Source organism: Scleropages formosus, chromosome 23 (genome assembly GCF_900964775.1).
Source record: "Scleropages formosus chromosome 23, fSclFor1.1, whole genome shotgun sequence".
Lineage (NCBI taxonomy): Eukaryota > Metazoa > Chordata > Actinopteri > Osteoglossiformes > Osteoglossidae > Scleropages > Scleropages formosus.
The window spans coordinates 5,183,282-5,253,420 of NC_041828.1; the positions used below are offsets into that span (position 1 = coordinate 5,183,282).

Consider the following 70,139-nt stretch of genomic DNA (forward strand, 5'->3'; position numbering starts at 1 on the left):
GAAACGCTGTAAGGTGATCATTCGTACGGTTTTATAAAACATGTCATGGCACTTGCTTCTCAGCACAACTCAGCGCATGAATGCGGTTCTGCAGCGTTACACTGCAAGTGTTATGAACGCTGGGGTTATAGTTCATCCAACCATCCAAAAAACCGTGAACAAAATGTTTGATTGGGTTTCCTGTTAAATCACAGTCCAGATTCTTCTGCGATGAATCGCCGGAACACAGGCTCATTACTCTTACATACTAGGCAAAAAAATGGATCTTTACGCTGTGGTCTGTGGTTCCCTCCGTAAATATGTGGATGACCGAAGGGTTTATATTATTTCAACTCGGGGGAAAAAAAAATTAACATTTGATTTACTTGGCAATGGAAATGAACTACGGAATATTGAACACCTTTCTGGAAACCATTATTGGTACCCGCAGCGGCGTTATAAAATAAATGATGATGACGGTCTCTGCCGATTTTGCGTCATGATGCAAGCAAAGAATAATCACCTTACAGAAAAAAAACAGCAGGTGACTCTACCTTCTCATAACACTGTTTTTAATGCATGTCCCACAATATTTTTTTGCATTATTTTCAATCATTACATCTAAAACAGCTAAATAATGAAGCCGAGCCATGGACGCGTATTAAGACGAACGGAGTATTAATAGTAAATTTCATTCTCAGAAGAATTTGTTTTTTTTCATTTTTTTTTTTTACATTTCTAGCATCAAGCCTGTAAGTACACTTTTAAAATATACTTCAGATTTACTACCAGCAAACACAGTATGCAGAATAATTTAAAGCGGGTTCCATTAACTGCGATTGCATTGATTTAAAGCGCTGCGTTTGCACAAACTGTCCTGTGTATCGTATGCTGTCCATGTCACCATTTCCATCACATATGTCTTTTCATATTTTGTATTATCCAGTCTGATATTGAAGTGTGCAAACGTCCAGGATGTGGATCACGGAGGGGAAACGCTGCCTATTTGGAGTGAACGCACACGTACGCTCTCCTGTGTTCTGCAAAGTAGTAGCAGCCTTCCGGAAAGGTGTTTGACTCTCTCACGTCCTTGTAGCGGCTGATGGTGTAGACGGCGCAGTTGGGCAGACCGCCGCCGAGCGTCAGGGCCACGTCTGACATTTTCCCTCTCAGCTGCTGACTCTCGATCTGCTCCTTGATGAGCTCCTTGTCGATGGGTGTGGGCTGCACGCTGAAGGAGACGAATACCGTGATTTTGCCCTTGGTTGGGACTTCAAAAACGTTGCCGCTTCCATTGCTGCCGTGGTATTCCTTTCCAGCCAGTCGGTTCCACAGACGCAGCCCACTGTGACTGACAACTCTGATGGACCAGGAGACCCAGTCATACTTTGTGGACAGAAAGGTCAGGAGGGGCTCAATGAACTGCTCACCGTCACTGTCCTCTTTCTCCAAAAGCTGGCGCTCCATGTCGTCCTTGGCTTGAGAGGCAAAGTTCTCCGTGCAGTAATCTACGGCAGCCTTCATGCGCCTCTCGACATCCTCCATTCTTTCTTTCCACTTGTTCACCAGGGCCTCTTCCACAAGGGCATCCCCAGCCAGGGTCCCTTCCACCGGGGCCTCCCTCCTCAGCCCCTGCTCCAGGGCAGCTTGGCCCATGATGGCTATGATGCCCATCACGAAGAGCTTCTTCAGCGCTGAGCAGAACGCCTCCACGGCCCTGCGGCTCTTCTGCTCGGTTTCGAGGACGGTCTCCAAAATGGGCTCCCTTTCGGTGCTGGTGATTGCGTTGTACAGGGTGTCCAGGTTCAGGTCACCGCCTGTGCACTCGAAGTGGCTGAGGAACTTCTCCTTCTTCTTCTCCCTGAAATCTGGCTGAGCGCTGAGAAAGTCCTGGAACTTCTCATACTGGCTGATGATCTGGGCCTCGCAGTCAAAGTTTTGTTTGTTCATGGAGGTGCGCTGTAACTCTCTAGCGATGCTGTCAACCTCGTCCTTCACAGTCGCCAGCTTCCGGTCCAGCTTCTGGAACTGTTCGGTCAGGTACCGGCTCTCTGTGCTCCCCGGGTCACGGAGCAGCTGGGCAGTGGCCATAAACACGGCTTCCAGGAAGGGGTGGAACTTCCCCACACTGGTGGCCAACACCTCGCACCCTTCTCCAATCATCTCCACTCCCTTCTCTATCTTATTTTTGTTCTCCAGCAACCATTCCTCCACTCTGCTCATTTTCCGTTGGGGAGATCCCTTCCTCTCACAATGCCCCGATGTGTTTTGGATAGTCTGGAAAATAAAAAGGTAACTGCTTGCAGCTGAAAATAAATCCCCTCTCTCTCCTCCAGTCATCGCAGTCGCATCTCAGCCTTAAAATAAACAGAACATTTGCGGGGACCTTGGGGTACCAGCCGACCGAAGCAAATCGAGGCAGTGGGCTCAATATTGAAAGCTATTTAACTGAAAAAATATTAAATATGAACGTACAAATGATATTGCAGAGCGCAGTACACCTGCATCTCATTCATAATGCTCTGTCTGAAGAGAAAAACGTACGAAAGCGATGAGTTCCACCCGAATTTACATCCAAATTCACACCTGAACACACCACTGTATGATAGTACGGATATTATGGTAAAATTAAAATGAAGATAACACATATTTTAGAGATATTTGATATATTACATAGCAAGAGGGAGACTTGGGGAAAAAACAGCTCCATTATCCTCACCGTTGTAACACGTCGTTGACTGAACATTAATTGCTGTCCTTTATCAGCGTCAAACACCTTGTCACGATGGACTTTCACCGACACATATAATCAACCACAGTGTATTAATACCCCACAAGTGAGCGTTTATTGACCTGGAACAGAAATTCATAATCTGATTTCTGACTGTAATTGTGACTCGACAACGGGAGCCAAAAGTGCCAGTGAATAATTTGTCCCCCAGAAAAGAGGAGGTACCGCAGACGGCGTGTACCTGAGGAGTCGGAGTCGTCCTCTCCGTCTCGGCAGCTCGCTGTCGACTGGCAGTGCTGGTTTAGCAGCGACACGCAGGCTTGTACATCCTCAGCGTTTGCAAAATCCCACATGCGTCACAGTCTCTGCTTTCTCTCCCCACTTTGTGAGAGATCGGTACTTCTGCCGCAAGGAGAAACAGCAAGAACAATTAAAGCGAGCAGGAGGGCAGATGCGATCGCCACCCATGCGCTGAAAAGGAGCGATTTTAGGATCAGACACGGAGGAAACGAACATGTCAATCAGGGAGGACGTGGGTGAGAACTCACCTCAGCATCGCCACCACACATCCAAAGAGAGAAGCAGCTTCCCAAGGCAAGCGCTCTCGTACCTCCCTCTCCATCGCCATCCTTTTCTGTGGGGGAGGGGGGGTTCTGAGTGACAGTCCTCTGCTGACACGCCCCTGTCGGCCTCTCGAACCCACGGGACTCAAACCGAGAAAGAGCGAAAGGCTAGCGAGCAGCTCGCATTTTTTACTCCTTCATAAGGCCTAATTATGATCGTGATTATGTTCTAATTATGGTCTGACCTGTGCAGGCATTTTCACTGCTAGCTGGGAGATTCATAGCTGGAGTTTTTTTGCAATGGTTAAAAGATAAAAGCTTTCGATGCCTTTGCTTGCAAACCTCCACAAGTCCATCAGACACGGGATGTCATCCATGCCGCTCTGCACCGTATCTTCGGTGAGTCTGAATAAAATGACAAGATCGTCTGCTATTGGTTTCAGGTCACACTCTCATCAAAACTCTTCATATTTCTACACAACCGCTCTTGGAGAAATAAGCGGCCCCTGCTAAACAGACACGTGGACGAAACACCAGCGTGCCGCATGCCACGGTTCTGAGATTCCGTTCATGAAGATCTGGGAGCGGAGATTAATTCCGGAGGGCTCACTGTATGAGACACACATGCACGTTGTCTGAAGCTGCTTGTTCCAAGCAGGGATGCAGCAAGCCGGAGCCTAACCCGGCAACACAGGGCACAAGGCTGGAGGGGAGGGGATGCACCCGGGACAGGACGTCAGTCCATCACAAGGCATCCCAAGCAGGATTTGAACCCCAGACCCACCGGAGAGCAGGCACAGGCCAAGCCTGCTGTGCCACCGCACCCCCAATATGAGACACGCTACTTCTTAAATTATTATGCATAATAAAAATAGCCAGATGCAGCAGTTTCATGCTTTTGGGTGAGAATGTTTGTGCCACATCTATATACAAATTATAAAGATATGTGTTTTACTGGTCAGTAGGTCAGTATTAATGGTCTGTCACAATTCTTTGTTCAATACTTCAGAATATTTTATGATGCACATCTTGCGCTTGCTTTTCTTTTTTAACAAATTTAATTTTTAAGTATTGTACATTTACATTTTTTTTTCCAGATAATCAATATTAGGCGAATGACAGAACAGAACCACCTGGAAGGCAGTGGCTTTTCTGCCAGTGTGTGTCACTGAGCAAATGTTTTAAAGCACTTTATTGAGTTAGCCCTCCGAGCTGGTCGATGGACTTCGTTTTTGGGTAATGCCATTACCCCTCCGCTGCCCCCAGCAAGACCGTGCTGGACAGAGACGACCTGGAATCGATCGCACGCCTCCACCAGTGTGCTAAAGCACGACTCCACACAGCCATTTGTGCATCAAACACAGACATCAGCTGATCTCCCCCCTGGAGCAGAGCGATCATGCTGGACACAATCCAGTCACTTCACATCACCTCAAACCGGAATCCACGTGTGTGTTAAACAGCGATGACGGCATCTGAGTTTGTGGTGTTCCTCGGATCAGTTCAGATCAGTCTGGAATGGGTAATAATTGTCTCATAAAGTGCACAGATCCCCCCCCGCAATATTACAGGTTAAGGTTTCTTCATTTATTTTGCTCTCATTGGTATATTTTGTCTCTTCTTCCAGTGTATCTCATACCCTGTGCAGATTGTATTGGAGTTGACATCCTGACCAGTGCGACGTGGAGGGTCACTCTGTTTTTGCTTAGTTTAAATTTGAGCTGGAACCTGGGCTGCTGGGCATTCAGCGCTCATCAAACACATAGAACAGAGGGAGGGAAGAGGTGGAAAAGATGGGGTGGGGGGAAAGGATGAGAGGGTAGGGAGCAGGAACACTGGGAAATACTGAAGTCATCACCACCACAAGGGAAGCGAAGGAGAATCCTCTCATTAACAGGGATGACTGCCTCTGGGTCATTACTCAGCTGTACCACAGCAGGACAAACAGGTGCGTTCACATTTAGTTTAACGACTATTCGCTAGTACAAGTTCCTTCTGAAACTGCTGAATGTTTTGTTTTTGACATTTCCAGGTCACACTAAATTGTCTAATAAAATTCCAGCCTTGGGACATTTATAATGGACAAAGGCATCCCTTGAAAAAATAGGACAGCGTTTATGCATCGGTATGTATCAGCCTCAGTCTGCAAATGTTAGTGTTTTATTTAGTTTCGTATCCAAGCAGCGAAATTGAATCATTTCCGTGCACTGGTGGTTATGCTGGACCAGCCAGATACAAATCAGTCGAGGACATGAAAAGTATGGACATGATTTTGGCATTTTTAGGACTTAAAGAATTAGACATTTTTGAAAATATTCTAGAGCTGAGCTGCAACTGTCAACCCAGAAATATTTTAAATGACTTCTGAATGACAGATCTGTTTCACCTTTAGCTGATGAGCAGTGAGCAGCTACAGAATATCCGTTTTCAATCATTTTTAGATCTACAGTGATCTCAGCCAAAAGGCTGTACACAAGTACAGCATGCATCTTATAGCATGACATAAAAATGAAATCAATCTCTACTGCATATCATACAGCAGAAGCCAGTAACAGTTAAGAGCCGCTGCCTTTAGACCCAAAGGTTGTAGGTTTAAATCCCACCTCCAGCCATAGTAACCTTGCGCAAAGTACTTCCCCTAAATTGCTCCAGTAAAATTACACAGCTGTATAAATAGGTAAATAATTGTAAGTAGCTTAACATTGTGAGTTGCTTTGGAGGAAAGCATCAGCAAAATTAATAAATGTAAACAGGTTTCTAAAAAAAAAAAAAAAAAAAAAAAAAAAAAAAAAAAAAAGTAAAAATGCTTAGCTGGTACAGGCCTGCTGACACTGACTTTGCAGAGAGGACAACCTTAACCAGGTGTGAGGTTGCCGAGAGCCCCATCGAGACATTATCTGTCTCAAAGGGCAACATCTGCAGTAAAACCCCAGTGAAATTCACTCTTTAGTCTGTGTTTTGGGGGCCGTCTCTCACCGCCTGCAGACACCAGCAATAGGTTTCTTTATGCAGGACCAGGAACACTGCACATGAACGTCAGCTTCGTATGCATGTAAATACCTTTGAATTCTCATTTGAATTTTGGTGGAGAGGCACCTTTGATCGAAAGGAAAAGCCACGCACACTCAAGTGCTGCATTTTAACTTAAAATTGCAGAATATATACAGAGTTGGCCGTGGCACCTCAAGTAGGATTTACAAATGCTGTGGATGGCGAACACATTTGAGCTCTTGCAGCTCAGAGAACAGTTCCTTCGGTGAGATTTGAACCTGAAATATCTCTGCAAACTCAGGGTTTTACCTTTATTCTTGCACTGTGAGGCAAAGGGATTTAACAAAAAAATCTAACTACGAGGCTAAGGAGCTTAAAAAGGAAAAAACTTTATTCCTTTCAAGAATATGTTCCAATACAGCATATACTGCGATAATTTGTAATTATGTGCTCCTCATACACATTCATTTCCAGTCATGATTTACACACACATACATTCTTAAAATTAGGGAAACTAATTTTACTGGCTTGTGTGTCCAGATTGACATTATAGGGTTAAAATTATTTCATACAGTAATGATTCCAGTAATATGCCTATCATAGTACTGTGCATATTACTGGGGAAGTCTCAGGTTTACACAAATTAAAAATGAGGAACTCATTAAAAAAATAGTATATGTGCAGGCATAAGGGTGAAAGTATTTCAGCTTTGACATTACTGCCGTTATATATTATTGCTATATACACATATATTGTTAGTCAGAAGCCAATATAAATCTGCATAATTAACAAAACACACAAGCAGGCATTATGAAGTTAGACTATAGTTTAAAATTTATTTAAAATACAAAATTAGACTTTAACCAAGATAGTCTGCAGTAGCTGTAGGGTAACAAAAGCTGACTTTAGCCACATATAAAGTGCAAGCACACCAAGGGGGTACCCAAAAAAAAAAAAAAAAGTGGTCACACTTCAAGTAGGTACACTGATCCTGCACCAAACTGAGCCTGTGGCTTTTTTTCCTTTTTTTTTTAAAAAGCAATTTATACTCAGCAACAGCCACATTGCTTACATATTCACCTGAAGTGGAGGTGGCAAGAGGTGACTTGACTAACGGTGATAACTTTGGGTTTCCTTTTCCAATCCTATCCATTTGCAGAGAGCTTCCTTCCTGCATTCCCACTCTAAAAACAATACTCACACCGCTGCCGCTTTTCTTTCGGCAAGCAGCTGCTACGATGTCCCCGAAGGCCCATCTTTACACTGGGCCAGGGCCTCCATCATTTTGGCCTGGATGTTCGCCACGCGGTCCGCCCACTTCTCCCGGACTTCGTCCTCATCGTCCTCGGTGACGGCAGTGTAGCCCATGAGAGCTATGAGGCCGATGTGGAAGAGATGGCTTAGGTGCGAGCAGCGACGCTCCATCACCTGGCGGTTGAAGTCGCAGTGCTCCAGGTAGACCTTGAGCAGGGGCCTGCCAAACAAAGTCCCGGTGCCCATGACACCGCGGTAGTAGACGTCCAGGCTCAGTTCGCTCTTGTCCCGCTCATAGATCTTCTCGAAGTCCCTCATGTAGCGACGGGTACCGTCAGGGTCTTTCTTCACCAGCTCCACCATAGTGTTGAAGGCTGCGTACTGGTGCTTGATGTACTCCTCGTACTTGCCGAAGGTCTCGTTGACCTCATCGATGCGGATCTGCCGCAACGTCTGCCGGTTTTTGGCTGAGATGCTCTCCAGCTTGCTGTGGACGGCACGGAAATCCTTATCCAGGGCGTGCGCCTCTTCGCCAACCAGGCCCTTGCGTGCCACTGACACAAGGGAGGTGACGATGCCGAACAACGGGTCGATGGAAGAGGCGAAAGAGGACACTTTCTCCACACATGCCAGCACCTTGGCCGCAGTTTTTTTCACCGTTGCCGCGTCAGCCATTGCTGTTGTGGGTTTTCCAGTTCACGTCCCTGCAAAAAAAGAGAAAACTCAATCTTCACACCTCCTCCCCCCAAACTCTTCGACAGGGTGCTTTCTACCCTAAACTGCCCCCTTTGGTAAACCGCAGCAGTTGTAAATGCCACCAAATGCCATTACAGAATCAGGGATCATTTCAAAGAGCTAGCAGTGATCAGCTCCAACACACCTGACAATGTTCTCTTTCAGGTAGATCTGACAAAGGTTTTTCACTGCAAAATAAAGAACCCTCACTGATGTTCTACAATATTTGTACGATGCATTAAGTTCATTTTTGTTTCTGCACCGTGATGGGTAGGCATCCCGGCCACGGTGTACCCCACCCCACGGGGCAGAAAACACCAGACACGAGACACCAACCCATCACGGTGCAGAAACACTGTTTAATACCACGACCCTAGATTATTGATAGCGATTTACTTTCAAATGAGCAGCGAGTAGCATAGTGGCTACAACAACTGCCTTTCAAATCCAACCTCCAGCTGCATTACCCTTGATCATGATACTTACTCTAAATTGCTCTATTAAACTTACCAAGCTGTATAAAAGGGGTAACTGAGTACAAGTATGTTGCTTTAAAGAAAAGCACCAGCTAAATGCAAACATGTTTTGCATATATATTTAATAATTTGATTAGTGGGAGACTTTCAATGCAGGTTCTAGAGCAATTCAATGGTAATATGGTCAGTATGACTCCCTTACACATCAACTGGCAATTTAAATCTATATATAACCTAAGGAAGCACTTTATTAGAGGCATCTAGTGACCCAGGTCCCCCCCAAAACATTAGCCGGAAGTAGCTTCATTTCACCATGGTACAACCCTCAGTCACCCTGCCTTGCTCTTCCCAACTAAATTAGGGGGTGTCAACACACACTTTTAAGTTAATTAATAATTTTGCTTTATTACTTTTTCGAAGCGAAAACAGGTCAAAGTACACATGGAAATACTGACTGGCACGCCTGTTGAAAGGCTTTCGTCGACACGCTGCGGCGCAGCGTTAAATAAATAAATGAGCACGTACATAGAAAAACAGGAGGGAGTGGTCGATGGCTTAATTTATTAAATACTCTTCACTAAATATCCGAAAATGGTTAAAAAATAACGCAGCGGCCAAACAAGAGATAAAACTTACGACGCAACTAACAGAGATTCATTCAGAGTCGCAGCTCCGCCTTTGCTCGTTTTCGCTTACGTCGATGCGAGGAGGCCTTTGAGCACGCAATTACGAGCTGCAATGGTGCTCTCGTGTCAAGTAGAAACACGTAAAAATTAGAAATGCGAGTTAAATTCAGCGCAAAACCGATGTTTTTCCATCTTTGTTTTTACCTGTTTGACGCCTGAACACCGCACTTCCGTCAACTGTCCACCGTCTCGCTCTTGCTGCCCGCGCCTTCTTCCCATATAAGGAAAAGGAAACGCGGAAGTGACACACACGAGCGACGCTGATTGGCTGGCTCTTCGCCACAAAGGATGCCGCTCTACTCCAATCCGCGGTCGGGGGTCTGTCTAATTCCTCGTAGTACGAACGGCATGAATCAGTGGGCCCGCATTACAGAGATGGTACGTCATGCTTGGAATGAAGTGGAGCCTGTCGTTTCTGAAGAAAAACAGGAAAAAACAAAATATCTGGAATAACAGCGAAAATCAGGTCATAGCTGTTGCTCTGGACAAACTGTCTGGTTCGGAAATGATAATGAAACACATTACTTATGCCCACACACCTTATTCACCAAGGTGACTTACCCTGCTAGATGCACTACTTATGGGTCACTTATCCATTCCTCAGTGGAACACACTCTCTCTGTCACTCACACACTATACACATCAAGTCACTGAATGAAATCATAGACTGAGCTCTTTTAGTTTGTGTCTCAATTAAATTATGGATGGATAATTTATCTCCGATCATCCCAAAGGTTAATTACATAAACCAGTGTCCAGGTTCGGAATGATTAATATTGTCTCCGTGAATGAAATGACACAGTGGTGTGGAGCAGTAGAGCGAAATGACAGTGGTGGAGTGGAAAAAGGGAGCCAGCTACTGTACGGCTGATAGAACAGGGTGATGGAAAGGTTTCCGCTTGATGTTACAGGTGGCACCATGTTCACACAAATATTCACTGAACATTCCTGTCTTGGGAAAGTGTCTGCGAACAATGAAAATACTCATAAAAAATACGTTGGGTCTGGACAAACTGAACCGACATCCCAAAACCAGTCCAGCAGCCTGCGTTCTTCCACTCATGAGTATGAAAAAGTACGTTGCTCTCGACTCATCACTCCTATTGTGCAGCAGGCCTGTCGAGGCACGTGACCGATGGCTCTGTACGTGCTGGGATCACAGTCAGACTCCGGGTTCCTTCTGCCATTTATACAGGCTCTCAATCCACATCCTTGTAGATCAGCATTTGCTTTCTCCATGTCTGCTAATAGCTTAGAGAGGCACTTGTTTCACCTGCTATACATACCTTGAGAAATCCAATAATCTTACATAAAATTCCAGCACCACATTACTGTGCTGACACCCTGCAACAACGTAAAATTGTTCAAGTGTCATTTGGACCAGAGCTTCTTAAATTAGTATAAAAATGGAAATGTGGCTATGAATAAATGCTTTGTAAAAATTACATGGGCTGTAAATTCAAAGTAGGTAATATATTAAGAGTTGATTTGGGTCATACTGTTTGTAATCTGGGGGATGCGGTGGTACAGAAGGTTTGGCTGGGGCCTGCGCTGTGGTGGGTCTAGGGTTTGAGTCCTGCTTGGGGTGCCTTGTGGTGGACTGGCGTCCCGTCCTGGGTGCGTCCCCTCCCCCTTCAGCCCCGCGCCCTGTGTTGCCGGGTTAGGCTGCGGCTCGCCACGACCCCGCTCAGGACAAGCGGCTTCAGACAGCGTGTGTGTATAAATGGGTAAATAACTGTAAGCTTGTGGTAATTGTAACCTTAGCATTGTAAATTGCTTGGAGAAAAGCATCAGCTAAATGAATAAATGCAAATAGGAGAACAGCCCTTTGCAAGTGTGCAGCAATACAGCAGGGGAGAGAAATGAATTTGAACCAGCAACTATCAGGTTCTGAGTCATTCCTAATGATCCTTTGCAAGTAAGTGTCTAATTTTAGAACCCAGTTCTAGAAAAGTCCCAAGTTTGCTGTGCCTTTACTGGCAGAGAAGTCACTGAAACTGTTGCCTCTTCTTGGTGCCACACTTTCAAGGACACTACCAGCGGTGCCCATTACAAAGGCAAGGCCATCACTCAAATTTCCGCCATTATCCCTGTACCTCTGGGAATAACACCTGTTAGTAAAACTAACAAATTTATATTTACTGATTCACAGAAATGCAAAAGGTTAAAAAGAGATTGACATGCATCTGACACCCAGATCAAAACTGTTGCTTTCTGCCAATCATGAGATCAAGAAAAGGGCAGCAGGGTTGATATAGTGAACTTGTTGGCCTTTGGTGTTTACATCAGTGCATCTTTGTTCTGTTTGTGAGTGTGTGTAAAAGGGAGGGTCTGACACAGTGGCGTGACACAGGGCACCCACCCCCATGTGTGCTGGACTTCTATTGAAACTGCTACATCAACATCCCCTTGCATTCCTCCCCTCGCTCACATGCGGTAAATCTCTCCCAAGGCAGAATCCAGCCTTCGAGGTCAGGTAAGATCAGCACTGAACATTCACGCCTTCAATGACTGAATCCTATCAAGTTCGACCCTTAGGGATTGTAAGTCTTCAAAGAACTGCAAAGCCTATTGTGTTATTGCTGCGTTTTGTCTCCATTGTTTTCTTAGTTCCGTAAATCCAAAGTTTTTTTTTTTTTTTAAAAACAGTTACAATGTTAACTCTGGATGGGGATCTTTTTCCTACCTGTATATTTCTCATTTTCATTAATATTGTATCTATCTGTTATTACTGATTTTTGTGGCCAGTTGTGGAGCAGCCACCAGGCAGGACTAAAGCCAGAGACAGCAGGACTTTAACCAAAAAGTGGGTTTATTTATAAACCAAAACAAACAGGCCCTTCTGGACCAAAGGCAAGAACCAGACAAATAAAAAACAAAACACCTTTTCTCAAGGCCAAGCTCGTAGCCTGCTCCCCTCTCAAACACCGTTCTCCCAAGTCCTCAGACCAGCTGCCTTTATAATCCCTACAATTGGTCCTTATGTGTTGGCAGCTGGCTGTCAAAATTCACTTAGGGCAGGGCTGGGTTACTGGGAGTTGTCCATAATGATACTCCTTCCTCCTACCCTGGGTTGGATCCTCCACCAGCTCATGCGTTTTGTTTACTTTTTACTGGACATGTCAGCCTTTGACAGCTGTAACTACATGTATGAAAAAGAACACCTGAATATGTTTGACAACTTATATATTCTGGAGTTTCACATCCTTAATGTGTGGAACATGACTTACAACCTCCCTTTATTTCCCCCCAGTTTCATCAGTCTCTTTTTCATGAACCCTGTTGTTGGGATCTGGAACATAACCCGGTAGCATAGGGCACGAGGCAGGGTACACACTGGATGGGACTCCAGTCCACTGCAGAGCAATTATATACACACACCCATTTGCACACGCCCACTGAGGGGGATTTATCAATCTACCTGAGACACAGGTTGTAGGAGTGTGGGACGAAAGTGGGGCACCCCAAGGAAACCCATGTGAATGCGGGCAGAATGAAAAAACCACACAGACTAAGCCCACATATGAATGCACAGCCCAGGTTCTTGAAGGCACCAGCGCTGGCCGTACCAGCCCCGAAAACTTGATCATGTGAAACTGCAAACTGCTAAACAAATGATCGAACATTTATTCTCTAGTGTCTTTGGCTGTCATTTTAAACAGTTTCTCAATCGCAAAATGTCTCAAATGAAATGAGAAGTCAGGCTGTAGTACGTACCCTTCAGCAAGGTACTTACCCTGAATTGCTCCAGTAAAATTACCCAGCTGTATAAATAGGTAAATAATTGTCACCTTAACATTGTAAGTTGCTTTGGAGAAAAGCGTCAGCTAAATCAATAAATGTAAATCAAAACTGGTGGAAGGAACCTTAAACACCTGTGATATGCTGACAACGCTTCACAGCTAATAAAATTGATTTAAAAGGGCTGAAAATAAGAATGCATGGTCAGAATAAACTCCTAATAATTGCCAGATGATGGACTGGTGTCCTGTCCAGGACGTTCTCTTGAGTAGCCGGTACAGGCTCAGGATCACCGCATCCCTGACTTGGTCAAGTTACTACTGATACTGCGTTGAGTGACTGGTTGCACTATATTGTATCTCTAAAGTTACAGGAAAGAAATGTGGTAGATATCTAATGGTGAAATGGCTAAACAATTGAAGCCTGTTTTTCAGGATAAGAAAAAAAAATGGATGAGAAAAAAGTATTAATTTCCTAAAACACACAATCGAGATGCGTGAGAAGTCTCGTTAAACAGTCACATACAGTACTTTATTTTCCACTTTCCTACAGTGCAGCTAAAGTTCCTGGATTCCGCACAGTCTACTTTATTTGGAAGACTCAGTCATGAAGGAAAAAATCAGAAGTGCTGGACATGTGATAAACTGGGTGATGGTTGTTTTTGGGTAAGACTTTCCAGGATATTTAAAAGGATTCATGACTTGGTGAAAATGTTTTGTTGTGCCCTGCGCAGTATCCGCTGTAGTTGTTCATTATTATTTCTTCGTTTAGCTGACACGTTTCAGCTTATTAGGAGTAGCCAAAAATCGTACTCATATGAAAGTACTGTCACTTGAAAAAAATTATTCAAGTAAACATAGTTGTCTAAAAAATTACTTCAGTAAAAGTAAAATAAGTAACAAGTCAAAAAACTGTTCAGGTGCTGAGCTGCTTTGATTCAAATGAAGGTTTTTAATGGCATGAACCACTAGCAGTACATATATATATATATATATATATATATATATATATATATATATATATATATATATATATATGTATACACTATATATACAGTATATATACACACTATATATATTATATAGTGTGTGTGTGTGTATATATATATATATATCCATACACATATATATCATATATATATCCATCCATCGTCAACAACCGCTTGTCCCAAGTGTGTGTGTTTGTGTGTATACATATATGTAGCAGGATAACTTTAATGAAGTAATTCATGAAATAATCTTAACGTGTTAAAAAATATTTAGTCTCACTTCTTCCAAAGTTAATTTCCTTAGATGAATGAACTAGTTTGTCAGTTGAGGCGGGATGAAACACAACTGCAGCTCTGATTGGTCGACACTAAACTCCGATTGGTGTCACGTCGAGCGAATTTGCCCAATGAACAAAAGAAGTGAGACGACAGTGAAGTTGTATTCTTGATGGTTCACAAATGCGACTTCCTGACAGTCAACTGCAGCTGCTGAAATTGACGCATTTCATGATGCATACGTTTTGCGTTAATACTTAGTTTTAAGAAGAGAAAGTTCTAATAAAAAGAGTGAGAGAAATGTAATGGAGTAAAAGCAGACTTTTGTCTTCACACATACATGTGAATAAAAGCAAAAACTATCAATGTCAAAACATAATGTTCAGTTTTTCCAAAAATATGCTTAAGTAATGGAGTAAATGCAACTTGTTAACGCCCTCCTCTACTACCTGCTGTACTATTGATTGATTCCCACAATATATGGTGTGTGAAAGGGTGCTCGAGTTGACCTGCACGAAGGCGATCCAGAAGCCACACTTCGATGACACTCCCACCCCAGAGTTCCATAACCCATCCTGGATGGCAGCGATTCCAAACAACCGGTCGCTGTCAGAAATCACACTCCCCGGCACCCACAACACCATGGCCCTCTTCGGCGGCGTCTTGGCTCAGTGTCAGTCCTGGTCACTGGCCCTCCAGCTTGAGGCGGGCGTGCGCCTAATAGACGTGCGTGTGCGCAACGTGACTGGCAATCTCACCATCCACCACGGTATGGCGTACCAGCGTGCACACTTTGGTGACGTGCTGCAGGTTGTGTCCAGCTTCCTGCGCCGGCAGCCCACCGAGGCGGTGCTGATGCGGCTCCGTGAGGAGTTCAGCGAGACAGATGATATCTATGGGGCTGTGGTCAGCTATATCCAGAGCTACGCCAACTGGGACCTGCTGTGGCAGAGCCGGCTGGTGCCCACCATGGGCCAGGTCAGGGGCAAGCTCATAGTCCTGCAAGACTTCCACGGTCCTGACCTCGGTATGCGCTATCGCTCCTTGGACATTGACGACAAGTGGAAGGTAGAAACCCGGCGGGGTTGGGTGGGGGGGCAGACAGAGGCCTAAAATACATGACAGTTCACTAGATATTGTGCACTAAGAATTTGTAGATTTCATAACAGTCACAGATGTTATACCGTGAAGCGGTAAAAGGAGCAATATGACCTAATTGCTGCAGATAATTAATAAATGTGTACAGCAGACTGTAAATATTTGAACAGTGACATGATTTTTGTCTTTCAGGCTCTGTGCTCCAGCACATGGGATCTGAAAAGAAACAAAGGCCAAAGTGCAGGCAGTTAATTTGTTTTAATTTACACCTATAATTTGTCAACCATGTAGGCCTTTCTATATACATAGAACACCCATTTTAAAGGACCAAAAGTATTTGGACAAATGGGTTCTCTTGACCAGGTGTGTGTCATTACATCAGTAGCTCATGCACAAGAGACCTGAAAAGGTCTAGTGAAATTCTAGATGTAGCATTTGCATTTGGGGACTTTTTCACAACATCCAGATATAACTTTACTAGCAATATGTATTTAATTGTGAAAAAAAGTACTCACTTCTAATTTGATTTTACTGGATTTTTTAAATATATTTGATTTGTAAAATTAGAATGATACATTATATAATGTATTAATAAGAGGATGCTAATTAGCTCTAAATCCTTGAAGAAACTGCAGCAAGTACTGGGTTGGGGAAACCTATTGTAGAGGGACTATACAGAACATGTTGAAAGCATTTCTTTATGTAAATGTGACACACTTTTTCAGTATTATGTCTAGGTATTGTGGAAATGATGCACATTGTCTTACAGAAGTCTTTGATATCTCAGAGTAACCAGTATTTACAAAGCTTTGGAAATCACCTAGGACAATGGTATGAGTTAAATCAGAGTATTTCAATGAAAAGTCTCAATTTCACTGTGTCCCAGGTGCCCACCTTGCTGCATGTGCCTGAGAAGTGGCAGAGCGTCCAGAAACACCTGGAAGCTGCTGAAGTTGGCAACAAGGACCGTCTCTTCCTCAGCTATGCCAGCGGTGCGGGGCTCTTCGCCTTCCCCAGCTTTGTGGCGCAGCGTGTGAATGTCCAGCTTCTGGAGTATCTGACGGTCAGGATGGGCAAACCACGCCGTTTTGGGATGATTAGCATGGACTTCCCAGCTGCTCCACTCCTGCAGGCCATCATTGACTTCAACTGAGTAGACTGCCTACTGCAGCCCCGCCCCTTGCCCCACCCACTTTCTTGGCCCCACCCCCAGCCCCTCCCAGTTTCCTAAAAACGTAAGCTCATCCCCGATTCCTCCTTTGTGGTGTGTTGTCGTCTTTATTTTAAAGTCCAATTACAACGGCAGCAAGAACAAATACTATCGTTAATTGTTTTTCATGTTTTGTTGAAGAAAATCTCACTGCTACACAGTTCAGTTTATGTCAATCTATGGCAAATAGTTAACAGGGTCAATGATGGAAATCAATAAAATTAAATAAAATTAGTTCCAGCTAAGGCTGAGCTGGTTTTATTTCGATAGGCGACGTCAAGACATTTACGATACTGTACCGACGAATCGTTCTGTAGTACAGGCCTGGAGGATTTTAATAGCGGAAATTGAATTCCTTTGATTTTCACATGTACAGGCTTCACACTGTAGCCACAAAAATAAAAGCAGTGAAAGCAACTCCGTTGCTGCGGTTTCCTGGACGTGTTTGATGTGCTGCAGGACATTCACATAAACGGACTGTTTTGTAACAATTACATATTTATTGGTGTTGGTCCCCATCTGTGTTTGACGTTGAAATTTTTATACAGATTTCTCCTGGTGGTTTGGAGAAGCAGTGAGGGACAATACATTTCTAACGTTTATTTTTACAGTTACTCTGCTCCTTGAACAGGTGTTCTGTCCTCTGTCCTGTCCTAGCCCTTGTCTTTCTTGATCAGCTATCTTCCTCTGATAGACCCCCTGTTAAGGTCATCTCTGGCTCTTACACAGTTGATGATGGGTAATTACGTATGAAGTAAAGAACAAGGTGCATTGTTAGTCGTTCACTAGAACCTAGAGACAATTTTAGTAACATGGGTGGTTGAGTTTGATGTTCAGTTGATCACCAAGCTTGACATTTTTCTGCATTCCTTTGGTTACCAATTGATGTAACACCGTCAGACCATAGAAAGCATGGGGAGGATGGGTGGTGTGGGTGTTTATTCAAGTGAAGTAGGCGACTCCAATTGATAGATGGTTGTGAATCATTGACTAGTTTGCTACCGACCGTAACTGTTGGTTGATGACTTTTTAGGGTTCTGATCTTGTTGGTTTAATCAGTATTTAAGAATAATTTGCGATTCCTTTTACCAGTAGTTAAAATTCTGAAAGTGGCTGCACTTTAGGGCTGTGTAGTTTAGAGAAATTTACTTATCATGATACTGACCTGGAACAACTGTTAATCTGAGTACACATATACATGGGTGCCCTTGTGAAACTGGTAGTATCGAGCGGTTTCTGGGAAGGTGGAGTTTTCCGCCACGTCTCAACAAATAGCATGCACCAGGCATGGGGGCTGCAAGCCCTGCAACTTCTGAGTTAATTTAGTCCTGTCCCTCATCCTTTTCCCGTTCCCTATGAAGGTCCTCAGTTTTTCCTTGTCCAAGGCTGCTGGCTCGAGGCTGTATGATACCACCACGCGCGGCGGCTCAGTTGCAAAAGCAAAGTAGTTCCTTCCACTGATACCCTCATACTTCTTGCCGGTGATCAAGTTCTTGAAGAAATACGATGAATGGGGTAGACCCTAACAGGCCAGGAAACCCAGTCATATTTTTGCTTCAGAAACCCCACTGTGGCATCTGCAAGCTCTGAGGGGGGGCTTTTCCTTCCAGTCCATGAGTCGTTTGTTGATGTCATGCTCAGCCTGCTTGGCAAAGCTGCTCTTGCACTCCTCCACCGCAGCCTTCATCTTCTCCTCAACGTCCATAATCCTCTTACCCAAAACCTGGAGAAGCTCCACTTCTTCCCTATGCCTCTCCATGGCTGCGTGACCCAACAGAGTGATGAGACCCACACGGAACAGGTTTTTCAGTCGGGCACAGAAATCCTCCATAGCCCTCCGGCTCTTCTCCTCGTAGTTTAGCGTGATCTCCAGCACTGACTCACCTGAGAAGTTGTCTCCTGTTATAACCGAGTACAGCATGTGCAAGTTCTTGTCTCTGCCAGTCTTGCCAAAGTGCTCCAAGAAGAGCTTCTTCTTGACCTGACGGAATTCAGGCTTGGCATTGAGGAAGTCCATGTATTTTTGGAACTGGGTGGTAATGTTCTCCTCTACCTCAAAATAGGCTGTGTCCATGTTACACTTTTTGATCTCCCGGATGACGTGCTGCACTTCCTCAGAGATCACATAAAGGCGGTCTTGCACCTTCTTGAACTTCTCTTTCATCAAATCTGCCTCTGGACTAGTCACATTTTCCAGAGCCAATTCAACAAGCGGCGCAGCAATTGAAAAAATAGGAAATATCTCCCCTACTGCCTCAGCTAGGACTTCTGTCCCTTTCTCCATTGTCTCCATAAAACTCAACACCAACTCTTTCTTCTTGATGATGTGCTTCAGCCATCTAACAGCAGACAGCGCAGCAGTCAGACACAAACTGGTAACTTCAGCAGCACTTCAAGTCCAAGGAGGGAGCAACCATATGGATCTTTAAACTTCATTTGACACATAACACACAGCTGGTTGTAAAATCAGTAGATTTCAAATAATTACTTTGGGAATAAGCACACAGCCATAAACCAGCTTTTAAAGGTATTGATGTTACCACCACAAACATGAAAAAAACAGGGCTCCAACTTCCACAGTGAACATCTGATTAAAACAAAGAAAGCTACTGAGTGGGGAAAAAACAGAAATCTAAAGCCAAAAACTCTGATGTCATGTTTTTTAATGGGATTTTAACACTACGGTCTGCTAAAAATTCAAAAAAGGAACATTTACTTCAAATTAGCGTGACAGATGTTTTTTTTTTTAAGTTTTCTTTGCAGAGATATAAAATGAAACGGCCAAACTTTCATCTTGAGTCATAACACATGACGCAACTTCCTGCTGCAGGACAGAGACACTTTGGGCGATGCCCTCGAACGAGAACACTGCTACATCTGCATGATAACAGAGCGAGCTCCCTGCTAAACAATGTTCCTTCAACAAGCTGGAAAGTGTGGGGAGGAGTTGATTTGGTCTTACATTTTCATTCATGTTCAAAGACCTACAGGTTTATGAGCTTTGGAAACATACCTCCTATTGGACAGCAGGTAGTGCGTTGGAGAGCCTCTTCCATAGGACTCAAATGATGTAGGCTTGAATCCCACCTAAAGCACTGAGGGTTACTTAGGGTTAAATAAATTGCTCCAATAATTTCCTAACTATATAAATGGGTAAAAAATATTTTTCTTTGGATAAAAGTGTCAACTAAACAGATAAATATAATGCACTCCACAAGAACAGGTTATGACCATTGTCATAATTGCCTTTATGGATTCTTAAAGCTACATGTCATATGTAATACTGTGCTCATGAAAAGATCCATCAGAGTGCTTTCATTAAGCTAATTTGTTTAAAACGATCCCGACACAAAGTATGAGCTGTGTTCCATTGCCGCTCTCACTGTAGGTACCACATGAGGAAGAAGTTCCATCAGCGAGCTGCCAGAGCAGTGTTAGTGACTCCTGAGGGAGGCGTGGAGGAGGGCCGCCAGGAGGCACCGTGAGCACAAGCGGTCCACTCCACTGTCCGCCACGGTCCACTCAGCCCAATCAGTGCTCCCGTCCAGTTGGCTGCAGAATATTCCCGATGCGGGACCCTCGAGACCCTCGGGGAATAGACTTGTGGACCACAGGAACACAGAAAAATGTTAAAAACCCTTAAAGATTTAATGAAATAAATATTGAAGTTAAAATAAGCTGTCTGTACCTTTTTAGTAAAAAAAAAAAAAAAAATCTGTGTAGGAAAATAAAAAAAAAAACTGATTCCCCCAAATTGATTTTGGGCATCAGTTCACTTCTATAATGCTTAGCAACTGCATGCCTTATCTTGCTTTGTATGTAACCAAGGAGAGATTACAAGGGCCACAAGGGCCCCTCCACGGTCCACAAGTCTATTCCCCGAGGGTCTCGAGGGTCCCGCATCGGGAATATTCTGCAGCCAACTGGACGGGAGCACTGATTGGGCTGAGTGGACCGTGGCGGACAGTGGAGTGGACCGCTTGTGCTCACGGTGCCTCCTGGCGGCCCTCCTCCACGCCTCCCTCAGGAGTCACTAACACTGCTCTGGCAGCTCGCTGATGGAACTTCTTCCTCATGTGGTACCTACAGCGAAAGCGGCAATGAACAGAGCTCCCAGGGCTGGAGAACACATGACACTCTCAAGTCACATCAATCTTTTTTAGCTGCTTGCTGCTGAAGGCTGGGTCTAGCTTCAACACACACACACACACATACACATCTTAAACCCCCATTTCACACCCTCTAGTTTACTTCCATGAATTTGCCCCCTCATGATCCCCCACCTTGCTGCAGAACACACAAAGAACGTGTACAAAAAGCACAAAATAATGATAACGATTCATGGCCATGGAATAAAGAGTGAGCAAACTTGTTTGTAAAGCCTGTATACTTTGTATAATTACTTTCCACATCATTAATGTGTATGAATAATTCCACACTTACTTGGGAACTGATTTCATTTGACAGACTGGACACAGGAGCTTAACTGCTTTGTCCAGATAAATACTGAAGGTGAAGGAATCGTTTAATTTGTTTCACAGCCATTTCCAGAGATTCGAAGGCGCTCTAAAATGGGTCTATCTGACCTGTGCCATGACGACGTGCAGAGGCTCGGTGGCATGTCGGAACGTAGGGACTGCTGTCCTCCTCAAATCTCAACGATTCAGAAGAATCTCCAGTGAAGGTGCAACAAAGAAAGCGCCCACTGCTCAGATGCCCTGACCCAGTGTGATCTTCAGCACGAGTACCTGCGCGGTTCATTTCTCTGCAGGACTGGCATTTCTCAGGGCATCCTAGCTCGGCACCTCTGCATCCTCCCCTGCTGCTCAACTGCATAGAAACTGCTGGAAAGAAAGAGTGGCATCAGCGTCAGCGAAATGACAGCCATCGATTCACGGCCATTGCACCGTCTCCTTAGTCGGTGCATCTTCGCTGCAGTAAGTGGAGGGACACCAATGCAATACCCTGTACCCAAGACCCTCACGCTGCCGATCAACGGCCGACGCACCCCTCTTGCCTCATCCGAGGGATCGACGCTGCAGCTCGGACTCCCGCCAGCCGACGGTGAGCTGTCAGTCGGCACTGTTGAGGCGGCGATGTGTGGACGACTCTGGAGAGCAGGGCCCTCGCCACACCTCCCGCTTGGTTTCGACCATTTCCAAGTCCAGCAGCTCATCCTTCACTCGGCCGCAGAGGGTCTCGCCTTCGTCCAGCTCCTTGGCGGGAGCCACCTCTCTGGAGCTGCGGTGAGATGAGGTCTCACAAGTGTGGGGTTCTGCAGCTTCCTGGGGCGCCTCCTCCTAAACCGGTCACTTGCAAGGACCTGTGGCAGACAGTGTGACATGTCATGTCATGTTCATCGTGGGATCGCGATGCTGCCAAATCGTGTCTTTGTGTTTTTACTGCAACTAACTACCAATAAGGGGGGGGGTGCTTGGTCCGGAAATATTAAAAAAAAAAAAAAAAAAGAAAAAGAAAACGTATAAGCAGAAATGCGGATGCCTGATTCGCAGGATGGTAAACCCTTCCGTCGTTAAGGATGCGATTGCTGTATCTATGCAACGCGACTGAAGAGATTTCACTTCCGGGGCACCGTCATACCACGAGTTTCACTTCTGGGTCAAATTCCCGCCGTTATTTTTTAAAGCGGCGGCCACCCCTTCAGCTTTGTTAGGAAGTGTGCGAGGAAGTTGCCGTTAGTTGGAAACCTCGTGCATTCATGTAGAAATAAATGGAATTGATGTAATACCTTTTCCCCCAATGAATACGTCGAACTGACACGCATTTCAATTATGCTCTCTTAACAGTCCACATTGGCATTGCAACTATCATGGACATCATGTCACGTGAAAGTGGAGTTCTTTTGAAAAATATTAGTTGACGTGGATGAGAAGTTCGGCTTGAAAAATAAATGAACGTAAAATGGACTCTGTGGTATAACTGACAGCGCAGGAACGCATAACTATTGTCTGAACCCAGGATTTTCCACGGATCTGCTGCATATCTCTGTTTTTGTCCCGCGCGATGCAGCAGATCCGAGGAAAATCCTCGGTTCAGACATAGTTATGTATTCAGTATACATAATATAGTTGTACAAAGTTAACGTCGTCGACGGGACACGTGATCGCGGCTGGATAGTTTCTGAACCGCTCAGAAATGACTCAATTCCACAGGAACGGACTCCTCTCGCTGCACTTTACCGAGAGCTCCGTATCGCTGCTCGGATGACGGAGGTTAAACACAAGCGGTACATTTATTTCTGAAAAACACAGTATAACGATTATTAATGATGTAAAAGACGTCTGTGCCACGCGGACACAGCAGTGCGTGACGCAGTGCGGTCACCTCGTTTTACTCGTAGTGCCGCCTTTCCCAGCTGAACGACTAACTTTTGGATTAAAACGGAGTCCCATAAATTAATTATAATTAATCATAAGTCCTACAATATAATTATCATAATTACAATCAGTCATCATCGCGGCCAATTCCGACGTGTCTGCGCGCGCGCCGATGCGCACGTGCACGTTCATTCATCGCTGACGCCTTAAACTTACCCATTTTCATACAGCTGGCAGTGTTTTACAAAGCAATATATTCTTTTTTTCACAGTTATCCATGGAACGGATGAAGTGACCAACACATAATATGCACTATTAATAAAAGCCCGATTGTGTTTCAGTGCAGAAAACATGTGGTGCATAAATCTGTGTACAAAACACTCTGCAGCCTCCACTAAATACATACACATGTACAAATAATATACTCCATACTTGCATATTCAGTGAAAATACTACACTATTTACAGCTTCCAGGAGTTTCAAAATACTGTTGTATAAGGAGGAAGCAAAAAATGAGGGTTTGGAATAAAAGTACGATTTGGCACTTTTGGGGGGGCGCAGTTCTAAAAAAGGTCACATTCTTTTAATCTTCAAGTAAAAAAATGATTTATAGGAATCACATGACTAACAGTCAGTCACCCCAGGTAAGTTCATAACCTACTGGGGCAGGTGCGAGACACAACAGGTATTTCGGTTTACGGTCACCGTGTCATGCAGGACCCCCCTCCCTCCGCGTCCCTGGAGGACTGTGTGTATACTAAGATACCATAGTACTGTACGGACAGGCTACGGGGGACAGTGGTTCGCACTCACGCTTTTGGAGCCCAACAGCGGAGGTTCGAATTCCACCTCTGCTCTAGTCTAGTACGTTGGTTGAGGTACTTTCTCTGACTTTATTCCCGCTCTGTAAATGTGGCTTAAAACTAGTGCGAAAAGCGTCCGAAATCGAAGGGACTTCGTTAAAACTGGCGGCGCGTCGTCGCCTCAGACAGTTCGCTGAGGCGGGACTGAAGAACTAGGGCTCCGCGAGCGGGACTGTGCGCGCGACGGAGGATGCTGTAATACCCCTTTAAAAGGCCGAAACGTTCCGAGCGCCTCTGCATCGAGCGCGCGCGGCCGCTCCATCCGCCGCGCGCGCGACGCCCAGCCCAGAACCGAGGAATACAGAGAATATACAGTAAGTTCCGCTCCGCTCCTCAAACACTCGGCTTCTCCCTTCTTTGTCCGAGTCCGTGGCGGCGGCCGCCGCTGCTGCTCCAGTCCGAGTGCGAACGGGATGGAATGTCGAGGAGAAAGGAGCCGTTAGTGTGTGTGTATGTGTGTGTGTTACAGTGTGTTTTTTTTCGCTCTTGCTTATTCCTCCTTCCTGGGGGGTAGGGGGTCCAACACAGGCGCCTGTCGCGCGCCCTTCGCAGCCATTTTTTTCCCGCGGAATGTGACTGTGTGAACGTGGACAGTGTGTGTGTGTGTGTGTGTGTGTGTGTGTGTGTGTGGAGGGGGGGACACGATGATACAGTGATGGCAGCGACTCCAGCTGTGATTCATTCTGCGCTGAAAAAGACAAACATTAATGGAAACGCCGTCTTCTGCATTTAAACACACAGAAAGAGAGTGAAAAGGGCACCTGGGCTGGGGGGCGTAGTGGTTACAGCTGCTGCTTTTGGACCCACAGGTCACAGGTTCGAATCCCCCCCTCCAGCTGTGGTGCCCTTGAGCACGGTACTTACCCTAAATTGCTCCAGTAAAATTACCCAGCTGTGGAAATAATTGTGAGTTGCTTTGCAGCAGCTAAATAAATATAAAGCACCAAAGAGCAGTTGTTGCTCACAAATTCCTTACTCTGCTGGTGATGATGATTATCTGGTCACCAGTAATCTCAGTTCTTACATATTTTCCACCCACAAACGTTTCTGTTTTTAGAACGGAAATTCAAGGCAAGCTTTTTGCTTCCCAAAATTGATCTTTAGGTGACAGAGAGGGGACTGGGGCTCTTTCATAGGCTAAAGGAGGGGGGTGGGGGGGACGTGTCCCTGTCCCTGTACCTCCAGGGATCCAGCAGGGCGTATGTGCCCACCCACTGGTACAATATGTATAATAAACCCTGTATTGGTTTCCCCGCCAATGAACTGATTAAACGGCTCGGACCGAACTGACTTAAGTCTGAACAAACCAGTATTTACTGGTCACACAAATGTCATTTCTGTGTTATGTATAAAATGCTCACATCCCTCTGTGATTAACCACACAGTTGTGGTAAAATGCTGGTGTTCCTTGAAGTGCCCTGCAAGGTTTGAGCAAGTGGTACAATGCGGTACAATATCAAGGTGCAGGGACTGTGGGTGCAGGAGCGGTTGGTGCTCTCGCAGTCTGAAGGTCCTGGGTTTGAATCCCTGCTCCTGCTGTAGTACCCTCGATCGAGGTACCTACATTTTCACGGTGAAAATGCCGTGCTGTATAAATGGACAACTCATGGCAAAGTAACTCCTCCAACATTGTAAATCACCTGGGACAAAGGTGTGAGCGAAACAAAAAATAAATAAAGTATACAAAGTGCACAGGTGGGATTTGCGAGTGTGGCCTGAGTTGCGCCCCATCAGCGCTGACCCATGTAAAACGTCCACAGATGTCCAGCCACGCCGCCGCGGCCATCTCCGCTATGATCACCAGCCAGGTGTACCCGCAGCCGCCACGGGTCGCCACACACACCAGGCAGCGGAGCAGGAGCCAAGAGCTACGGCCTGTGGCGTCGCTCCCAAAAGGCAAAGTCATCGGGGTGAGGCCCTTCGCTCTACTGAGCCGCAAAGCGCTGTCCCGTGGACAGACACGGGGTTGACCGGCAGTCTGTTAGTGCTCTTCGGAGAACCTTCTGTACGCAGCGCACGGTCCTTAGTTTCACACACACAGTACCGCACTCTAACGTTGGTCACTTGATTGAACTTTGCCTCGGGGGACATACACTCTTCCCTGGCATGACAGGGGTCATTACTTGCTGAAAACTCCTCTCGGCATTTATGGTCTGTCCCATTGTGCTTTGACTGACACTGAGTTGCTAGACACACACTCACACACTCACCAATATGCACCAGTATGAATGCAAACCACTGTTTTCTCTTCATACATGTCTTGTTGACTGCTTTTTTTTTTTTTTCTCCTATTTCTCCCAAGACTGTACAGGTTACAATCGGGATTGTGCTCGTAGGCACTTTCTTCGTGTCGGTGCTTAATTACGGAGGTCTCTATCGGGAGGCGCAGGTGGCATCGGTGGTGGGATGCGTAGTGGTGAGTAGGCCAGCGAACGCACGCGGTAACATAGGACTGAAACGGACCTCGGCACAGGCAGCTGATGGACACGTCTGACTTCGAAACTCCCTTCTGCTGCAAGCTACCAGGGTGAAATGTAGATACGAAATATACGCGCTAGTAACTCTGCGTGTTGCGGCGTGGCCGGCGAAGAATAACATAACCGGAGCGTCTGACTTTTATGCGAATCGACATCATCATCATTTTTTTCTCAAGCATTTGTCAGTGTGCATAATCCCCATTTTTTTCTACATGTCTCATTGTAACGAAATGTTATCACACTTTGTTTCATAACAGCACTTTCAATATTATATTTATTCTCTTTTAATTATTTACCCACTTATGCAGCTGAGTAATTATACTGGAGCAATTTAGGGTAAGTACCTTGCTCAAGGGTACTACGGCTGGAAGTGGGATTTGAACTTGCAACCTTCAGGGTCAGAGGTAGCAGGGCTAACCACTGCATTACCAGCTGTTCCCCCGTATAATCTTAGGATTAATAGAACACTGGCGAAGTGTTAGGGTCGGTAAGAAAGCGTTCAGAGCCCCGAAACCGAACTGAAACGCATTCTTTTCTCTTGCAGTACGTCTTGAGCGGTCTGGTGTCTGCTTTTGCCAAAGGACAGAGCGGGGTGAGTCGAGGTTCTGTGCCCCGCGTCCCTGTGTGCCCCTGCGGTGCCTTTGTCGACCTCGCGGTTGCGTTCGATTAACGTGTCAGCAGTTTCCCAGCACCCAGCCAATGCAGCGTCGCACGGCGGATTTTAACGGACAACCTCCAAAAATGAGTTTAAAATCCAACCGGGACATCACGGTGACTTTTTATCGTTCAAGTTTTCACTCGGACGTACCTGTGAGCGCTAATCACATCTGCTCATTAGCAGAACCGTTCCATCGCTTCAGTCGCGGGTGCCGAAAGGAAACGAGAAGGAAGGCGCCCGACGCTGGCAGTGTGATGCTTTAACCGCAGACGTGATGTGTGTTCCAGATCAAAGCGGCGATCTTCACCAACGGCCTCAGCTCTCTGACAGCCTTCATCAGCATCATCATTTACTGCCTATGTTTTCAGCGCTGCTGGGACAACACTCTCTCTGGGGCCCATTTCTACACAGTAAGGCTGTTCCCTTCCTGCTGCTCGCCGGTACACGTCCCTGTCGCTTCCCGTTCAGGTCATTGACGTGTGTACCTGCAGAATGCAGATGAAGCTCATTTAGCCTGTCTGCAGTCACGCACGAGAGTAACTTTACTTTTTGTTTATTTTCCTTGCTATAATTTGCAGCAAAAATGAGCTTCACACTCGAGTGTCTGCTATTACGCACCTAAGCTTGACCTCCGCTGATTGAGTTGTTTTGACATTAGTAATTGAGGTCAAGTGTCTTTCTTAAGGTGCAACACAAGTCCCTGTGGGATTTTAACCTATAACCTTTTGGTAGCAAGTTCAGCTGTTTCAGTGATCACGTGTCAACAACCACAGCTCACTGTGCATTCATATCGGCTGTTCTGTGCTACGCTCTCGCTCAGAACTGCAATGCAACTACCATCCTGGGGACAGTTCTCTTCCTGTCCATTCTGGACCTCTTTGTCGCAGTCCTGACCATAGTGCTCGGCTGTAGGGCCATCCGGCGAAAAGAGGCCTTGGTGAGGAACAACCACTGATCTGCACACAGATCTGCTTTTGTATTATTGCATACATGTTGTTTGTACGTTTGTCTCCATAGCACACACACACACACACACACACACACACACACACACACACACACACACACACACACACATTTTCAGAACCGCTTGTCCCATATGGGGTCACGGGGAACCGGAGCCTAACCCGGCAACTCAGGGCGCAAGGCTGGAGGGGGGAGGGGACACACCCAGGACGGGACGCCAGTCCGTTGCAAGGCACCCCAAGCAGGACTTGAACCCCAGACCCACCGAAGAGCAGGACTGTGGTCCAACCCACTGCGCCACCGCACCCCCTCGTCTCCATAGCAACCAGAATAAATAGTAAACAGAAAGGAATGTCAGCTGCAAAGACCTGTCAGTGACGTTCTCCTGTGTGGTGGGCTCTTCTAGGAGTTGGCGGCCGGCAGGCTGGAGGGACACACTGAATGGGAGCGTCAAAGACAGAATGCTGAGGTAGAGCTTTTTCCCTGAGCCGAAGGTCTCTGCGAGTTACGTTCGATCTCCACGGTTCAGTCAAAACGTTCGAATGCCTGCACCGACCCCGCACCCACCACTCAAGTCTAACCGCTGCTGTCCGTTTGCCTCTAGACTCCTGCCACCCAGCAGCCGTGACCTGTCCCAGTGTCAGCGAATGTTCAGTGCTGCCTTGGAACCCCCTGTCCTTTGTCATCCTCATCCAAGCAGCCACATGTCCATCGCTACAAAGCCCCAGGGTGTTTGGGACGTGGCCGCCGTCGGGCCCCAGGGCACATCAAGCTATAGACAAAGCCAGCACTAAAGGGTATTTCAAAGTACTTAGCACGTAATCGTGGACCAAATTTGTTTGAGAAAGTGATGATAGTCCACATAGACTTGGACTGGTCGATGGCGCACTGTGACTGCGCACAGGTTTGGGACATCAGCCCCACATCGCTAGTATATTGATGAACAGCTCCAAGTGTGCGGAAGACCAGGTTCCCAGACGCGCAGTGTCCTCCCTGTTTGGCGGTTACCCGCCGCCCTTGTCATATTCCAGCGCAGAGGTGGGGAACAGTCCCTCAGAGCTGAGAAGAGGACCTTAGGCCGTCGACACCTGAAACGCCAGGTGAGGTCCTGTCCCGTGGCGGTAGAAGCCGAGACAGCCGACCGTCCCCACTATAAGCTCCTGATGGATGAACACGATATCGCTCACTGTGTGCTGACTTTGAAAATGGCAAAAAAATGAATATTTGCTTTATGTCTGTGTTTAAGGGTTGGAAGTCTGTTTGTTTTTAAAGAATCACCAAGGTGCACTTTGAGAAGGGGACTCATCAGCTGGCCAACAGCTGTCCTCCTCAGGTATTGGCTTGTCCAAGCCTTTTTAACCGCTCTACGGGTCCAGTACAAAGGACTGAAAGTTTGGATCTCAATAACCCCTGAACAGAAAGGGAAACACCTCAGCAACCTCTCCCTCCTGGTGCCTTTAACTCAGCGGCTCAACAAGGAAGCCCCTGTCTGTCCGTCCTGCCATGTATCGACGCACGGCTGGAGCGGACATTCACTGCAGTGACCCTGAGGGTTCGAGATCCATTGTCACTGCAGTTTCTAACACGAAAACTTTACACTCGGTTTATTATCCCTAGATTTCCGTCACGTGTAATTGAGTCTCCAGCTACATCCAATGTACGTTTTTTGATTCCATCCATAAATCAAGATTTTTATTCCACTTCCGAAGTGACCTGAAAGTGTCTTGCACTGTCTGTATACGCTCAGAATGTTTTCCTGCACTTTATTTTTTTTTTAATCGTACTCTTTCCACACTAGTTTTGTCACTATTTAGATGATATAACTCATTACATTTACAAATATGTGTTTTTATAACTACACTATTCTAAAGTTTTTGTGTGTCTGTCTTTGGGAACACAGTAATCTAGTTAGACGTATCTCTGTGTTTGGGTATTAAAACGTGTTCCAACCGTGAACACGGAAAAAAGAGTGTTTCCGAAGATCCACTTTTAAGGTATTGCTACTAAAATAATATTCTATTTCATACTGAAGGAAATTACTTTCTCTTTAATGATGCAAAATGTTTACTTCTCCCAGCGGCTAAACTTAATTTAATGCATGTCTACAGCAAACATTGGGTTTGACTTTATACTTTTACAGATTATTTACGTAACCATCAGAATAAGCTGTATATGCACAATATACATGTGACAAATGTGTATTTTTGTCTACATAGAATTGCAGATATTTTGTTGTGTGTTTGTTATTCAGGCTGAATTTTTTTTTTTTTTTAAATAAATATGTACTCAGGTACTTTCCGTACTGCCTTGTGTACTCATTGACTGGAGTCGCGGTTTTATTGAAATGGCTTTGTGTCGACATCGACACCTTTCGCCACGTTCCCCAGAACAGCTGCACATCAGTGCTCCGTGACTTAGGATTCTGTGCAAGTGTGTCGAAAAACTTTTTTTGCTAAAAAGTCTGTCTTTGGGTTCTTACGTATTTGTCGATTTTTATATTACCGTCAGTTATGTAATTGTCATCTTTTGTTCATAGGATAGGACTTGGGAGGATAGTTACTTTATTAATCCCTGTAGGGACATTTGAACACTCAACACCTTAAAACACTAAACACTGAGGTGCACCTGATACATGAGGAAACATGGTCATAACCCAACAAATCACAGTAAACACCAGAAACTGAACAAGTGCTGTAACTCATCCCTACTTCTCAGTGTAGAGCAGTTGAGACCCTTGGCTGGCATTTAGGAGGAGGATGGCTGCTGTAAGAAGGACCCCCAAAAGTGCATCTTTGTACACCGTACCTGAAAGATCCGGGGGCTAAAGGAGCTCATGGCGATGGCTTTGTGGAGGGGACGTGAGCCGGTGTCCGTAACAGACACTACCACTCTCCCACTGAGTCGGGGCTCAGACCCTTGAATCGGTGGGTCTGGTGGGCATGTTGAGATGCCCCCCAGCACACAGCAGCATGAAGGATAACACTAGAGAAGGAGACATTTCTGGCATTTACTCACTGTATACAAGTACTGTATACCACTCTTCCCTGTTCATGCATCATGCACTGAATGTCAACCAATAGAGGGCAATATGGACATAGACCAACAGAAGTGGAGGAAAAATGTGCAGGACACCTTGTCTGACTACGTTAACTGGACATTTCCAGAAGGGGGCATCACTACCTTTACCATGAGTTTCGCGGAAGGACCTTTCTTAACCGGGGATGCAAAGCTGGATTTTCGTCAGGCGTTTTTCCGGAGAAATCTGTGGAAGTCGGTTAACTTTCCATAGTGTTCTGTTGCGCTGGCAAAATGCGGAACACTTACAGGGATGCGATCAAATGAAATTAAGTGAAATTTCCTACGTTGTTGACTTGACTGCTGGGAAACAACCTAAGAACATCCTGTTTTGAGCAGTGATGGTCAATGAACAGACTGTAGTCGTCCAGACTCTGGGTGAGCTGGAGGAACTGGTTTTCAGAGGCATTGGACCTCAACCAAGGTCTTCGCACCACATGACCGAAATAATACGCCAGGATGCTCTTTACCGCAATGAATTACACTTCTTCTGTAAAGCTCAGTACGATGTGAAGATGGCTCTGTCAGGTGCCACGGCATCCAACCGTCAACATTCAGTCATGTGACCCGAAAGTTGCATTTTCTCAAAGGAAATGGAATCACAAAAATGTTGTAATTCTGGTATAATAACCTGAGCTCAACATATGTAAAAAAGGAGGTATAAGTGGCTTGTACTCATCTAATGAAGCTCTGATAGCAAACGCTGCTCTATCAGCACTTAATGAGAGTGTGGATATTCACAAGTCGTATCAGACGAGGGAACCACTGCTGGACTGTAGAAATATTCAGAACTAGAGTTATGGGGGGTGGGGGTTGTATGTCATATATTGATGAACAGATACTTGTGAGACTTAATTATGGAACTGTGAAGAAAGGTGTTACAGTTTCAATATCACACTCGACCATTTTCACACATAAAAAAGAGAAGTTTTATTAAGTTCTTATTTGTGCTGCCAAAGAAAATGGTATATGATTTTCACAGATTATTAACTGTGCGGGGATTCGACTGCATTCATTTGCAGTAAATAATGTGAGAAATTAAAAAATACGCCATGTCCCCTGAAAGCCAAGTTGCCCTGTTTCGCGTCCGGGACCAGGGACCAGGGACCAGGGACGACAACAGAGAGAAGGACACGGACAGCTGCGAACTCGCTGTGCCTCATTTTCTGTGAACCGAGGGTGTCTCTGTTTGTAGACACGGGCCAAATTGCCCTCCAAAGTCCATGGATTTTCTCGCTCTTAAGGCCACCGATCTTTGCGTTGCTCTGTGAAGTGACCCGGGTTCTAAAGTGGCGGTGGGTGGTGGTGGCAGGCTGGAAGATGCACTCTGATGTGTGTGTGTGTATGTGTGTGTGGGGTTGTGTGATGGGGTGCAGAGGAGCTTTAGAAGTGTTGAAGCAGAAAATCTCCCTCCCCCCTTCTTTTCTGTGCCCCCCTCACCCTTTTCCTCTTGCCTCCCTCCGTCGCTGGACCCGATGCAAGACAGGAGCAATTTGTGCGATTTCACAGCTCACCGGGCCTCTACAACGTTGACAGCCTTGCACTAAGAGGAAGTGGGCAACGGGGGATGGTTGGTCCAGGGGGGGCCGTGGTGGGGGAGGACTGGGGGAGACGGAGCGAAGGCAAAGGAGGACGGGAAGCGAGAGCGATGGCTGAAAGAACCGTGAGGGGGCCATAGGGCAGGGCAGCAGAAGAAGGTGTGACGTGCTAGGAGTCAAAGGGTCCAAAACATGTATGATGGAATTGCATGCGGACGTGTGGGTGAGAGATGTGATGGTCCATAGTAGGGGGAAGGAAACGAATATGAACTTGTACAACTCCAGATGAGAGCAAAGGAATGAAAGAATGAGCAGAAGATGCAGTGAACCAAGGCTGCGGAGTCTAACCTGATGGCGTCATCTTTTGCTGGTACCAGAAGCATGAGATGTGAGGGGCTGAAGGGTGCCCATATTGTTGCCTCAACCTCAGTTAAACTTAACCACCGTAAATTTCTTAATCACCTCACCTGGTGTTTCACGTCCAAAACAGGCACTAAGAGACATTCACTGTCTAAAAAAGCTGCTAAGGACTGTACTTAGGCTCCTTACAACAGCCCATGTCTCACACTGCCAACACAAAGCACACCCACCGCTGTGGGTTCGAAACACGAGGGGCTCTGATGTGCAGAAGCAGTGCAGTGCTACTAAATTGAGGGTCAAGCTCAATGTGACAGGTGGCAGGAATGGTGACCCTGGAGGCGAGGGCTCAGTGATGGCGGACAGGCGTCAAAGAGCGAGCGGCATGAGCACGGTACGATCCATTGTCGGCACTATTCCGCCACACGTTAACATCATAAAGTCAGCAGTTAAATTCCTCGACTCCGAGAAGAAGCTCACATACGATTCTTACTCAAAGAAATGAAAAAAAAAAAACCCCATAAATTAGATTTGCACTCCTTCGCTACAGTCCCATTTCCTATCATTCATTTTTGGTGTTCCTCTCATCCATCTACTTGGTCCAGACATAATTCAAAGAAGAGGCAGGTGACTTCCCTGTTTGGTTAGCATGAGTCAGGTCGTACAGAGATCCAACCCGAGATGTTCCTTATGAATACAATAACTGAGCTGAGGGTTTGCTGCGATGGGTTCAGGACACAGTTAGGGTTCGGAGACTGGCACCGCTGGGCAGATACTCACTGGAACATCTCGTTGAATCTCGCCATCAAATTGTACATTTTTCAATGCTGCCAATGAAGATTTGCGGAATAGGTTGGGGAAGTGGGCACAGCCGGAGTTTTCCTTTAAAAAATTAAGCACAACCTATTAAAATTGACTAAAGACACAGAATGGCAAGGTCTGAATTTTAATGAGAAGCTGAAGAGCACCGAGATACGAAAGCGACAGAGCACAAAACTGCAGCGTAAGCGAAGCGCATGTCTGCTTTCTTCATTTTATGCCTGTGCTTACACCGGCGACCAGGGGTCAAGAGCAGACGGTATCCCCAACGAGCCAATCGGAAAGCTCGGAGGTCGGAGGTCACGGCTGTGCCGTCTTTCTGGCTGGCCGGAGAAATGCAAACCGAATGATCTACCGTTGGCTCTTTTTTCATCCGGAAACAAAAGCGCATTTGCGAATCTATGCACACCTCCCAGTTGGATTCTTGGCGATTTAAAATAACAACCTATTGAATCATTTTTGTTTTACAGAGGAAAGACTGGCTGCATCTATCTATCACGTTGATTAGTGTGTTATTTTAAAGCATATTTCATTCTGGAATGAACCTCTGTCGCCACCTATAACATAATTTCACTGTTGTTTTTTAAACTGAAAATGATTAAAAACACTGAACTCTTCCTTTATTTTGTTCATTCATTACTTTCGCCATTTATGCACAACTAGCGGTTAAAACGTACTATAGTATAAGACAGCTTGATCACAGGTCTACGCCTGTACTGACTTTGGCAAACTTTGAAATAAAAGTCATTGTTTTCACCCAGCGGCAAAGTGTAGTTAATGTCTACTTCGGCGATGTACGAACACTGTATTATTTCCACTGGCACTTAGAGTTACAGGCGTCTCAACTGTGTCTGTTCCTGTATTCCGGTGCTCAGACCAAAGTGAAATGAATGTTTACAATTTTAATGTTGCTCCCTGCTGTCTGGTCCTTCTGTCTGTGGAATGCCATCTTTCATCTCGCTGGTGACTTTGACCTTGTCCTCTCCGCAAGCATAAACTGTGATTTATTTGCCCCGTAAATCTATAGCTTCATTTATGTGTGGTTAAGGTGAGGGGCACTTAATAGGTCAAAGATGGCAGCTAATAAATTGGGGAGGAGAGGGGGTGGGGTTCGAGGAACGGGGAGAAAGCTGCCGAAGAGCGAGACATGGGCTCTTTCCGCAAATTTGTGAAAACATGGAAGAGGAAAGTAGCAGATAAACAGACAAATCCAAATTACAGCATAAAGAAAAGGCTCATCATTTATTAACTAGTACAGTGCTATATTCGGAGATAATGGGCTTTCTGGAATCTTTTAAACCGGCTAAATTGTCCCCGTACCAGCCTAGAGTGGATCTATTGTGTGGGAGTTAGTTACACACCCTCTCCTCTGCCCTGCAACTGAAGGGACTGCATGAGGTTCGAATCCCATGCATTTCATCCAGGTTCTTGACACTGTAAACACACACAAACACACACATTGTCTGAACTGCTTGTCCCTTACGGGGTTGCGGGGAGCCGGAGCCTAACCCGGCAACACAGGGCGCAAGGCTGGAGGTGGGGGGGACACCCAGGACGGGACGCCAGTCCATCGCAAGGCACCCCAAGCGGGACTCAAACCCCAGACCCACAGGAGGGGAGGACCCAGGCCAACCCACTGCACCATTATGCCCCCACACCATAAACAAACAGATGTAAATAAATGCCAGAAGGTGCAAAACAGACTTTTCCATATCTGGCTTCAGGGTTTTTGGGAACCAAACTCCAACAGGACTTATCTGACTGAGGACAGTGTAGGATGCTGTGAGCATTTCGGTCTGATGCTGCCAATATGTATTATTCTTGTCATTTCTTTGTGACTCAGTTGCTCCAGTTACATACGAAATCGTATCACTAAGTAAAACTGTAAGCTGTCTATTAAGAACAGTTTTTACCGTTTCACCTGTTTATGGACTATGGTATTCTACTCGAGGGTTCTCAAGGGTACACCAGCAGTAACCTTGTAACGAGGCTATAAAAAACAATCCGTACAGGGGGTGTGCTGGGAAGGACAAGGGCTGTGTGTCCGCTCGTCCGTCGACTATGGAGTGCCGCAGCTGGCGTTTCGCTGCTGTTCTTTGCTCTCTGCTCTTATGAATTTTTCACCCGAAATTAACCAGTGATGTCAGCGCCCCTGTTGCGTCACAAAGTGACATACTCTGGGTCGCACGGGTGTTTTTGTCCGTTCGGATTTGCCGCAGGGATCGGCTCAGATAAACTCAGCAGCAAAACAGATCTGGGTCCCGCAAAGCAAGGGGCAAGGTTGCCTGTCGTTGTGTTTATTTACAGCGTGAACCTTGTGTTCAGATTCCACCTGGAGTCGGTTTGCCCCAGAAGGATCATTCAAGGCACAAAAGGTCCCTTGGGGATGGGACAACCATGGGCTGTGACAGCGGGGATGGTACCAGCACACACTCCCAGAACCAGGGGTGGTCTCGCCTGTCACCGCTCCAGCACAAATGGCAGTTCTGGGTGGAGGCCAGGGGGTCGTTGGTTCCGCACCACTGAGTGCAAATGGCCAGAAACACAGAGCAGACGAGGGCTCACCATTAACTAGGCCTTGTCACTAATTAGCATGTCTAATGAAGACGGCTCATTTGCTCCTGCTTTGGCGGGAGGAGGATATGCGAGGCACTTCGAGGAAGAACCAGCAGCGCCGACTGACTATCTGTACGAATGAGGACCTATCATGGCAAAGGAAAGGGGACAAACTGATGTCACCCACTCTCTACTGCCATTGACCACAGTTTCCACAAAACGGCAAGTTCACGTGCACTCAGACACAAATTGGAATGAAAGAAACAGTGAAAGATCACGAAACTGGCTGATTGTTCAAACGCTACGTAAATCACATTCTCTGCGACGATTCACTGCTTCTGCGGTCGGAGATGATATTTCCCCGAAAGTGCTAAACACAAGTGGCACCTAATGGATAGGCGACCATTCTGAGCTCCTCCCACTCAGAAAGCTTGCGGACCCTCGGTTACGGGCAGGTTCACAGGTCAAGTTGGAAGACTTGGATGCACTCGTCTCCCGTTGGAGCAACAGTGGTCGAGGGCCACTCAGGGGATGGGCTGAAGTGGCTATTTTTTATCCGCACTTCATTTTCACCTACATTTCAATTAGGAATGCTTTGATGCCACTATGTCAATGTGAACGCGAAGCCCTCTCAACTAAAGGGTCTTACTTAATGCCCCCATTGGTAAGATGAATATTACCGGGGATCTCCATCCCCATCGATTTGTGCTAATGCTGAAAGCTCTGCTTGACCTTGGTGTGAAAGTGTTCCCTAGCAACGGAGCTCCTCGGGCCCCAGCGACACGGCCCCTGCTCTGCCCCAGCCCCACAGCCGAGTCCCCGCTCGTGATTTCCTTGCCCGCTCTGTGATTAAATGCAGCCCTTTCCCCTGACACCGCGACCTCGGCCCGGGACCTCTCTGCACCCGGGTCACTTAATCTTGAACCCAATTACAAGATAAGGTTACTTAGTGCAAAACGCGCTGCGCTTTCACCAGGAAGGGAGGGGGGCAAAAAAAGCTAGCGCAGCTCATACACTCCAGACATAATTGACAGAGGTCAGCGCTGCGCCGTAAAGAACGGCCGCTTCGATTTTTGATACAGGACGAGACTCAGCGGTACCCACCCGTCCTGGCGGTACGCGTGAGCGGAGGGCTGGCGTTTGCGCGGCACCGGGTCCCACCCGCCCGTTGGTCACTCGAACCCAGGGTTCGGCTTCGGCAGCGTGCTGACGGGGGTGGGCGTGCCTGCAGGGTAAACACTCGACCCCAGGTTTGGCTTGGGCCATACTGGACGTAACCGACAGCTGAACAGACGGAAAGAGGTGCCAGTCATCTGTAGGGTGTGATGGATTTCAGTTCTGTTACTGTACAAAAAAAATGGTTGTCTCATAATTCCTTATGCCTCCTTAACGCATGCAAAGGATATGAGGGGGACCTTCCTGTAATCTTTGCCCCAAAAAATCTCTACATCTCAGTGTGAACTGACCTCCTGGCTACATACAGCATGAGTTAAATGAAGTAAGAAGTATGTATATGCCATGCTAATGGGTACGTGCTATGCTAATGGCCATAAACAACCGGGGGACATGATGTACAGCAAGCAACTAAATAAGTCTTTTTCACAAAAAAGCAGTAAACTGTTGCATTCAGGCGGTTAAAAATGAATAAATTTCCAAGGAAATGATAACCGCAGTTAGTTCTAAACATGCTGGTCACTGGTTTGTTGTGAATGCAACTGAACTCGAAGGTCATTCGAACCCAGGGAATCCTGTCCACTGCGCACACGCTGCCATGAAGGATTAGGAAAGGAATATGAAACACAAGCGGTATTGATTAGCAAAGCGCCGATATTAATAGAGAACTGGCAAAATCGATGCAGGGTAACACGAGCGAGAGGGAATAGCAGAAAAGCTAACGTGCTAATATCTTATGGGAGAAGAAAAATGGGGCAACAAGACAAAGGGGACAAAGGGGCAACTGGAGGGCAACGGGTTAGGGGACGCTGGGGGACACTTGACCTTCTTTGTGTCGAAGCGGCGAACGGGGCGATAGCGTGAGGAGAACGGCCCATAGCAGCGTCGTCCACATATGGCGCTTGGGGCGGCAATCTGAAAATCCCTTGTTAGACAAATTGTTCCGAGAGCCCCGTAGGTTCTATTAATCCCTCCCCTTCAGCTGCATGAATTGAGCTCTCCGACACAGAATTACGTCGTTTCTGTCACGCATAGCCACCTAGATTTTTCATCGTCGCCCCGTGCTAGCCGCTAGCCGCTAGCATTTTCTCACCCCAGCCTTGCGATCACGTATGACAACACAGAGCAGCGGGATCGAAATTGTGTAGTGGGTTAAACATTAGCCACGGATTCCCTACGGAGCGAACGGGCCGCGGTTCATGGCCGTGTCGGGGAGGGGGGTGTATGGGGGCAGCGCCATCGCGATGTGGACACTCTCGAGTGTTGTGCTGCCTTGTCCCGTTGGCTCACGCCGAAACGGAAGCAGGACATCAAACGGACACATACACGCAAACTCACCCCCACACGCACACACACGCACTCTGAACTAAAGGTAACCTCTGAGCGCCGGGCTCTAATTTTACACTGGGAAGAAACAAAACACCGCCGGACCCTTGCTGGGACCATCAACGTCAAATCTGCAACGTATACAGTAAATGCAGCATTCTACCGGCTTAAAGTACCCGTCACAAGAGCAAAAAACACACGTGCACGCGTGCGCACACACATACACATATACATACACATATACACTCGCGCCCGGTCTCTGCCCCAGGGGACCAGGATAACTGGAACACTTTGGCAGTTTGGTTGGCCTTTGACAACCCCTGCAGTAAAAATACCACAGCTACAGTTTTTAATACATCACTTGGTTAGTGCTGCCTGATTGCCCAGCGCTGAGTTAAAAAAAAAGAAAACAAGAGAGAAAATCCCTGGTAGCAGCAGCCCACTGACCGCCAGTTGAACCTCAGCCTGAACTGAGGATGAACCCTCAACTTGAGTAGCGTCGGTCACGGATCTCCCTGGGAGCTACAAGCTAGGGCAGCGGGCCCAGGGACCGGTGCATACACACGCACGCTCTCACGCGGGCGGGCGGGTGCGCGTGCGCTCACACACAGTGAAGGACACATCCGCTGCCCCTCCGGGCGAAGCCACATGCTGCCAGTTCCAATGGGTTACACACACACACACACACACACACACACACACACACACACACACACCTAGGACAGCAGGTGCGTTCACACAGGGGAAATAACACACACCATGCTGACACATACCCACACCCTCAAGTGTGCACAGAAGCACGCACACGAAACACATAGGAGGCATAGTGTACCCAGCCCCCCCTGCAGCCGCAACCCCCCCACCCTGACGTTGCAGAATGTTCCAGAAGGGTCAAAGCTGGGTCAGTGTCGCGTGTGCCCGTGTTGTCCCTGTCACATTTAAGTCCCAGTCCCTGTGGCGGTCACGCTGAAATGTCAGGGGAGAGGTTTCTCTCAGGGTCCCTGGGGGGCGGTGGGGGGGGGCTAGAGGTCCTGTATGTCCAGCTGTTGTGGTCCTTAAGAGCCCCGTGGGGGCGGCCGCCTTGCATGGAGGATGAAGGGGGTGGGGGGCGGGTAGCGTGACAGCGCAGGACCTCCAGCAGCATCTGGCGTTGGTTTTGAGAATGTGATTTACTTTATAAATCAAATCGGGGGCCCAGAATAAGAGGAACTAACTGAGCGTCATTTGTCATTTTAATTTGAGCTGCGAGCCGTGTGCAGAGCAGTAATCCCATCAAGCGGCGGCCTGCGTTGCGCCCCACGCTCAGCGGCGGAGTCCCGCAGCACCTCGCGAGTTCCAGGAAGCGACATTTCACACAGCAGCGGACAGGTTCTCTGTGGGGGTTGGGGGAAGGGGCGGGGGGGGTGCTGTACCAATCTTGTGTCCACAGGATTGTCCAGGGGATCTCTAGGTCAACTGACCAACACCGAAGTGTGTGTGTGTGTGTGTGGTTCCCACACTGGAGTAAACGTGGCACCGGTTGCAACCCAACAATGGTCACTTTTGGGCTAAAACAGTAGGTTTCTCCCAGAGGTAGGACATGAAGAACGTGTGTGTGTGTGTGTGTGTGTGTGTGTGTGTGTGTGTGTGTGTGTGTGTGTGTGTGTGTGTGTGTGTGTGTGTGTGTGTGCGCGCGCGCGCGCGCGAGTACAATGAGGCAGCTGAGTCAATAATAATTACACGTACATTCGGTTTACATTGATTTCCTTAATTTCCTTTAAGTGGTCAGCAATTCAGACGTGTCAAGACTTCACAGGCCGCCGTGTTTAAATGAAATAAAAACACGGGGGGACTATTGGAAACGACAGAGATGCTGATACGCCCGCGGTGATGCGGCAGCATCGACGGAGCCCTACGGCTCTTGGCCTGCGCGTTTGGACATGGGCTTGAATCCAACTCAGGTTTGGGGTGTTTGCATGTTCTCCTTGCGGTAAACCGCTTCCACGCCTTACTTTACCAAGAAAAGCGCACAGGCGGTTCGTCAGGTACGAGAAGTTCATTCGACCCAGTGGCGCTAACCGATGGTGAGCGGCCTGAAAAATACGGGGGAAGGGAATGGAGACGAAGCAGTCACCGACAAGTCTCGGGGGCCCCCCGTCTCCCACATATCTGGGGAAGTTTGTTCACACCCCGGGTGGTTAATTCCACTCGACGGGGAGCACAGGAAATGATAGAACCGCTGAGGTCCACAGGGAGCCACCGCACAGGAAACCGTCAGCGTCGTGTCCATGAAGGTGAGTCACAACGGAGAATAAGTGAGACGGAGGCAGCGACGCTGTGTGACGCCCCGCGGGGCTTATTCCGATCAGGGGCAGGGGCGGGGGCGGGGGCGGGGGGGGGGGGGCGGGATTTTAGTCCGAATTTGTAGTTCTGTCAAGTTGTGTGGAATGGACCTTACTGTAATTTTCTGTAACCACAGTACTGGAAAGACACTGGAAGCGAGATTTAGGGCTCGTTCCGTTCACCAGAGCGCTGAGCAGCTGTCCACACTGTTGCTTTTAAGTTCTTCTTGATATCATTCCATCCACGGTGGCAGATCTGTTCATTTATTTGTTAAGTTTGAGCTTTAATTTATGATTCATCGCTGACTGGTCTTGTCCACGAGACAGAGAGGTGTAGCAGGAGCGCTCAAGAAGAAACCTGGAAATGCTGCAGGAAGACTTTCCCTTCTCCTCGATACTTTTCCGCACCCATGTCTAAGAGATCAACACCTGCACAAGTTTGCGACCGAATGCAAATCGTCGCCGGACGCGAGTCAAACGAGGGGGACTGGACCCAGCGCAAAGACTCAACTTCAGGAGGCAGCAGAGGAGGCCTCGGCGCCCTCGCTGAACCGTGAACGCGCTCAACGTGACTGTCGGTGACGGACGGTGATGTCACTTTCCCATTGGCTCCCCGTGTTAGGAGATGCTAATCAAAAGAGAAGCGTCACATCAGGGACATTTCTCATTGTCAGACAGCAATTATTGCAGGACAGTCATGCTGCACTCCCCTGCCCCTTCCCACACACACACACACACACACAGGATGCACTGTTGCAACACCCGATGCCAATTATCGCCGTGCAGATGCCCGCACGTCCGGGTCAACAATTCCCACATCAGGGACAAAGGCGGCGCTGGTTCCGGAATTCAAATTCCCAATTACCCCACATTGAGCCGCAATGCCGCAGGTGAGAAGTTGGGCCGCGCGCCGCATAGGGTGCTGGCAGGGACACAATGACCCACTGTGGCGCTGGTTGGGAACCATCCTCATCCGTCACAAAAATGACCACGCAGCTGGGGAACGGACTTTGAACTTGTTTTTTGTTCTGCGGCAGCCCGAGCAAGGGCTGCTCCCACTGAGATGGCGTCTTAATTTCTGTTCGGTCGCTGCGGAATCCAGCTCGCCGAAAGAAGGGCGCCAAATTAATCATTCGAGAGCCATTTAAACAACACATGTACAAGCGTACGGTTGCACCGTGTTGGACTTCCCTTCTTCGGGGCGGGGATTTCATGGACGAACCCACGTTAGGTCCAGCACTGAACCGCATAAACACCTTTGGGTTTGTGTTGGGTCATTAGTTGTGTGGTCAATATTGCCAGACTGGGATTCCTGCCTTGTTTCCTTGACAAATTTTACTGTACAATAGTGTAACCTGGAGCAGCAGGTCGCCTAGTGAATGAGCAGCCACTGAGTGGAGACCATCGAAAGGAACTGCAGAAATCATTTTGCCAGCCTTGAAAAAGACAGTATAGATGACAGATGCTCCTCGACATACGATGGGGTCACGTTCCGATAAACCCGTCGCAAGTGGAAAAATCGCAAGTCGAAAAAACACAGTGCTGTACCTACCGGACATCATAGCCTAGCCTACCTTAAACGTGCTCAGAAAGCTTAGCATAGCCTACAGCTGGGCAAATTTAAGCAGGAGACACATGGGCGTTTGGTAGATATGATGGGATGCAAAAACACACAAGAGAAAAATGTTTTCAACACGGTATCGGTTGTTTACACTCGTTGGCGTGATCGCTACAGAGACTGCGAGTGCGTTTGAGTGGATGCTGGGGCTCGCTGCCATCACCCAGCATGGGGAGAGAATATCGTACCGCATATTGCAAGTGCAGAAACGGATCAAAATTCAAGTACGAATTCTACCGAGCGCGTATCGTTATCGTACCATCGTAACTTCGGAAAATCGTAAGTCGAACCATCATAAGCGGAGGAGCATCTGTATGTATATATACACACACACACACATTTTCAGAACCGCTTGTCCCATACGGGGTCACGGGAAACCGGAGCCTACCCGGCAACACAGGGCGTAAGGCTGGAGAGAGGGAGGGGACACACCCAGGACGGGACGCCAGTCCATCGCAAGGCACCCCAAGCGGGACTTGAACCCCAGACCCACCGGAGAGCAGGACTGCGGTCCAACCCACTGCGCCACCGCGCCCCTGCGCCCCTCTATGTATATATATTATATACATAATTATGGCATAATAAATAGTATATATATATATATATATATATACACACACACACACTATATTATATATATATATATATATATATATATATATATATATATATATAAATAATATAGAGAAACACAGTGAAATAAATTGAACTGCATGCAGGCCGTTTCCTAGATCCTACATATTGCAGGCATCATGAAAAGCTAATGTGCTGTCAGATTTAGGCTATAGGCTCCTGTACATATTTTTAGAAGATATAGTTCACTGGTTATTGCTGAGACTTCAAAAATCCTTCTACAGGGAAATTTAGGAACCCCTCTTAAATGCTTTCAAAATGAAAAAAAAAAAAAAAAAAAAAGATTTTTCTGATAAATTACCAATAAGGCATGACATCATTTTATATTATGAAATTTATTTAATTTAAATCACCGTGTTTCAATATTTGTGATGAGGTTTGTTATCCAACATGGCACTTTCACACTCCCCAGAGTCTGGCAATTCCAGGCGGCCAGGATACGCATCCCACCATGAATAAATGATCCGTCAGGAAGCGGCGGTGCGCTGGGATTAAGTGTGGAAATGGGCCCGTCGGATCCGTCAGTCGGCATTCTCATCTTGACGGCTTGTCCCAGGTGCTCCTCCCGTCGTCACCATCTCCGTGCGCCAACGTGCGGCCGGGCCGAGAGGCCATTCCATCAATATTGATGGCGGGAAGCTTAGCGAGCTTCAGGAGAACGTTCTCCCACATCGGTATTGATAGCATTTCTATGTATCAGAAGCATCTGCTCATGAAGCATTTATAGAGGGGAGACACTGAGCGCGCGCTGTTCTGGCGACGGTATTACCGATCGACGGCCTCAGCTTCCCAGATGAGTATCATTTGCTTTGGATTAAGGCTATTTTTGCAAAGTTCTGAGAAGATTTCAGGAGGAAAACTAATTTAGCACTTGGGTTTTCAGTTAAGTTTTGCCTGCTTACCGTTGCGCAAACGTACTGCAAAATCTGTAAGAAGAATCATGACATCACAGTACCAAAGTTTTAGAGATTTGTAATGTTGTCCAGAAAAAAAGAAGGAAAACGTTTCACCTCATGTTCGAGTTGTATTTAAGGGTTACTGAAGGAAAAAAATCAGTGCTTGTTTATATTCATTAATCTGCCTTCATAGCAGCAGCATAGCGATGTTTTATTCATGCTAAATTCTCATTTTTTGCGCATCACAGGTTGACAGGATCGTCATTCAACCCATTTCCGTGACATTTTGTGCCTTGGGTCTGGACGTGAAAGTCTCAACAGTGGTGTGGACATTGGACCAACATGTATTGAAGCTCACTGTCAGTTTTTGTTCCTTCATGTCCATTCTCAAGACTAGATGATGAAATGGGCCAAAATTTTTCTTATAATAATAATAATGTAATAATGTGAAGCCAATGCACCTTCCCTGGTCTTTGAAGAGCAGGCTTTATCTGGCACACACTGAAGCACACACCTCAGTGGTCCTGTGTCATGGTGGTCCATCTGGGCCGAGACAGGCCACCAGCTGACCACCGCAGCAGTACCGCGCCTCCATAGGGAGTTGCCCCAGCAAAAGATGAAGGGCGACCTCAATTCAGCTTGATGTTGCGCTTATTGATTTTGACTCCGCCAGCCAGCAGAAACCCCCTGGAGGCAGGCAAAGTGTCTCCGCAGCAGACGCGCCGGTTAAAGCGCCGCTCCGGCGTCTATTTATGCAGCGCTCTTTGTGCAATATTAGGGAGCTGAATTTCATTGTCCCCTTTGGCACGGATGGACTTGCCAAATGTGGGTGGAAGCCGAAATTGAAATTGATTGAATGGCAAAGGTTGTGTGCTCAGAAATGCACGGCCCTGCACTTTTGTCCCATCTGACGTGCGTTATCGTTGTTTGGCGGGGGGGGGGTACATGTGCCAGCAACGGAGAGGTCATTGATAATTAAACTGCCCGTGACTTCTGTGCCGACAGTCCTTGACATTTGAGTGCGGCGTGCCTACAAAACGTACGCTTTTGTCTGCAATTGCTTGCCAGGACGAAAGACGTGCTTTTGCCGCGAGCAAAACAACCCATTTTATAGCCAGCATGAGAAGCGAAGCATCCGTCCGGAGATGACATAAATCTTCAAGACTCTGCCTGGTATAAGTTTCACTTCATCTTTTTTAATTCTCTCATAAAATTCAAACACTTGTTTTATTTTTGCACGTTTTAGGACAATGGAAGACCGAGGGTCTCATCGCACATCTTATAGCTCAGACAGCACAGATCAATGCAAGAAAAAAATGATAAGAGGATTACTATGGTAAGGTCACAAGGGTAGAGCCTCGGGATGACAGCTCTGGAACGAGATCGTAACTCACCACTGAGACTTAACCAGCATTCCACGAAGGCAGGTGTGCAAGTGAGCGGTGGCGTTGGGGGTGGGGGCACAGGTTAAACCCCCTCCTTACGTGCCCCCCAACGTATCAGCTTGGAAAGTTTCAGCTCTTGTCACTTATTCATCAGGACAGCCGAAAGCCTAGCAGTAACAGATGTGGACCTACGACAGAAATACCGTTGAATGCTTGAAAGGGGATGCGGTGGGTCACTTGGGATAGATTCTCATCCTCAAGTTCAGCAGAAATATCCAGAGTAAAAATGGAAATTACGAAATCCACTTTGGACGAAACCATCTGCTTACTTAAATAAATTGCAACCGTTTAAATAAGGCTTCAGATGAATTTGAGAGAGAGAGATGTTCATTACTGACAAGGATAACTAAAGATTCGAAAATCTTTTCTTGAGTAAAGTTACCGCAATAATTGTTATAGAAAAGCTAAAACGACCCTTTTTCCTTTGGAACATAAAATGTGTTTGGCTCATATGATCATCAAAATACTTTCCCATTTTAGTATATATTCCACTTCATTGTCTCTGCAGTACAGGGTCTATCTCGGAGGAGGGACAAAGCCATGGTGCAGGACTGCAACACCAGCTATAGGTACAGCAACACTGCAGGGAGCGTCATGGTTCAAGCAAAACAAGCACCAAGCATTCTGAGAATCATCCATTTTTATTCAATGGATTCGGACTGATGTCATCATAAAGAACAAAAAAAAAAAAATTCTAGTAGAAACATTCCTCAAACTAAGAGCGATCACAGATACGTTCATCTTCCCACCGTCCCAATGGCTTACGATTCCAAACAATCCCGATTTCTGCAATATTCTCTTTCACTCTTCCATGCATCACAAGAGATGACTGGTTCTGTACGCTTCGTATCACTGAGTACAACACAAAAAAAAACATTTTGTGATAGCTATACTACAACAGGTATCCTCCTCCCTTAACCAGTTCAAGCCCACACCGGGGTGGAGGGGCGAGCGACTGTGCCGGCAGCTCTCAGCCCTGCGCGCACACACACGTGAGGGGGGCCCAAGTGCTTCTTTTTGCACCCCAGAGGTCGAGAACCGTTCATCGATGCATCTGAAATGGCACATCTGCCTGTACACCATGACCCTTCTGTTGGACATTGGTTCCCAGTCGTTACCCATGCACTGCCACCATGGCCCAAGTCTTGAGACTTTGTCCAACCACCAGTTTGTGGACAAAACGGCGACGAGGCGTTTCAGTCTCTTGCCATTTGTTGAGATGCAACAGATCTTGCCCATCCGTTTTGGCCCCACTATACCTTTGGTTTGGCCTTGACCGAAGCCGACAGTGTCACGTCCAGCAGGAGTATAAAGTTCCTTTCTGCTCCACGAAGCCTTCTGAGGTCACAGGACTAAATACGTTGGTGCCAGTCCAAGGGAGGCACCTGCAATTCATTCTTATGGACATGTTAGGTAATAAAGATAACCCTACAGGCACATTGGGAACCAGAGTTGAGGTTTCTGGCACCTCTCAGGTCCACGAACTGGCAGATGAGCTCAGACATGAGGGATGAGGGAGCGGTGAGAGTCAACATGGCTGCCTTGGGCTCATACCAACTCCAGGTCCTCACTGACGTGGAAGGTTCGAAAGAATATGAGGCATTTCAGAATCGTGTCCTTGCATTATGAAAGTCTGTATCGGAGATGCCTTAGTGTGTGATCAGTGCTGAAGAGGGAGAGGTGTGAGGGGCTGGGTCTATTCGGTGGGCTGCATCCCTGAGCGATAAAAGAGTTGGGGATGGGGTGGGGTGGGGTGAGGCGGGGCGGGGTGGGCATGGTAGTGGGGGAAAAGTGGTCAGGGCCCATTCTCATTGTAGTGGAGGGAGAGCGGCCGGTCCCTCTGCATGGGTACATAGGGCCAGTTGTAGCTGGAGCCAGAGAGCAGCATGTCCCGCAGCAGCGTCTCAATGGGGGTCTTGCCCACCAGGCGCACAAAGAAAAGCTGCTCGATGACGGGCGAGGAGACGATGCGCAACGAGGGCAGACGCAGCAGGAGTCGGCCGAAGCGATTGGGCTGCCCGGGGTACTGGTTGCGTACGTACTCCTCCAGGGCACACTGGGACTTCTCCTGGATGCTTTCCACATGGGCCACATCTGACAGACCCATGGCATCTGCAGGACAAAGGCAGTGATGGTGGGAAAATCAGTGCTGCCATTCAAAGTGCATTCTTACTGTGGGACTTCATCTTTGGTTCACATGTGGAAACCGCTGTCAGTCGAGGGTCAAATCGGTATAGCTGTTTTAAAAGGATCGGGACAAATCCAGTAAAGACAAAGCAGACATGTTACAGTCGTACATACCAGTAGTGCAAAAACAGAAGTGGGTATGCAGAAGTACAGGAAATGTATGAAGAGTAAGTACAGAGATGCTCTGTCAATATGATGTCAGTCACTAGTACGTCATGGCACGTGCTTTTGGAAATGAACTTATCCTTGGGTCTGGGGGGCACCCTCGATTGTCCCCAATCCTCTCTTTATCATACAGTGTAATGTAGGCACTGCAGTATAGTGTATGACAGGTGGGGAAAAAGGTGAAACGAGGGATGAGTGTCCAATGAAGCATTTAGACCAAATGCAATCCTGTCATTTTTGGAGCTGGTTGCTAGAAGAGATCCAACATGTGTCTCATGCTCAGTTCTACAGATTAAGAAGAACAAGGTACAGCAAGCATGAGGAGTGGGAGGTAGAGGTTAATTGTTCTGGTCCCAGTCAGTCTACACGAGCCGGCCTCAGCAGGGACAGAGGAATCGGGCGATAAACGTGGGGCCTGGAGCAAAGATCACATCAACATCCCTGGACTATAGAGGTTATTTAGGTCAGGGCCAGGCAGAGCCAAATCACATATGCAGCCCCAGAATCATGCATTATTTATCTAGTGTAAGGGGGTTCTGCTAGTTGGTTTCAATAATGAATGAAAAGCTTGAATATGAGCAGGGGATGACAACAAGGGTCCGTGCAAGGCACTTGCTAAGTGTTTCTGACAAGCTTAGTGGGGAGATGGAATTGTTGTAAACATCAACCTCCCTCCCACCACTTCTATCTGCTGGTGTCAGATTTGATCTGTCTGGGTGGGACAGGGTGTGACGCATTCTGACAACTACACTAGGACATCCATGGAAAATAACATGGGGAAACGTGTAAGTATTTCAACCACTGTTTGAAAAGGTAACCAAATCTGGTAAAGGATGTTGTTCACTACTGTTGCCTTACATGGTAATGAAAAGAACCAGAGGCATGTCTGGCTAACAAACGCTGGTCTGGCACAGTGAGTGGTGCTCTTTCATTGTTTGTTGTGTAATCAAATCATGAAACATTCAAGTAATTGTTTTGAACAAATTACTGACCAGAGGTGAAGAGCACGATGGACTTAAGGCAGGAGTATTCGGCCGTGTCCACCTGCAGTGCCTTCAGCTTCTCCACTTGTTCTTGGAAGACGCGGATGTGGTCCATAAAGGCCACCACGCGCTCAGCAGACATGGGTGAGGCATGCAGACCGGCAGCTGCTAACAGGGGTGCCACGTGTAGAGGCATGGAGCACTGAGCAGCATTCAGGACAAAGAGCTCACTCCATGACATTCGCAAAAGTGCTACCTATGGGACAGCGGAAGGCCACGTGTCAACCAAGACAACAAAAACCTTCAGGAAGATAATCCAAATGGTATCAGTCAACATGGCAAGATGCCGTTTGGTATAAGCAATGCTCCTGGGACCTTTAGCACTTCTGGATCTCACCTAGAGGATGAATTCAATGGATTTTACCTGATCCATGAGCTGGAGGTCAGGGAAGAAAGGGATGTTCTTTGCCCACTCCACAGCACTGAAGAGCAGCCGGGCAGCCAGCTCGCAGATGTTCTCAATGCCCATCAGGTTGTTGGACTGCATGCATTGGGCGCCGTAGCGGGAGGTAGGGTAGGGCTCGGCCCTCAGCAGCAGTGATATGAAGCCTGACAGGTAGGGCTGCCCATTGTACGGCTCACTGTTGTTGGCCAGGTATTGACCAGGGCTAGACTGAGAGTTGGACATGCGCCCCCGCTGGACAGCTAGGGGGCACAGAACAGAGACAAAAAAGGTTAAACAGAGAAGACAGAGTGCAAAAATTGCTAAAACCAGGAAGATGAGAACCACCATGTGCCAGTTCAAGCATTAGGCAAAACATTTATGAATGCATTCATTAATGCACAAAGATGACAAAGGTTCTGAATGGCCCTGTCAATCAGCAGACTCAAGCAGGGTTGTTCAGATCATGAAAGGGCACAATTGTCACTTTCATTTAGCATATGATCAAACATAAGACACTGGCTGTTGCGTGAGATTTAGATAATAAATTGGTTTTCAAAGACAGGTGATGAGTTGTCATTCAATGTTTCAGCTATTGAGAGAATGACACCATATTGACACCAGTAGTTTCAGAAATGGTTAATTCACACAACAGGCTTTATTCCCCCCTAAAATGTGTTCTATTATAAGAAGAGTGGTGGCCAGTCTCAGTTGATTTTTCAACTGACAGCTTTTTGTTACCAGTAGAAAGAATGTTGGTTTGACTCCCAAGTCTGACAATTACTGGGATTAACGAGAACTGAGTTTTTATATAAAAGTAAGCTGCTGCCAACATGGAAGTCCAGAGTTTACCCAGAGTCCTGACAACCCTTGGAGTAGGAAATGCCCAAGTCAGAGGTGGGGGGGGTGGGGGAGCCAGCCGATGACGTTCCGCTCTTATTGGCTGGCTAGAAGACCTTGTGAAGCAGCAAACGTTCAGCAAACCTTCTTCCATGTGAAATCCCTCCATACGCTTGTGGCAATGAAGTGTTTTGAAAAGTGCAACCAGTGTTTTTGTGAGCTTCAGGCCGATGCGTGTCAGGTCAGGATGGGGGGGAAGAGAGGGGGTTGCAGCTTAGATAAGGAGGTATTCCTGGTGTAGAAAAACAACACGTCTCTCTCAAACAGTTTTCACTGCGAAGACATACAACTTACCCATCCATTCTAAGAGGCTTACTACCTTTCTACAAGGCCGAAATCCAAGTGTCATTTGAAGTACCTACACTTCAGATAGACCCCAGTGGAAAGGGTTCCTCCATGGACGGGAAGGTTTAGAAGGCCACTGGTTCCACACCCCACTCTCTTGAGCGTCTCCAGAGACTGACTGTTATCAAAACTACTCAATTAAAACGTTGAGCCCGTCAAGCTCAACATTATCGAATCAATTACAGAGCTCCGACAGGGTGGGGGGAATGAGCCCTAACCCAAGTGGCCTGGAGGTGGGTAGGGCAGTTTAAAATCACAGTGGTGGGGCATATTTTCATTACTCATTAAATCACAAAAAATTAAAAAATTCAGAAGATCTGGTCCCAGGGAGGAGTCATGTTCGAGTCTCAATGAAACCAAGCTATCCGATTCCAACTACAGCCCTAATCACAGTCTGAAATTTTTTGCATTAATGGAACACTTTCACAAAATATCACGAGAAACACAAAAAGCTAAATCGAAATGGCGAAAACGTGTCCTTCAAACGCCGATCTCTTCTCGATGACCTCAGTTAGGTGAGAACAAATCGGTATGCTGCACAATGCATCCTCTGACTCAGTGGCACCACCTTTTGCACAACAACTAAACTGCCTCCAAGAGGAAGTGAATGAACCAATGTGTTCATGATGAACTCATTCAGAAATCTTATGAAAGAGGTTGCATCGCCCAAGACCTCAGCCAGCTCACATTTCAAATTATTTTTGTGCTTTTGTGCGTTTCGGCGTCATATTAACCAACATCACTCTTGGATTAGTTCCACTTTGCCGTCATTTATTGTCTACATAACAGCCCATGGTGGTCGCACCGGTAGTTTTTAAGGTCAACGATGAAAAGGCAAAGTAAGATGCTACAAAATTTGTGCTCTTGATTGTGATCCAGGATGAATTAGCACATAAAGAACTTGCAGAACTAGATGTTGAGGTTCCTGGGCTTAAACTGAAGGATTCAAGTTCCATAGTGAAGGTCCAGCCAACACATCTGTCCTCCGCATGGACAGTTGCCCCGGTCCGACTGACCCTGGTCTGAGAGGCCTCGGTCTCCGGAAGGCAGCAGTATGGGACTTTGTCGAGTGTGAGCCAAATACTGCTTCTCGACACAGAGGTAATAAGTAGAACCCGGAAGATAAATGCGGGCTTCAGTGCCCATTAAGTCACTCCCACTTCTCAGAACAAATACTTAATAACAGAATGGAGCTCAAGGAGAAAGTTCTAGAATCCAGAAGGGTGATGTCAAGGACTGGCAATGGAGATGCAACATTTTATTAGGGAGTGGGATGTCTGAGCGCTTAAACCACACGTGCTGGACCTGTGCAGCAGTCAACAGTCGGGCAATTTAGCTGTCGATTCCAGTACGTCACACATCATCAGCGTGAGGCTGCGCTCGACTCGCTTCAACCGAGCACCTGGGCGTCCCGTCTGCGCTGCCCGTCTTCTGCTCTGTCACATCTTGCATGTTGCATGAGCCAAGTGACGTAGAAATGTTTAACTCGTGCTGTGCTTGGACTGAACCGAAAGAAATCACGAGTGGGGACACACGCAGTGGAAAAAGTGTGCGTAAAACTGTTATACGTTTCACCCATCTGCGGCGCTCCCCCGCAAACACCCCCTACCATGAGGGGCTAAGTGAGAGACCCTTCACATGCCGGGTGAGGCGTGCCTGGGTCCGAGGGACGGGACGGGACGGGACGCCAGCGTTTCTGACCGTAAATACAGATCAGCGCTCGTTAGGGGCATGGCTGTATTTACACTGGCCGATTTGTAGCAACTCGCCCCCCACCCCCTGTGCTCCATTATTCATGTCTGGCTTGCGCTGACCCACATTTCCCACAGCGCCGGATCTGTGCGAGCCCATGCGGGGGGACGCGGTGGCCGCGGGAGCGGATGTCTCTGGGATCCGCGCTCGCGGCCCGTCCATGCCGTGTAGGGGAGCGGAAAGAGTCCTGGACGCATTCTACCGGCTGCGTTGCCGTGGGATACATCTGTCTCTTTGTCTTAGGCTTGACCCCCTCGGCTTGGGGCAACTGGTAAACAGCAGCAGAACCCAAAGTTCACGCCATCGCCGCTGATGAGGTCTCTAACATAGACACAATACAGAACACACAAACACACATGTCAGTCTCGCTGCCTGAAACCGACCTTGTTCTTCAACTACACACAGATGAAGCTGCACCCATGACGCATCGGGAGCACCGCTGAATAAAACCGGAGAGGTGAACGGTAGTTCTGACTCTTCAGCGCTACCGTTACAAGCAGGCAGCGGTCCAGTCCACCCGAGGGGCTACCCGAGGAGCTCTCTATTTGGGCTTGGAGTGTGCGTGCGCGCACGCGCCATCCCCGTTCTTTCGAGTCACCGTGGGGGCTCTAATCTGTACGCCATCTTCTGCCCGCTACGCCATCTTCGGCCCTGGACACATAGAAGGTTGTTCAGAAGAGACCTGGCGGTTTGACACCTTTCCTCCTCTAGGTCGTTGGGAGCGTCGACTCTGACCGTAAACGGAACTCAAATGACTAAACTGTCATAAACGGTCGGGTCAGCTAGCTGCCTGAGGAGAGGACAAGCGGCTGCCGGCGGATGTGGCTCTAAAGAGTACGATCGGGGCTACAGTCGCCGGGAGCAGCGGGGAAAGATGGAAGGAGGAGCGTTACGCAAATATCCCAAAAGCACACCAACGTTTAACTTCTGTTTCCGGACGACTGCGGCTCGGACCCGCGAATGATGGGAACTTTCGGCTGAGCAGCCGCCGCAGCTGCCCTTTCTGGGACCTCTGCGATTTGGCCATTTCCGGGGAAATGAACACTGAGCTTTGCAAAGGCTTTTGGGTGTAAAAACCTGCAGAAAGGAAGTGCGCGCACAAACACACACACACACGCACGCACACACACATGAAAACCAGACGATTTACACCATTGTTGCAGACGCTCAGGTAGCCAGTTCCCTTTGTCCGTATCCCTAATAGCCAGTTCCTTGCGTGGGACTGTCCTCCCTCCTACAGGACACCGGCAACCACAATCAAACTAAATGCATCCTGTTTATTTTAGAAATATTTTATTTATTCTATTTAAGTCTCAGCGACTAGGTGGGTGTTAACAGATGTCAAGTTAATGCCATCAAATACAACCTTAACATAGAATGTATACACTTAGTGCTGCGTTCCTCACAATGCCGGTTAAATCACCAGTTCAGCATCATTTAGTTGTACATCTAAAAGCTGACAGTGCAGTAGGTAGAGTTGTCGTCTTCGCTTCCAACGGCCGCAGGTTCAAACCTGCTGATTGTAGTAGTACCCTTTCGAGCGAGGTACCAACAAGTAAATAACCCAGCACTGTAAACTCCTACAAAGCATCAGCTGTATGAGTAAATGTAAGTGATATGGGGGTAAAACAAGTGACTCAAGGCTGTAACTCATCTATTACTGTGTTACTTCCTCATGCAGTTGGGATTTTTCAGGAATCATCTGATCAATTTACTTGATTACATTACTCAAGCAATGACAAATTACCAATATTAATAGCAAGTGGGAAGAAGTGAATCTATGAGCTGTGCACCTCACCTCCTTCCCAGAGAACTCGTAAGAAACCCAGGTGTCTCTCGCCCCTCGAACCCCAACACTCTCATTATTAGCCAGCACGGCTCGCTCGTTTCCGAGATCCCGATACTTGTAGCACCTTCCAGGAAACGGGAAGCTGACGACAGCAGGATTATCCACGAGCAAACTCATCCACGGAGCACGACAACCCACCACGGGGCGCAGTTATATTCAGGCAACACACTGATCAGTACGATAGAGGGAAAAAAATTTTACGGTGCAAAACACAGGCAAAGGGAGAGATGAACCCAGAGAGAACTTCCAACGATTTGTGATTTAAAGAGCCACATTGTTTATGGTTTAGTGCAAATCTATTTGACTTTTTATTAAACTTAACCAAGCTTTCACAAAAAAGGATGAACATTCAACGCCCATCACAGCCAAACGAGTGTGTTCTTTTAGTGGAGCTCTATAACCATACGACTGCACACTTTCACGCCACAATGTTACAAGCTGGCTATAAAAATCAACGTTCAGGCATCACCCCGACAATCACATTTTTATTAGGCACTGGATTTATTAGGCAGATGACTGTCACAGCTTCCTGATCATTTCCCGAAAGCACACCTAATACATTAATTCTTCACCCTCCTGCAAATGTTAAAAAAAAACGAGGACTCCTTTCTTTACAGCAGAGAGGCTCGGCAAACCCGCCTTCTGAGACGTTACACGCTCCCGTCTTACGTTTTTCACCGCAGTCCTTTGTGAACCCCTCATTTCCACCCAAACACAACACCCAACCCCTCCCCCACTCCATCACCCCCAAAGTAAGTGCTAAAAGTGGCTCTCCTCGCGCTGCCCTGCAGGGTCACCGATTCACAATGGATACTGTGTTTCGGTCACTTCGGTGCTGACCGGAACAGCGGCACAATGCAAGCTGCTCCAAGAGGCCTCTCCGAGTGTCCGTCAGGTGACTGGCAATACCGCGGAGGCCCCGTGACTCATGTATGGACACCAGAGCAAGGGGGAAAGGGAGGCGCAGCGTGATCTCAAATGTATTAAACACTTTAGCCACCCAAGAAAAGAAGAGACTACAGCATACATTTTAATATTAACTGAAATCTCTTCCATTATTGATGCCTTTGCTTCAGAGTGTTGCTGTAATCTTACATATTTAAGATCGACGGGCAGAAAATAAAACACAAAACAAAAATATTACCTAAAAAAGGTTTATTTCCATTGTTGTACAGGCCACATTAATATTTACTTCATGTGTTATCTAAACAAAATACTGCAGCTGTAAACCCGCCAAAGAAACAGAATAAGTTGTTATTACACTGTAGTGGAAATTTTATATGTGAACTGGATTTTATAAATTAAAATTTTATACGAATATTATAAATAACTGGAAACTGAGAAAAAAAATGTCATCTGGAGCCAAATTATGCTTTTAATGAAAAATGACTAATGGGATTAATGCCAGATACGAAGTACCCCTGATTTCTTGTGCCGAATAACTGAAATACAATTGAAACAAATACTATTTAAGAAATAAAAGCTCATATCCTCAGGTGTGGAAGGTCACGTCAACCTTTGATGTTAAGAGGAGGTGAAGTCCAGGTGTACAGCGTTTAAATGTCTCTTCTTTAGCGTTTGCTCTAAAATGCTGAGAGTTACAATAATGCAAGGAATCAGTTTTCCTCCAAAGTCAACGGACGTTAGGCAGAAGGGCAGAAATCCCACGCATGTCGGCCGTTTCTCGTGGGGTCAATCGATCGTGAAGCATCACGAACCTGCCTTGGGGAAGTCGCAATATGGAGGAACATTTTCAGATATTTATAACTGGGGGCTGAAATATTGCATTAACTATTCAAGAACATAATTTGTGTGACTATGAATTACAGGACTAAAGGTGCATTTAAGGGAGTAATTAGCCCTTATCTTGCCAAATGTTATGGAATATCTCTGTGACCGCCAAGTAATGTAGTAGGGGGCAGCAGTGGGGCAGTGCAGTACTGTAGTACAGGGTAGTAGTGTAATAGAAGGAAGTAGTGTAGTGCTGTAATGTAGGGAGTAGTGTAGAAGTGTAGTAAGGGGCAGTACTGTAGTACAGGGCAGCAGTGTGGTAGTGTAGTGCTGTAGTATGGGGCAATGGAGTAGTAGTGTAGTACAGGGCAGTACTGTGAGTAGGAAGCAGCAGTGTAATAGGGGGCAGTAGTGTGGTACAGTGGTTTTTTTTTTTTTTCTTTTAACATTTTTACTACCTCTATTTTAATGACAGTCCATTTTTTTAAACCACGTTAATTATTCGTACTGTTGATTTTGTGTGATTCGCACCACAAGTTTTACGCGCAATTTTTTTGCCGTGTCCGCGCGACCCTGGCTTGTTGTATCGGGCTGCGATTTTCAGTAAGTATTTTTTTTTTCAGGGTTATAATAAACTCACACATTTTTCCAACTCAACTCACTGGACGAGGTCCAGCCTGCCTGGGGCCCAGACTTGGGTCCGAACCGACAGGTACGGGCTGAAGGGCGATTATCCCCGTTCCCATCGCAGCAGCAGAACCGCCCGCAATCACGCGCAATACACACGCAATAATACAACACACACACGATGCCGCAACGTCAACACGCGCAGCGCGCGAGGGGCCCTTGGAGCGCGCGCTTCCAACAGGGGCCGCGTTTCGAGCGCAATTACCGCAGAGTCATTTCTGTAGCAGCAGAGGGGCAAAAAAATTCTTTCCGCTCACAGGGCGCAACAAGATTATGGGCAGCATCCAAACAAACTGCTGACGATACTTTACTATAATAGAAGTAATTATTATCACATCATATTAGCTGCTGTAAAAGCGATGACTCAGTTTTTACACTACTACTACTATTATTATTACAATAATAATAATAATAATAATAATAATAATAATAATATAATAATAAGAAGAAGAAGAAGACATTGATCCGGGCTACCCGTGGCTTCCCGTAGCCGTACACCCCACCCGACTTCCCGTGTACGGCTACGGGAAGCCACGGGTAGCCCCGTACCGTCACCGTGTCGGCTCGCTCCGCGGGACGCGCACTCACCTTCCCTCCTCATGCCCACTTTGAGACACTTCTTGAGGCGGCAGTACTGGCACTGGTTGCGGTGGTGCTGGTCGATGGGACAGTCCCGGTTCCCGCGGCACGTGTAGCTCAGGTTCCGGCGCACGGAGCGCTTGAAGAAGCTCTTGCAGCCCTCGCAGGTGAACTGGCCGTAGTGCTTCCCGCTCGACTTGTCCCCGCACACCATGCAGTCCACGTTGGGCAGCTTGTCCCCGGACAGCGCGTCGTTTCCCGGCGTGGAGCCGGAGGGGGTCCCTGGCGTCCCACCACCGGGCTCCTGGCCGCACATCTGCAGCTGCGAGCCCGGATCTGCGGCAATGTTCTCCTGCCACTGGTTTACTACCATTGCCATGCTACCCCTCCGCACTTCGTCCTACGGCAGTAACACAGTGGAGCGCGTGCTGGTGAAGAGCAAGGCGAGGAGGCGCCCCCCTGCAGAGACCCTCTTCATCCAGGAGGAGTTTTCCTGCGAATGTGTCCCAATCCAACCCGCTGACCGCTGCGCGCAGTTTCAAACAGTCACCATTTACTCCACATTTCAGCGCATCTGGCGAAGACCAGCGCGGGGGGTCCCACGGACAGGCAGGGACGCGTCCACGGGTGGGGGACAGGAACCAGAGTCCGCGGCTCACGAGCTCTGGAATGACACGAGTCCGTACAGGACCATCACGCACCTTCCGACAAAGTGCGGCGGCTTTCAAGTCCGCGTCGGCAGGAGCTGCGCGTCCCAGGCTGCGTTGGAAGCGAACGTCGAGGCGCTTCGCATCTTACTTCTTCTCACTCGTCCCCCCTAATTATTTGGCGCAATCTGATGAGATCTACGGCAGTATTTGAGAATAAGCACCATAAGATTAACCAAAGACTCGGCTCGAGACAGTCAAGGAGTAATAATAGCAGCGGAAGGACAGATACGATGAGATTTGATCAGGGTTCGCATGGGATGAAATGAGTCAAATAAACTCCCCAAGAGCGTGAAATATTCCACAGAAATCAAATCGATATTTTCCTATGAAGAAAACTTGAGAAAGCGCAGCGCAGTTGTTCCGTGGGACGCCGCTCCATCTCCGCGACACATAATTAAGAATCCTTGAAAGTGACACTAAATACTTACGTATGCGCGCGCTCTGCGGGACGCAAACCTTATAAGGACAATCATTCCATTTATGGGCAAAGGCCCTTAGCCGAGTACCCGGGTGCCTGACGTTGGAGCTGTGCCTATTGGTTGGTGAATAAAAGGGGGCGTGACTTTCCCGGATTGGGCCGCCTGACTCCGCCCCTGCGCGGTCCTCGTGGAACCAGCGATCGTTGACAAGTTGCGAGTGAATCCGGTGAAAGACATCGGACAAAATGTAGTTTGAGTCGCAAATATACCTCTACCACTGGATATAATTTATTTAAATTATCATTAAATACTATATATATAAATACTATATAAATGCAAGTAAATAGTTCTTGTCAGTTTCACACTGGGGAGCTGCCGGGAAAAGTGTCAAATTCGCATAACACCTGATTCTGAATTAATTTATGTTGCTACAATTCATTAAAACGTAAATACATACCTACATATCTCTCGAACCCAATTTCACTGCAATACATTCGGTAGATTCATAGTGTAAACAGATTTTTTGCGAAAGTATTAATCCTGGATATTTGAGGGTGTGAAGTGTGACATCTCTTGTATGTTAACTGTATATATATAAAATAAAAATTAGACATCCAGGGAAGAATTTGGTGGAAAGCTGAATATGAGGTTGTGTTTAATTAAAAAAAAAAAAACCCCGAAAACAAACTCTTTGTCATGATTTCCTACAAATCATTGCAGAAAGCCTAGAAACAGCTAAAAAGCACACTTTGAATGGGTTTAATTTTAAAAAGGGGATTTTAAAAACAGGTGTTAAATAGTTTAATAGTTACCAGTTACTATAGGAGACATACGTGTAACTCGGCACTAGTGAACAGAAGAAATTAATCACTGACAAATAACGGGACATCGGTCACGGGCGACGCGCATCTATTTATCTACAGGTGTTAAGTGAAAAAGTGAGAAATAAACGAGTCGTTATGAAACAAAATAGGAAAACTGGGGGATCACGGTTCACTGTTTGCTTTGGGCAGTGACAAATAAAAAAATAATAAGAAAAAAAAAAGACAAGGTTCCAGAACGTGTGTGTTTGTCGGGGGGGTCATTTCATTTAATTCTTGTTTGGACTGATGTTGCGTCTTGGGTTTTCAATGGAAACTGTTAAACTTACATTTAGTCCTTCTTAAATAATTGCTTTTGCTTTACCGTTCGTACCACTTTGTTGACTTATTATAATTACAGGAAGGAACCTGTTTATGTGCGTTATCACTTAAATCGCCACTCGCGCCGTTTCTTATATTCTGGCCTAATTTTTGTTTGCGTTTCTGTTGTTTCAGAGTTTCTTTTTCATCGATCACAAAAGGTGTCACACTTGTGAAAATACAGATGATTAAAAAAAATTAAAATTGGTTATTAATAATAATAAATTTAACGAAAATGTCAATGTAGCGCATTTTCATCTAAAATTTTCCAAACAAAGTCTGATTTGTTCCACTGGGATCCAAAACACAAACACTTTCTTTGAAGAAAATAAATGACATTTTGAACATGCGTTAAGAAGTTTGCATTTTTTTAAAAAATATATATTTAAAAAAAGATTAAGTGGACAGAGCGGTGCCCTGGAAGGGAACAGTGTGTGTATTCGGGTTGTTTGCTACAATTTGGAGGCAAAGCCACTGATGGAGCCCCTTTTTCGCGTCCTTTCCGCAGGCCAGTGTTCCCACCCCGGCAGCGCTGCGCCAGAAGGTTCATCGCCACCCACGAGTGGAAATCCCATTAGACCCTTAAAGAGAATTTAGGGACTTTAATCTGGATTCAGTGTGGGACTAAAAAAAACATTAAACTGCATTTCACATAAGACAATAAGTTACCGGCATATGAATATAGTGCAAAATGACAAAGTAGCATATAGGAACAGCAAATGTAGAGAATTTTATAATTCATACACACTATATAATTTAGGAAATGTTTTATAATTCATGGATATTTCTGAAATATGAAAAAGAGCAGTGAGGAAAGGTGCTTAAAGGGAGGTAAATGACAAGGAGAGAATGTGACTATATTTATTCTTTTTATATTTAGTTTTAAAGTTGGGCTCACCCATCCTTCAGGCAAACAGAGAATCCTACCTACTTTTCAAAAAAAAAAAAAAAAAAATCTTTAGTTTACTGCTGTTCCATGGATTCTACTTATACACAAGCAGGAAGCTAGGAAACAGTGAGAAATATAACATGAAATCTTAAGGACAGGACCCCCCCCCAAACACACACACACACACACACACACACACACACACACACACACACACACAAAGAAAAAGGAAGAGAACACACTCAAGAAACACGGGTCGAACGCAGTACTTCAAGCGCTGCGGGCCAGAAGAATGGCCTTTGGCTCCCAGTAATTGTTGTCACATGTAACCCTACCTGTTTTTGGAGCCCATTTCAATTAGCCCGTTGACTCACTATTAGAGCATCCCCCAGGCCACAGGAGGCTGACCAATTGCATTCTTCAGACAGTGGCAGGGTGATTAAGGGTAACTCTATCTGGGGACATGAAAGGACAACTATCCTAATAAGCACATTCATTCCAGTTTAATTGTAGACCCACGAAGATGAAAGATTACATGCATAGTTGTTCATGTGTAAGAATCTGTGTTCTAGGTCATCAAAATAAGTGTGGAACGAGACCCGGCAAGATAGCAACTGCCACCTCTGCTTCAACAGGGATTATTTTACCATTAAAGGGTGCCCTTGTTCTCTCGGCATGTTCTATACCTTTTTCCAACCAAGCACGCAGGTCAAAAAATTAATCTGAAATGCAATGTTTCCTCACATGTAGTGCAGGGGAAAAAAAAATCCAAATTTACTTTTTATCTGAAGATTTGTGTGTATAACTGCCATGACAAAATCAATGAGTGAATTTCATACACATGACTTCTATGTTCTAAATCTGGGCCTAATCCTTTACTGTTCATGGCATAACGAATGCATGCTCGATAAAAGAACGTCGACACAAGGATTATGGTATCTGCCGTAGAATACAAGGTCAGCTCTGTGAGAGCCATAGAAAATGGTGTTAAATAGGTGCTGAATCTCCTCCCTGTACTGTGTGAGGAACCCCTCATTTAAGGCACACCCTGGAAGCTCCAAGTTGAGCCCTATGGAAGACTGAAAAAACATGGATCCACCAGCCTCTCTGTGTGACGCCTGGCATTAAAGGAAGGATTAGAGTAATGGTCCTGTGGTTGGCTGGGGTCTGTCTGGGGGGTGCGCTCGTAAGCCAGGTAGATTCACACCGCGGGAACTAGATTAGTAGTCCTCACTGTGAGCTGCATGGGTCCATGTAGGCTTCACCCTCATTTCCTATCTGTCGGCTGCCACCGAGAAGCACCCTGCCCTAAAGGAAAGATGGAGGAGTCCTGTAGGCAATTAATGGAATTGACTGAAGATGGTCGCTCAGGAAAATTTAGCTGTCAAATTTGCAACTCTTTGAAGATTTTGTGTAAATATGTGATTGAGACAAACACATTTTCAGGTTGATCTTCTCCAAGTTGAAAACACAACAAGTTCCTGCATACCTAGGCAAACCAAGGGTGCGAGGAGAGGTGGCTACCCTACAGCCATCCCAGCAGACACTCCAAAAAGCATGCAGATCCTGGTTCCATAAGACTCTCATATCGAGCAATATGACTACCATGCAGTGGAGTGGCATCCCATCTTTGGTATACCCTGACTAGACTATCAACACTTCCTATGTGTCACTAGACTACTGTAGTATGATGCATCACTGTCCACTGTGTTTGGGAACCCATTTCTGAACTCCTCACTCCACATGCTCATGCATGGAAGCAAAAACCTCAGTCCTCAGAATTCCGTTCTCAGTGGTTTAGATCCAACCAGCCTCCGATCTTCATCTCTGCCCTGGTTTACAGCTCGGTGTCACACCAGCAGAATGTGACTTTACAAAGGTTTTGTGCAAGGGGGGGATCAGAGGATTAAGTCCAGGGCTTAAGAATGAGGGACGAATGTAGGCATGTTTTCCAGGAAAAAAAAAAATAGCTGGTTGTTTTCTAAGATCACATCTGATGACTGTCAAGCTGCTGATTTGCTTGGCTCGGAATGGTGGCCCCCCCCCCCCACGTACAGAGAATCTTCATCAAATGTTAGGAAGACTGAAACCACTGGTAAAGTGTCTTGGACGTGGGTGTCTGCAATCAAGGCAAGGATGCTGGGGAGGACTGCGGTTGTCGGGTTCAAAACGGAAGGGAGAGAGGAATAGACGCTCATAGGACTCAACATTATGGAACAGCAGAACTGACCAATGAAACTGATTGTATGAAATACAGAGGTGGTGAAAAACAGGAGCCATGATAGCTGCTTTACACCAAAAGAGGGGTTACTGTGGGGTCAAGAGAGAACACAAAGGGAAAATGTGGGATGTCTAATTCAGGGGAAGAAAAAAAATCATTAGAAAATGCTACAGGATGTGAAGGAAACCCGGAGACGTCTCTCAGCTACCTTTCAGGCCTGAACTCGAGAAAACGTACTGATAACGAAAATGGCAGTAAAGACGGACGCTCCTGTCCGGTGACTGCTGACCTGAGCAACCGGCAAATCAAGACCTAGAGGAAGTCTGAACCAACGGTTGAGGTCTGCACCACTAGGCTAGATGTTTCCGTGGACAATTTATAGAGGCTGTGACATCTGAAGGCTTGCAATGCCAAAATTCTGCTCCTGGGGCTAATCGCAGCCCGCTTCCTGTGTGACCATCCCCGTGGAAACTTCATATGCTAAAGTAAGGGATGGAGCGCCAAAGTTCACCCCATGAGCGATCCTTCAGTTGGCGAAACCTAGTAAGTCTCGAGCTCAACCGTGACTCGATGTGCCAAACGCTCACCACCGACATGGCAACTTGCCCATTTCAGAGGCTCATCATGCTCCTAGAAGTCCAGGGACTCCAATCATGGACGATGGCATCCAACGTGCCGGCTGGTGGACTCCATCTCATCCGAGGCGTCTTTTTGGTGCACTTTCCGAACGGTTACCGAGAGCGCCGCGTCCGTTCACAAATTGGGGTTAATGAGAAGTGTAGTGCGGCAAAGTGCTACGCTCCTATCTGTGATTTATCTGTTCCTGTTCTGACCCTCTCAAGCTTACCTCCCTCACCCCAGTGTCCTTCCAGTTTATTTAGTTGTTTGTTTATTTGTGATGACGGGTCATGGCCTCCACCATTAATTATTTTCACGTTTCAGCAGAATTTTCCCTTTTAAATAAATGGCACTGTGGCCTTCCTGATTCAGTGAGTAATTTATCCGTTAGAGGTCACAGTACCCAAAACTTGTGCTATATTTGGAACCTTTGACTAAGCAGCAATGTACCTACTGCTTTTGTTTCCACGGAGAATCATTTCAGATTGTTTTTCCATTTATTTTATGCCACGATTTAGGTAATGAAAATTGAGTAGAACTAAAGGACTGTGTATTACTTGAAATTATATTTACGTATTTAGCAGAGGCTTTTCTCCAAAGCGACTTCCAATGAACTCCATGTAGTGTTATCAGCCCACACATCTTATTTACTGTGGTGAGTTACACTGCTAGATACACTGCTTACACTGGGTCACTCATCCATACATCAGTGGAATACACACTCTCTCTCTTTCACTCACAGTGTATGTGGAACCCGATCAGCATGTCTTTGGACTGTGTGAGGAAACCAGAGCACTCAGAGGAGACCCACACAGACATGGGGAGAACATGCAAAATCTACACAGACTGAGCAGGGATTAAACCCACACCCTCTTGCACCACCCAGGCGCTCTGAGACAATGGACCTACTCACTGTGCCACTTCACACAGCACTGACTCATGGGAGATGGGCGACTTCCTAAAATGAACAGCATCATAATTACATAAATTACACAAACTTGATTAAGATGCATGTATCTATGTTGTTTTTGCTTTTGTGGAAATGAAAATAACGTATCGATCAGACAAAAAAAAAACAGCAAGCTTTGTACGTTAGACATTGTTTGTTACGCAAGTGAGTGACATTGCCGCACACACACACGCATGCACGGATACACAGCCCTTGGAGAAGTGAGGGCCCGACCAGTCTTAAGAACACTCTGCCTTTTTTCAGGGTGCTATATGGGGAATGCTATGCGCCTGGAGTCACCTGACATGGCTCTGAAGCTGAGGGGGTCCGGTGACCTTTGCACCCATGATCCAAATCCAGGGGGGTCGGCCGGACTTGCGCTAAACAGAGGCTTCTGTTCGGCCTCCACAGGAATGTCACGTGCATTAAAAGATGCCCAGGGGAAGGCGGAGGGGGGAACGCGAGTCGTTGGAGGACAGAGAGCCGGTTTGAAAATGGACACAAACCGTTGGCTGAGGTTAACTTATCATTCCCTCGTGTTCTGCTTTTTCTAAATACAGCGTCACGCGGAGAAACAGCAAGGTGTAAAAATACAAGTTTTTCATGTTTTATCCGCCTTCGGGCCAGTACGAAAGCCGACATCGCAACAGGTTTCCAAAGCTGAAGCAGTCGATGGTCTACGCAGTTTGTGCGTCTTTACGGGCAATTATAACATTTTTTTTCCTTTGTCAATATGGCCCACAAGCAGTGTATTTTCACGGTTTTACTGGGTACAGACACAGGATTTGTAGTAAACTAAACTGATTTCGGAGTGTTTATCCAAAGCATGTTAAAAGTGTCCCGTTACAGCTGCGCAGAGACGACGAATGGCAGCAGATGAAAAAAACACGAGACTTAAGTAAATAAAGCGTTTTTATTAGGATGGGGGAGGCACCGTGATCCAAGGCCTCGAACCCCTGGCCCAGGCACTGTGACCAATGGGCTTAACAAGGCGGAACAGCGGACCCCAATGGAGTGGGCCTGGTCCTCATCGCGGTGCACAGCTTTACAACCATTTGCAACAGACCCCACTCGCCTCCCGTCAGGTGATTTGACTATAAATCACCCTGCAACAAACCACACAAAGTTTTTTGTTTTCCTTTTTGTGGGTCTCTTGCATGGCTCTGCGGGAATGGTGCTGACAACAGAAGCGGTGTCCAGAGATGACCTCCATGTCATCCTGCAGGGTTGGCGAGCTCCGTGACTGACCCATTGGCTGCTGGGACACCGCTTTGCCACCCAGGAGCGCGCCGATACGCGACGATGAGCTCAATCCCAGTTCACGCAAACCGCACCCTAGAAAAGAACTCAACTGCAATTCACCTAAACTAAACCCAGTTGACCCAAACCTCCCCAGAGAACAGAACTCAACCGCAGATTGCAGTTGGGACCAAATGGTCATGATCTGGTCAACGTATGCTTGTTTGCCTGGCCGCTCGACTACATTTCTTCATGCAACGTGCATGTTTACCAAAAGGAACAGAGCACCAAATTGTTTAGTGGGGTGCAAACCTGCAAACACAATCCATAAGGTCTAACCCTTGCTCTGAAGCCCTTTAAACCAATACTTGAAAAATAAAACATGATTCCTGCCCGAATTAGTGAGATGTAAACATCAGCGGAAACTAAGTGGTCAAATTCAGCCCATGAGGACCTTTTGAAAGGAAGAATTTATATGTGACCAGTGAGAATATTGCAAAACACCAGAGACAGCTGGTAGTATAGTGGTTGGTGCTGTTGCCTTTGGACCCAAAGGTCACAGGTTCAATCCCCACCTCTGGCTGTAGTACCACTGAGCAAGGTACTTACCCTAAAATTGCTGCAGTAACATCACCCAGCTCTACAAATGGGTAAATAATTATAGGTAGACTAGTGTAAGTTCCGTTGGAGAAAAGTGTCAGCTCAATAAATAAATGGAAATTAGATATTTGCATCTTCATACGAAGCCAAAGAAGGATCGATGACACTCGCATTTCCTCATTCCTGTGCTTTTGCCAGTAACAGCAGCACAAAAATAAAACAAAATTTTACAAAGCCAACAACACTGATTACTAAACAAGAAAGTGCAGTCGAATGAGCGAAAAATTAGCCCGGCATTGTTTCAAACCTCGAGAGGAAATGAAAGACAAAGAACTGTCCGGTATCAGCAGAATCGCTATGCTGTCTAAGCAATGGAAGGAGCTACAGTGATAAATTCATAACTCAGTAAAACACTAAGCGATTAGATCAAATCTGAACTCTACTCACCGGTCGACAGGAAGGAAATTTCAACGTGCGTTTCCATAATTCTTAAGGTCTACCTTTGCATGGATTTTGTAGGACTAAACGTCACAGCTCGTGACCCAGGGTTTGTGTTCTTTCCATCAGTGATTGGATTGCCCATGAGGTCAAGACGAACATCCTTGGTCACGAATGTGATGGAAGTTACAGATTCCACTACTGCGCTGAGCTTGTAGTGACCATGGATGGAGCCTGATGACTCCTGACAGCTGGACCAGGTCGAAGTGCAAAGGGCATTCACCCTGACAAATACAGCCTAAGATCATATTCTCGGCGCTGCGGTAGAAAATATTTGACTCTTAACCAACGATGAAATATTTCATGGCATAAACACACAGCTCCACTACATACATGTTTGAATGTGCCATCAAAGTTATCAAATCTTTATTGGACCATAAATTAATTATTTTGATTGGAATATCAGCATTTTCCAAATGTATTAAGTTTGTAATGAGAAAAAGAGGGGAAAAAAACAGAAAAATAAAAAACATAAGCAGACACTGTCCACTTCACTGTATGGAATGATTTGATCTCTTTGCTTTTTCACGTGACCCTAAGAACTTGCCCGTAACTGAAATCTGGAAGTAATTCAGGCAAATATGGCATAATGGTAACTGACTCCAGGTCAGCTGCCCCACACAGGACAGGTTAACATAGTCTGAGCATGTCATTCCAATGCACCCCATCCCCCTGAGACTCGCGAGGACTGCTGGGAACGGTTAGAGTCCGAGTCGCTACGCGTTTCTGGTCCATCTGTGACCCTTTTACACCCAGTGCTGAGATTTGCTCAGCCAAGTCTGTTTAACTTGTCAAACTATACAAAAAAAAAAAAAAAAGACCAAAATTCTGGGTAGTAAAAATCTCAGACGGTGGTCTTCAACCACTCCCCGCTTCTTTCCTTGCTCCCCACCCCAGTCCCAATAAAATCTGTGACCATCATCTGACCTCTGAGCCGCCTCCAACGCCACTCTCTCCCAGGCCTGTGCTTGCTCTTGGCCAAAGAGAGGCGGGAATGGCGTGAGTGGGAGGGGTCAGAGGTCACTAAATGGGAGGCGGGGTGGTAATCCCCGGAGCGCCAATGCGAGAGCGCAGTGTTTCCCTTCAAAGGCCACACCAGCGTCCGGTGGAGACTGCCCTCAATAGCCCTACTGTTCCCAACCCTTGTGGGGGTCGCTTTGGACAGGGGTGGGGGTTAATAAAGTGATACCAGGTGCTGACCACAGAGCTGAAAGAGCCTGGTCAACTAAACCCTGAGTCATTCCTACCGGCACATAAATTACCGAGAAAAACCCAAGAGGAGCTGAGTACAAACCTTGTGTTTGTGGGAAAAAGGCCAGCACATTAAGTTCTACTGAACAAAGCCCAGGCACCAAGTCATGTGACTGAAGAAACCTTCTCCTCAACAGAGGAAGCCAACAAAGGGGGAGATTATGTCAAGGAGGGGGAAGATTTTAGGCCGAAGATCCTACCAGCTGAGGAACACCCTTGTTCAATGAGAACGTGGGCTGCAGGGGTGGAGTGAGCCCTCAAAAAGGTTAACGCCTCAGCTGGCGTGAGTATGGGGCCAGTGAATGGGAGTGATTGTGGTGATGGCAAATTGCCTCTGACAACCAAGAAGGACAAACACAGCGTTGTGGTCAGTGGTTAAGCGCTACTGCAGCCAAAGCGCAAGGGAGTGAAGAGTAAGGAGATGGGGGATGGAGCAGGAGAGCTGGGGTGTTTGGGCGAACTTGGCATTTTGAAAGCTTCACCGCAGAAGGCCCACCCATTCCCTCTTCCTCCACATGGAGGAGTCTCTAATTAGCGCTGATTAACATCAACGATGAGCGAGGGTGGCAGGGGCAGCGGTCATTAGTCCGGCTAATCCCAGGTTTATGTTTTTCATTTGGAACCCCCACTGGCCAATTGTCACCCCAAAATCCTACAAAACGCGGTTGCACTGCAGAGCCCTACTTCAAAGCTCACCCCTCCTCCAACAATGAGCAGCTGGCTCCTTGGCAGTTGGGCTCTCCGCAAGTGGTTGTCCTTTGAAAGCTGATCATCTCTAAGGTTATGGAGGGCTGCAAATAGTGCGTATGTGTCGTGTTGGTCACTTCCATCCAAAAAGGACGATGCGAGATTAGAGCAAGGCTTTAAAAAAAAAAAAAAAAAAAAGTGACGAGTGACTCCCTGTTGCCCCACGCTGACTGCCTTGGTGAACTAACAGTCGGAGGAAGGTAAACGAAAGGGACGTGATCTAGTACCACAAAATTAGACATAAATAAGGTTGATGCTGAGAAAGCATCCGCAAGAAGAACACAAGGTCACAAACGAAAAAGAGCAGGGGAGTACTTTGGACAATACTTGACTTTCTCAGGGGAATTTGGGATAGACTTCCTACCACCGCAGTCTTAATAATACTAATAATAGGTAAAATTCCATCTACTCTTATCGGTGCACCACGCAGTTACTCAATACCCAAAAGAGCAAGATGGTGTGAATGGCTCCTGTTATTGTTCTTATGTCACCTTTTGAGCAAATCCTTGGATTGAGAGGCAGAAGAGTGAACCGCAGAGCACGCCATTCGGTGGGCAGGGGGCATGACCTTTGAGCCCGGCCTGCGTGACCTCTCCTTACTTCCTGCTGGGCATGTGCAGCGTCAGCTCTGCGATTGAAGGGAACTTGTGGGGCGAAGTCGGCTGTGAAATGCGAGATGTGGCAGCGTACAGCTGGAGCAGCACACAGATCTATTCCCTCTGGCCTTTTTAACAGACCTTTGAGGTGATAAAATAATAGAAACGTAATAAACATGTGATTCTATGATGGATGACTTAGACCAATTATCGTGGAGAGCAGGAAGCGCAGTGACGAGGAGAGCCACCTTGTCGTGAGAAGGTCCCCAATTCAAATCCCCTTCCTGCTGTAGTAGCCTTGATCAGCCCACTTACACTGAACTGATACAGAAAGAATACCTCATTGTATAAATGGTTAAATCATTGTAAATGAATTATCTAACATTCTAAATAGACTTGGACAAAGGTATCACATAACAGCTACATTTACCTTTGTTCATTTACCATATGCTTTTCTCCAAAGTGACTTACAATGAAAACCATGTCATGTTCCGTCATCCAAGGTTACTCATCCTAGACACACTACAATACAGTACCTACAGTCATCTATCGCTAAAAACTAATATCATAAAATAAAGTTTGCTGCTCTAATACATGACGTTTCACAGACTTTTTCTTCGTTTCTTAATCCCTTTTGTAGCGACAGCTGTGGGACCCCATAAACTATAGATTTTTCCATAAATACAGACTGAGAGAAGGGTTTCCACGTCTCCGAAACCCTTAAGACACAGAGACTGCAAGGACAACACAGTCCCACCTGCCATTGGAAATGCATCCTTAAGCAATAAAAAAATTTTTTTTTTTAAAAATCACT

General features: G+C 46.6%; 5 protein-coding genes, 1 long non-coding RNA gene and 1 pseudogene across 9 annotated transcripts; 2 read left to right on the forward strand and 5 right to left on the reverse strand.

The window, feature by feature from the left end:
- Positions 1-571: 571 nt before the first annotated feature.
- On the reverse strand, positions 572-3,331 carry LOC108930397 (protein rapunzel-like). Its single transcript, XM_018745613.2, has 3 exons — positions 3,259-3,331; positions 2,952-3,112; positions 572-2,256 (listed from the first exon to the last, which is right to left on the reverse strand). The coding sequence occupies exon 3, from the start codon at positions 2,200-2,202 to the stop codon at positions 982-984; it is 1,221 nt and encodes a 406-aa protein (XP_018601129.1). The 5' UTR covers positions 2,203-2,256; positions 2,952-3,112; positions 3,259-3,331; the 3' UTR covers positions 572-981.
- Positions 3,332-6,442: 3,111 nt separating this feature from the next.
- On the reverse strand, positions 6,443-9,624 carry LOC108930390 (protein rapunzel-like). 3 transcript variants are annotated; one of them, XM_018745601.2, is made up of 2 exons: positions 9,560-9,624; positions 6,443-8,222 (listed from the first exon to the last, which is right to left on the reverse strand). In XM_018745601.2, exon 2 carries the CDS (start codon positions 8,191-8,193, stop codon positions 7,498-7,500), a length of 696 nt encoding a protein of 231 aa, XP_018601117.1. In that variant the 5' UTR covers positions 8,194-8,222; positions 9,560-9,624; the 3' UTR covers positions 6,443-7,497. The 3 variants fall into 3 exon arrangements, with proteins under 3 accessions (XP_018601117.1, XP_018601119.1, XP_018601118.1); XM_018745603.2 differs by lacking the exon at positions 9,560-9,624 and adding an exon at positions 9,374-9,553; XM_018745602.2 differs by lacking the exon at positions 9,560-9,624 and adding an exon at positions 9,366-9,553.
- Positions 9,625-11,812: 2,188 nt separating this feature from the next.
- LOC108930395 (1-phosphatidylinositol phosphodiesterase) lies at positions 11,813-17,445 on the forward strand. Its single transcript, XM_018745612.1, has 4 exons — positions 11,813-11,891; positions 13,709-13,821; positions 14,915-15,488; positions 16,405-17,445. Exons 2-4 carry the CDS (start codon positions 13,763-13,765, stop codon positions 16,669-16,671), a joined length of 900 nt encoding a protein of 299 aa, XP_018601128.1. The 5' UTR covers positions 11,813-11,891; positions 13,709-13,762; the 3' UTR covers positions 16,672-17,445.
- Positions 17,446-17,548: 103 nt separating this feature from the next.
- On the reverse strand, positions 17,549-20,804 carry LOC108930369 (uncharacterized; annotated as a pseudogene).
- Positions 20,805-20,837: 33 nt separating this feature from the next.
- On the reverse strand, positions 20,838-23,951 carry LOC108930358 (uncharacterized). The gene is made up of 3 exons (XR_001965839.1): positions 23,880-23,951; positions 21,737-22,051; positions 20,838-21,569 (listed from the first exon to the last, which is right to left on the reverse strand). It is a non-coding gene; the product is annotated as an uncharacterized LOC108930358 (long non-coding RNA).
- A 221-nt stretch (positions 23,952-24,172) lies between these two features.
- LOC108930357 (uncharacterized) lies at positions 24,173-30,199 on the forward strand. Of its 2 annotated transcripts, XM_018745568.2 has the most exons (8): positions 24,173-24,243; positions 25,690-25,839; positions 26,232-26,345; positions 26,951-26,998; positions 27,352-27,474; positions 27,885-28,001; positions 28,437-28,499; positions 28,635-30,199. In XM_018745568.2, exons 2-8 carry the CDS (start codon positions 25,690-25,692, stop codon positions 28,656-28,658), a joined length of 639 nt encoding a protein of 212 aa, XP_018601084.1. In that variant the 5' UTR covers positions 24,173-24,243; the 3' UTR covers positions 28,659-30,199. The 2 variants fall into 2 exon arrangements, with proteins under 2 accessions (XP_018601084.1, XP_018601085.1); XM_018745569.2 differs by lacking the exon at positions 27,885-28,001.
- A 16,247-nt stretch (positions 30,200-46,446) lies between these two features.
- On the reverse strand, positions 46,447-58,508 carry LOC108930428 (nuclear receptor subfamily 2 group F member 5). The gene is made up of 4 exons (XM_029248391.1): positions 57,417-58,508; positions 49,547-49,827; positions 49,132-49,378; positions 46,447-47,899 (listed from the first exon to the last, which is right to left on the reverse strand). The coding sequence occupies exons 1-4, from the start codon at positions 57,784-57,786 to the stop codon at positions 47,583-47,585; spliced, it is 1,215 nt and encodes a 404-aa protein (XP_029104224.1). The 5' UTR covers positions 57,787-58,508; the 3' UTR covers positions 46,447-47,582.
- Between the last annotated feature and the right edge of the window lie 11,631 nt (positions 58,509-70,139).

Excerpts from the sequence above, each read along its gene's own strand:
- LOC108930397 (XM_018745613.2), bottom strand. The coding sequence starts at position 2,202 with ATGAGCAGAGTGGAGGAATGGTTGCTGGAGAACAAAAATAAGATAGAG.
- LOC108930390 (XM_018745601.2), bottom strand. The coding sequence starts at position 8,193 with ATGGCTGACGCGGCAACGGTGAAAAAAACTGCGGCCAAGGTGCTGGCA.
- LOC108930428 (XM_029248391.1), bottom strand. The coding sequence starts at position 57,786 with ATGGCAATGGTAGTAAACCAGTGGCAGGAGAACATTGCCGCAGATCCG. Across the intron at positions 49,828-57,416 it reads AGTGGGCATGAGGAGGGAAG|CTGTCCAGCGGGGGCGCATG; the intron begins GTGAGTGCGCGT and ends TGTGCCCCCTAG. Across the intron at positions 49,379-49,546 it reads ACCTCCAGCTCATGGATCAG|GTAGCACTTTTGCGAATGTC; the intron begins GTAAAATCCATT and ends GCTGTCCCATAG.
- LOC108930357 (XM_018745568.2), top strand. The coding sequence starts at position 25,690 with ATGTCCAGCCACGCCGCCGCGGCCATCTCCGCTATGATCACCAGCCAG. Across the intron at positions 25,840-26,231 it reads CAAAAGGCAAAGTCATCGGG|ACTGTACAGGTTACAATCGG; the intron begins GTGAGGCCCTTC and ends ATTTCTCCCAAG. Across the intron at positions 26,346-26,950 it reads CGGTGGTGGGATGCGTAGTG|TACGTCTTGAGCGGTCTGGT; the intron begins GTGAGTAGGCCA and ends TTTCTCTTGCAG.
- LOC108930395 (XM_018745612.1), top strand. The coding sequence starts at position 13,763 with ATGAAGGAAAAAATCAGAAGTGCTGGACATGTGATAAACTGGGTGATG. Across the intron at positions 13,822-14,914 it reads TGGGTGATGGTTGTTTTTGG|GGTGCTCGAGTTGACCTGCA; the intron begins GTAAGACTTTCC and ends GGTGTGTGAAAG. Across the intron at positions 15,489-16,404 it reads ACATTGACGACAAGTGGAAG|GTGCCCACCTTGCTGCATGT; the intron begins GTAGAAACCCGG and ends ACTGTGTCCCAG.